This window comes from Mauremys mutica, chromosome 12, assembly GCF_020497125.1.
Source record: "Mauremys mutica isolate MM-2020 ecotype Southern chromosome 12, ASM2049712v1, whole genome shotgun sequence".
NCBI lineage: Eukaryota > Metazoa > Chordata > Testudines > Geoemydidae > Mauremys > Mauremys mutica.
The window spans coordinates 30,864,799-30,926,262 of NC_059083.1; the positions used below are offsets into that span (position 1 = coordinate 30,864,799).

Sequence of the window (61,464 nt, forward strand, 5' to 3'; positions counted from 1 at the left end):
TCCCAGACACATTCAAAAATACATTAACCCAACCACAAACAGCAGCAACCAGCATTCATAAGGTGTGAAGGTTTGCACCAAATCATCACATCTCCCTGCTACCTTAATGGTAAAGCACAGAGAGCACCTGTCTCATGCTGAACTGCTTTTGAAGGCTGGAGATGTGGGGTTTTATCACTAACAAGGATTAGGATGTTCAGAGCAAGACAAGCAGGAGCCTGTAGAAATGAGACTCCAGCCCTCACACTCGTGGCTTTTAGTGCATTGGGCTGCAGGGCACTTGATAGGGGGAAAGGGTTTTTCCTTTCTGTGTCTGTGGAACGGCACCTGCCTTTGACATGCAACAGAAGGCGCCTGAATGAGGAACATTCCATGAACCCCAGGACCGTGGCAGCTCTGCAGGTCACACGGCGCTGGACGGCCATCTTCTTTCAGGCTGATACATCACGTTCAAGGGCAGCTGGAATGGTATGAACAGGGCCAGCTCCAGGCACCAGCATTCCAAGCAGGTGCTTGGGGCGGCAGTCTGCAAGGGGTGGCAGTCCCTGTGGTTTTGCCACCCCAAGCAGCGTACCGAATTGCCCCTGCGGAGGGCGGGGGCAGTCCGTGTGCCGTTAGAGCGGCACGTGCATTTCCACGGCGACAGCTTCTATGTTTAGCTGTCCACGGTGGCGCAACTTCCAGCTGAAGACAGCATCTCTGTGTCCGGCTCCTGTTCCACTCACAGGGTCTAAGGTCAGAAGGGCCCATCATGAGCATCTAGCCCAGGGGTTCTCACGAATGAATTTTTGGTGGCCTCAGAGTGCGGCCAGCAACTCTCGCTGGTGGCTGCTCTGACACGTTTTCCTAAAATACTTAATGAACTTTAGGAGAAATCAGTAAACATGCACAGAGGTAAGCGGAAAAATGGTCCCACTATCGGAGGGAACTTTCCTGACTTAAACACCCCCCCGGGTGGAATCAAAAAGCTGAAGGATCTGAGTCCTTGCTCCCTCTTCCTTCACCCAGAGCCTGCCTCACCTTGAGGGCTCCCCTTCCACTCTGCTGTGTGGCAAAGTCCTTATAACCCTGACAAGGCTGGGCCCAGGCTTCCTGAGGGGCTCGTCCCCCAACCTCGTTGTGACCACTCAGGACACGGGCTAGAGCGTCCCCACTCTGGGGCACTTCCTCCGCTCTGGACGCTTCCCTGACCTCTTCCCCGACCATTGTCTATAGTTCAGGAGAAATGCAATTTATAAAACAGCAACTAATAAAAGAAATCAGGACACAATGGGAAAGGCGAAAGGAAAACTCTTGGGGCAGCCGGTGTAGGAAGCAATCACTTGAGGCCAGAGAGCAGGCAGCTAACCAAAACCTCCATTTTATTTACATATATACAGAGAGCTCCTCAACCGGTTGAAACCGGTTGAGCTAACCCATAATAATCTAACTCAGTTGCCATAGCAACAAAACCATGACAACCAAATACACAACATATTCCTCCCCCCCAATAAGAACATCCCCTAAATAAAACACACACTAGACTAGAGAAGGAGGGTAGACTGCCTCCATTCCCGGCTAAACCCTGGGGATTATTTTGCCCCATAACCGTGGGTTCGCCCTAACTAAAGATCCAGCCGATGAGGAGGTCTTCTGTCTCTAGGTGGATTACGGCGAACTACTGGTGTTGTTGCACCCGAAAGCACTAGGGGCTCAGGGTCCGCAGCACGAACAGGTGAGGAATGGGTATCAGCTCGTGCTGGGCAAAGGGGTATCTCAGCCGCCGGCAGTAATGGAGGAGAACAGTCAGAAACAGGTGACTCGTGATTCGATCCCTCACCAGAAGAGGTGAAGTCAGACCCCTCAACTGCAGATGGGTCCTGAGGACTGGCATGACCTGGCAACAGCTGATCTACATGTCGCCACCAGGTAAGATTCTCTGCAGTCCGGACTGTGTAGGAAACAGGTCCTGTTTGAGTGATGACTGTGGCCAGAACCCATTTAGCTCTGGAAGTATAATTCCGAGCCAAAACTGGCTGTCCCGGGCTAAAGGTTCGGTCTTTTGCTCTGGGTGCCCGTCTGATGACTTGATATTGCTGCTGATGTTGCACAATTTGTCGGGGTTCAGAAGGTTTCAGCAGATCAAAGCAAGTGCGCAGCTGTCGTCCCATCATTAGAAAGGCCGGAGATGCGTGGGTCGTAGCATGAGGTGTGTTTCTGTAGGAAAGTAAAAAGGTATCCAGACGCTTTTGAATGGAGTGATGTCCCCTTGCTGATTTCAAGGCGTTTTTCATTGTCTGCACAAATCTTTCAGCTAATCCGTTGGTGGACGGATGATATGGTGCTGACGTGATGTGGTGTATCCCATTTGCTTTCATAAAATTTTGAAACTCCTGAGAAACGAACTGCGGTCCGTTGTCGCTCACAAGTTGTTCTGGCAGACCAAAACGACTAAAGAGTCCTCGTAGTTTTTGGATAGTACTCTCTGCAGAAGTGGACTGCATTATAGAGACTTCTGGCCATTTAGAATGGGCATCTATTGCCACCAAGAACATGCTTCCTTCAAGGGGGCCAGCAAAGTCAACGGGAATACGTTGCCACGGGTTTTCAGGCCAGTCCCATGGGTGTAGGGGTGCCCACTGGGGTGCATTCCTCACACCCTGACATGACATACAAGCTTTTGCCTTCTCTTCAATAGCACTGTCCAATCCAGGCCACCAAAAATAGCTTCGTGCAATTTCCTTCATGCGCACTATTCCACAGTGACCGGAATGTAGCTGTTCTAACATCTGTGATCTCAGTGGTGGTGGAATAATGACACGTCTCCCCCACAACAAACAACCAGATTGGACCGATAACTCCGTCTGCTTGGACATGTAGGGAACAAGGTCGGATGAGACCGGAGAGGTTTGTCGAGATGTTCCATGCATCACCAGGTCCATAACGTGGGACAATACTGGGTCAACGTGAGTTGCCTTCTTTATCTGAGTAGCAGTGATGGGTGTATTCTCTACCTGTTCAAAGTAGAAGATTTCCTTGTGGGCACTATCGTGGTGTTTGACCGGTAAAGGCAACCTTGAGAGGCCATCTGCATTGCCGTGTAGAGTGGATTTCCGATATTTGATTTCATATGTGTGTGCTGAAAGTAACAATGCCCAACGTTGCATACGACTAGCAGCTAATGGGGGAATGCCTGTGTAAGGTCCAAAAATTGATGTCAGAGGTCGATGGTCTGTGAGAAGAGTAAATTTTCGCCCAAACAGGTACTGATGAAACTTCCGAATTCCAAAAACAATTCCTAATGCCTCACGTTCGATTTGGGCGTAGTTAGTTTCTGCTTTGCTTAGAGTGCGTGAAGCAAAAGCAATAGGTCTCTCTTCTCCTGAAGGCATAATATGTGACACGACTGCTCCCACTCCATAAGGGGAGGCATCGCAGGCCAATTGCAGTGGTAAGGATGGATCAAAGTGCGTTAGAACTTCAGAATTTAGCAATGCATCCTTAGCTTTGTTAAACGCAACATCACAGGCTTCAGTCCACTTCCAGGCCTTGTTCTGCCCAAGGAGCTCATGAAGTGGTTTTAGCAGTGTGGCTAACTGTGAGATGAACTTTCCATAATAGTTCAGGAGTCCTAGAAACGAGCGCAGCTGGCTTACATTTCGAGGTGGAGGAGCCTCCACAATAGCTTTAACTTTTGCAGGGGCCTTATGAAGACCTGCAGAATCAATGATGTGTCCCAAATATTCAACAGAGGGCTTGAAGAATTCACACTTGTCTTTGCGAACTCGTAGGCCATACTCTTCCAGTCTTTGTAGGGTAGCCTCTAAATTCTTTAAGTGATCCTCTTCATTTCTTCCAGTGACCAGGATATCATCCAGATAGCACTGAACTCCTGACAAGCCACACAAGATCTGGTCCATAGCCCTCTGGAACAGGGCGGGAGCAGATGTTATTCCGAAGGGTAGACGACAGTATCGATAAAGCCCCTTATGAGTCACAATAGTCAACAGCTCTTGGGACTTTTCATCGACGTGCATCTGTAAATATGCTTGACTCAGATCAATCTTACTGAACTTTTGTCCCCCAGCCAGGCCTGCGAAGAGGTCATCGATGCGGGGAAGTGGGTATTGCTCTGCACACAACACTGGGTTGACAGTGACTTTAAAATCACCGCAAATCCGGAGAGAGCCATCTTTCTTCACGATTGGAACGATAGGAGTGGCCCATGAGCTATGGGTAACTGGTATTAGGACTCCATTGGTGACCAGGCGCTCCAGGTCTGCTTCAACTTTTGGCCTGATGGCATATGGCACAGTTCGGGCTTTCAGATATTTTGGTGGACTGCCAGGTTTAATGTTCAATGTCACAGTGATTCCCTTCATACTTCCCAAATCATCTCCAAAAACAGCAGCATGTTTCCTTAGTATAGGGGTTAGACTGGTTTCTTCTTTAGTCATCCGGTGCACTTCTGCCCAGTTCAGCTGAATCTTCCCAAGCCAAGACCTACCCATTAAGGCTGGGTAGTTACCTCTCACCACAAACAGTGGCAATTTAGCCACCTGTCCATTGAGCTCCACCTTAACATCAATAGTGCCCAGCATAGGCACAGCTTCTCCCGTATACGTCTTCAGAACAGTTTTTGTTGCCTTAAGCGGAAGATGCTGTAGCTTTTCTTTATACACAGTCTCGGAGATCAGTGAGACGGCTGCACCGGTGTCCAGTTCCATGCGTATACGTTTGCCATCCAATAACGGGGTTACCCAGTATTCATGTGAGCCCATTGCCAAAGACAAAACATGCAGTGGCACTTCCTCTTGCGATGAGGTGTTACCTTGATCATCCTGGGTCTGCTCTAGGGTATGCAGGGTTCCTCTTTTTGTCGGCCAGACCACAGGCCTCTTTTTCTTTTGTTTACAGGCACACTCAATGTGTCCCTTTTTGCCACAGTGTCGACACACCAGGTCCTTACACCAGCATTCTGATGCCTGGTGACCCGGCTTACCACAGCGGTAACATTCTTGACTCTGCACAGTTTTGTGGGTCGGTTCTTGTGACACTTTTTGCACCCTAGGGGGTGCACCGATGTATTGTGCCTCCCTTGTAGCCAGTTCCATGGAGACAGCAATATCAACAGCCTTCTGTAAGGTAAGCTGAGCCTCTGTCAGTAGGCGCTTCCGTATAGCTTCACTGTACAGGCCACACACTAACCTGTCACGCAGGGCATCATGTAACATTTCTTTAAATTCACAGTGTTCTGCTAGCTTTTTTAAAATGGCTACAAATTGTACAACTGTTTCATCTTCCTTTTGGTCTCTTTTGTGGAACCTATATCTTTCAGCAATTACCAGTGGTTTTGGGGAGAAATGAGACCCCAGGATTTCCACAATGTCACTGTAAGATTTAGTCTCAGGCTTAACAGGGTGTAGTAAGCTGCGTAGCAGAGAGTAGGTTTTAGCCCCTACAACAGTTAAGAATATTGGCACCTTCTTCGCTTCTGTAATGTCATTTGCAATACCAAAAAGCTCAAAACGCTCAGTATACACATGCCACTGCTCTGTATTCTCATCAAAAGGCTCCAGGGGCCTGGTCAGAGTAGCCATGATTTTTAGTTTCACTTTCACAGTCAGTGCAAAGAAGCAGCTTTTTTCCTTTGTTTGGTCTTTACCTTGACTTCTACTTCCTTCTGTTACTGGAGCAGCACCGGAGTCTCACCCTCAGCACCGGAGTCTCACCCTCGTCGCCAGTGTTATATCCTTGGGGCAGCCGGTGTAGGAAGCAATCACTTGAGGCCAGAGAGCAGGCAGCTAACCAAAACCTCCATTTTATTTACATATATACAGAGAGCTCCTCAACCGGTTGAAACCGGTTGAGCTAACCCATAATAATCTAACTCAGTTGCCATAGCAACAAAACCATGACAACCAAATACACAACAGCGAAAGGAAAACTCTTAGCCCCACTCAGCAGGGCCGGATTAACTTTTTGTGGGCCTGGTGTCAAACATACTTGTGGGCTCCCATGGGGCAAGGTGCAGGGGGCGGGATGGTCCGTCTCCAGAGGGAAGGGCAGGTTGGGTGCAATGAGGCACAGCACGGCGGGAGCAGCCCCGCTCTGCACAGCCCAGCAGAGGGCGCTGTTTACAAACCAGCCAAGTGTTGTGCTGCCAGCGTTCCCCTTCCCCTTGCGGGTGGGCCCCCACCACTCTGCCCCCTGCCCAGAGCCCCACCCTTATGCCCAGCGCCCCCTCGCCCAGAGACCTCCCCCGCTGGCCTCCCACCACAACTGCACAGCACCCTGCACACCACACCGCTCGCCCAGCACCCCCCGCCCATGGACCTCCCCACTGCCACCTCCTTCCTCACAGTCCCACCATCACAGCTGCTCTGCACCCATAGTCCTGAGGGGATTCTGCACCAAACATTTAAAAATTCTGCACATTTTATTTGTCAATAAATCAATGTGGAGGCTCCATCATGGCAGTGGGGAGCACAGGCCACGGGTTGCATGGAGGTGGGAGATCACCCTGCAGTCTCCTCCCACCCCACCCTGGGACAGGGACTCAGCAGTGATGCTGCACCCGACCCTGACACAGTGCAAGGGCCAAGCTTTCCCCAGAAACACCTTGGGGCCCTGCCCCCTGTGCCATGTGCACCAGGTGTGGGTGAGCAGGTTCAGCCCGGCAGCAGGATCCAAGTACAGAGGGACTTAGTATGGGGGGATCCAGGTGGGGGTAAGAGAGTTCTCTGTGGGGCAATCTGGGTGTGGGTGGCTCAGTGGGGTCTGGATGCACAGAAGCTCATTGGGCAGTTCCAGGTGCAGGGGCAACGGGACTCTTCAGGGGATCCAGGTGAAGGTGTTTGGGGATCAGCGGTGGGGGGGTGGTCTATATGCGGGGGAGGTGGGGTTCATTTGGATGGGAGTCCAGGTGCAGGTGGTTGGAGCTCAGTGGGGTGTCTGGGGGGCTCATTGGGGTGGTACAGATGCAGGGGAGGTGGGGCTTGTCAGGGTGAGGGTTTGATGGGCCTGCTTAACAGGGGAGCCCCAGCTTCTGCCAAGGGGATGCCCCATGCTGGGCTCCAGCTTCCCTCCCTGCTCCCACTTCCGCTATCCTTCTCTTCCCCATCCCATCCCATCTCCCTTGCCCACTGCTCCATTTCCTCCCTATCTCACTCCCATCCTTTCCCCTGCCCCTGCTTCCCCTTTTGGTGAGAAGAGCTGTTCTCCTCCCCAGCTGCTCCTCACATGTCTCCACTGCTCTCCCCAGGTGTGTCTGTCTCTCGCTGCATGGCTGAGAGCCCCGCTGCTGGAGCAGGCTGACAGCTGGGAGGGATGCTACAGACACAGTGGCTCGAACTCTGCTCTGAATATCAGCAATTCCTGTGTCCAACTCTGCAATCGGCTCTGCAGGTGGAAGGGAGTCGGCTGAGAGCCTGTGTACAGATCTTCGCGTGGGGCGAGCAGATGCGTCCTGTCCTAAACTGAGAACATGGACAGGATGCCTCCCAGGGCACCCCTAAGTCGCAGCACCCACTTCTGTCCCTCCCACTGGTTCACAGGAGGACTGGGGTCCTGGCACCGAACACATTCCTGTCTCCAAGCAAAATTGTGTGTCTGGCATTTCAGGCAGTCCCAGTCCCCTGGCCTCCGGGGCCACGTTCCCCCAGATCTGGTAAGATCCTAAGTAGTCAGTTTAGCCTGCAGTCTCTGGATCTGTTGCTCTATAGCTGCCCACTCATCCCTGACTAGTCTACTCGCCCCCCCCAAAAGCCACAACCTCGTCTTCTACCTCCTCCCCTCCGGGCTGACCCACCGCTTCCACCTTGTACTGATCCCCTTCAGTAATAAAATGGACTGGCTCTCCCCCCCGATGCATCTGCCTCCACACATCTGCCTGTTCCAGAAACTGGGGGAGCTGATTGGGAGCAAGTTCAGGATGCTGCAACCTTAAATGCCCCAAACTGCGCATCATTCAGTTCCAACCATTTCTCAAGCAATTCCACACCGCTACCATGCTCCACACCCCCACCAGATCCTGGTGCCCCTGTCTGGGGTATCACCCATGGACCATCCACGGGATGCACCCAGCACCGTGCCCATGCCTGTATGAGATTAAGTGCATCTCGCCCTGTTTCCCCAGGGAGTCACTTCATTTTATTCATCCCCGCAGTATGAGAGTACATCCCAAACAACTGTTTTGCCACCTGTCCAGGGATTGGAAATGGGTGTGCCACTCCTGGCACATCAATTCCTAAGGTGCCCCGTCACAAAAGACTGCGCCATATGATCACCTGGTCCTCACGAGTTAGACCCTCCATCTCCCTGCCTATCTCCACTAGCCACAGAATAAACTGATCCCAATCCTCCCGGGGTACCTTTCCCAAACGGCCCAGTACTGCCTCCCAGTCCTTCAGGGACAAGGGGCAGATTTCTGCCTGTTCTACTACTTGTGGGGCATGATCCTCCCCCTACAACTGAGGCCACTATTCCTGCCTCCAGTAGTTCCTCCCGGGTAGAATCTCTTGCAGGGGCTGTTAACTGTGGATCGCCGGCTTACAACGTCCACTGGCAGTGGTGGGTACAGTGTTTCTTCAGGGTAGGGTGGTGGAGGTGTCTCCTTCAGCTCCATTAGTGGGGCGGATAGTTTGGGGTCCCCAAGTCCATTGCCCCTCTGTTTACATTGATACAATTCCTCCTCTAAGTCTCCTACTCTCCCCAGCAGTTCATTCCTCTCTCGCCGGATTCCCACACAAGACTCCACTGTCCATGCAGCATCCTGTACCTTCAAATCCGCTACCTCTACCACTAACACGGATTTTTCTGTTAAAATCCGTTGCTGTTCCACAATCCCCTCCAAATCCTTAATGTGCTGGAGGAGATCGGCTTCCCTTTTTACCCAGTATGCCATCCCAGCACACAAACCTTGGAATACCATTCCCTTTTCCCTACACTCCTTTCCGTTGGGGTCTCCCAAAACCTCCCCCATCTCCTTCTCAAACTCATCCCAGGTAGACCCCTGCACCTGCTATGGGCCCTGATTCTTCCTTATCCATTGGTTCAAACAATCCGTTATCCCAGCTTGCCAGAACCCACAACTACCATCACGACAGTTCACTATACCCCCTCCAAGCAGCTGCGCGGACTGTTGGGGAGGGGGACTTACAGGCTGCCACTCACCTATCCAATGCGATGCATCCGAGTCATGACACCAAGATTTTAGGGGGCTTATTCCTTCACCCTCTCGCTTCCCTGGTCCTTCTCGCATGAACAGAGAAGAGCAAAACCCTAGTCCGAAGGTGCAAACAATTCAATGTTTATTGGGGTGAGCCTTCCAGCAAGCTTAAATCCAAGTTCCTTTTCCTTATTTTCGAATCCCAAATTACTTCCTGTTTGCCCCTAATTTATATATAATATTCTTACCTATACCTTAACCAATCATTCTACTGAAATTTACTTAACCAATCCTGATTGTAACATGATTAGCTAGCCAATTATATCCCACCACCTTACTTAGTTTACACCCAGCCAAATTAATTATTCAGCAGACAGAAACAATCACAGAACCAGCCACAGACCATGCAAATAACCATAGCAAAGTGGGAACTAGAATGACAAAACAGAAGTGAGGATTTCACAGCTACATCTATAAAGACATAAGGGTTTCCCAGCTGTGTCTACTGAGTTCTTACCAGACAGAAAACTATCAAACTTTATTTCCTTTTACATCTTCTAGGCTCTTCCCTTTCTCTGGAGGGGATAGATCGGATCACCTTCCTAACAGCCCCAGATCACCTTATTTCAACTCGTTCGGAACGGGAGGATGTGACCGTTCGCTTCCCAGCTTATGGCTGCCTCTGCTGCTTGGCCAGAGGCATTGGCCTGAGAACAGGGTCTCAGACTGTCACAGTGAGAGAAGGCCCTTACACAGATTCTTTCTTTTATACCTCTATAACTGGCTAAATAATAAACATAGACCTAAATTCTTAAAGTATCGGCCTTTGCAGGCAGGCTTGAATATCTACATCCTAACAATTTTATCACACTCTACCCCAATGTCCAAATGTGCAATATCAGCACGGCCCAGAGCAGACTGGAGATCTCAGTCTTACGACTCAAACTCCCCGCGAATAAAGCTTAAGACACTCGGAGATGAAAGGATCAGGTCCCAAGAGTTTATATAGACATTTCTGCAGCCTCTCGACAGCAGGCAGCCCTTGGGTGAACAACAGGTTTTGGAAATAAACGCCTATTTCCCAAGCATCACAGGTAGTAAAACTACATGGATTAACATAAGGTAATTATCCATAAAGCCGTTCATAGACAGTTTACCACAAACTTTAAAAAGAGAGATATACACAAGGACATTATTACATCCAAGTTTCATTTAAATGTCAATATTTCCTTTTGACTTCTGAATTAACAAAATATAGTCCTAGACAGGAACCCTTTGGTTACACTGTTAATCTGTAACAAGATATAGGTCAACAGAGACTCCTACAATTAGAGCTATCTTCTAGACCTGTCAAGCGATTAAAAAAATTAACCGTGATTAGTTGCGCTGTTAAACAATAATAGAATACCATTTATTTAAATATTTTGGATGTTTTATACATTTTCAAATATACTGATTTCAATTGCAACACAGAATACACTCCATGCATCTGATGAAGTGGGTTCTAGCCCACGAAAGCTTATGCCCAAATAAATTTGTTAGTCTCTAAGCTGCCACAAGGACTCCTTGTTGTTTTTACAGAATACAACGTGTACAGAGAGCACTTTATATTTTTTATTACAAATACTTGCACTGTAAAAAACAAAAGAAACAGTATTTTTCAATTCACCAACTGCAATTACTTTACTGCAATCTCTTTATCATGAAAGTTGAACTTACAAATGTAGAATTATGTACAAAAAAAACCTGCATTCAAAAATAAAACAATGTAAAACTTTAGAGCCTACAACTTCACTCAGTCCTACTTCTTGTTCAGCCAATCACTCAGAAAAACAAGTTTGGTTACAATTTGCAGGAGATAATGCTGCCCGCTTCTTGTTCACAATGTCACCTGAAAGTGAGAACAGGCGTTCTCGTCGCACTGTTGCAGCCGGCGTCACAAGATATTTATGTGCCAGATACTCTAAAGAGTCATAGGTCCCTTCCTGCTTCAACCACCATTCCAGAGGACATGCATCCATGCTAATGACGGGTTCTCATCGATAACAATCCAAAGCAGACCAGACCGACACATGCTCATTTTCATCAACTGAGTCAGATGCCACCAGCAGAAGGTTTGTAAAACAGAACAGGGGACATACAATTCTCCTTCAAGGAGTTCAGTCACAAATTTAATTAATGCATTTTTTTTAAATTAGCATTGTCAGTGTCAAAGTTAGACTCAGGACTCACAGTTTGTCAGACCACTCTGTTTTATTAGCACAGCGCTCTGCTAATGACACCCAGATAATGTGAGCACCATGCAAGAGACAAACTATCTTATTTATACAGATAAAAGGGTGAGAACTTAACAAGATAACAATGGAAGCAGAATCAGATAAGTTTACCTGGGCTAGGCATGCATATCTTATTTCCTTACTATTACCCATCTTCTGTTAATGTTTCGCCATTAGCACCATTGTTTATGCCTAATGTTTCTTTTCCTGGCACCTGTATTTCAACATTTCTTATTTCTGCTTAAAGGTACATACAACATTTCTTTAATCCATTCTTATTTTTACAATATAATTCATTCTACTTTCACATCAGCATGGAAGCATGTCCACTGGAATGATGGCCGAAGCATGAAGGGACATAGGCATGTTTTGCATATCTTGCACATAAATACCTTGCATTGCCAGCTACAAACGTGAGACGTGAACACCTTCTCACACTTTCAGGTGACATCATAAATTAGAAGCAAAGCAGCATTATCTCTCATAAACATAAACAAACTTGCTTGTCATAAGCAACAGAGAGTCCTGTGGCACCTTTAAGACTAACAGACGTATTGGAGCATAAGCTTTCGTGGGTGAATACCCACTTCGTCAGACGCATGTTTGTCATAGCGAGTGTCAGAAAAAGAAGTAGCACTGAGTTGACTTCTAGGCTATACAGTTTTTAATTGCTTGATTTTTGAGTGCACTTATATAATTAAAGTAATCGATGTTTCTAAGGTACACTTTCCTAGTAAAGAGATTGCACTACAGTACCTGTATGAGGTGAACTGAAAAATACCACTTCTGTTTTGCATGTTTACAATACAAATATTTGTAATAAAAAATAATATAAAGCGAGCCCTGCACGCTTTCTCTCCTTTGTTGTGAGGGAAATCAATAGATATGAAAACGTAGAAAAACATCCAAAAACATTTAACAAATTTCAACTAGTATTCTATTGTTTAACAATGTGATTCCTCAAGATAAATTTTTCTAACCACAATGAATTTTTTTGAGCTAATCACACGACTCAACTGCAATTAGTCAACAGCACTACTATCTTCTTTCAATTTTTTAACAACTGCAGGTTACATTTCAAAGTTCTAGTCTATATTTCTTGGAATGGCCCTAAATACCATTTAAACACTTTTCTAACATGTCTCTAAAGGTTGAAGCTTGGTGAATTAGCCTGCAAGGTTCTTAACTCTTTCAGGCCATGCGTCTCAGAAGTTTAGATCGTGTGTGAATTCTCAATGTTTAATGAGGTGTGATCTCTGTGTACAACTTTTGTCACAGTCCAAGCACCTATGGAGTCTTGTGGATTCTCTGATGTAAAACAAGGACTGATCAGTTTCTGCAATGTTTCCCACAGTCTAAGCACTTAAGGGGTCAATATTCGGTGGGGATTGCCTGATGTTTAACAAGGTCTGACCTCTGTATGAAACTTTTCTCACAGTCCAAGCACTTATGGGGTCTCTCTCCTGTGTGGACTGCCTGATTTTAGCAAGGTCTGATCTCCATATGAAACTTTTTCCACAGTCTAAGCAGTTATGGGATCTCTCTCCTGTGTGGATTGGCTGATATTCTGTAGGGCTGAGGTGTTTCTGAAACTTTTCCCATGGTCCAAGCACTTGACCACGGTAGGAAACATTCTCCATAGTCTATGCACTTATGGGGTCTCCTACGTGGATTCTCTGATGTAAAACATGGCCCGAGCTCCATATAAAACCTTCCCCACAGCCTAAGCACTTATGGGATCTCTCCTGTGTGGATTAGCTGACTTTTAACAAGGTCTGACCTATGTAGGAAACTTTTTCCAGTCTGAGCTCTGATGGGGTCTCTCTCCTGTGTGGATCCTCTGAGTGTTATAAGATTTGATCTTTCCATGGAACTTTTCACATGGTCCAAAGACTTATGGGGTCTCTCTCCTGTGTAGATTGCCCAATTTGGAATAAGATTTGACCTCCGTTTAAAACATCTTTCACAGGCTAAAAAGTTATGAGGTCACTCCTCTGTGTGCATTCTCTGATGTAAAACAAGGGATGACATCAATTTGAAACATTTTTCCATAGTCTGTGCACTTACGGGGGTCTCTCTCATGTGTGTATTTCCTGATGTTTAGAAAGGCTGATCTGTTTCTGAAACCTTTCCCAGAGTCTTATGGTCTCTCTCTTGTATGGACTACTTGATGTTTAACAAGGGCTGACTTCCATGTGAAACTTTTCCCACAGTCCAAGCACTTGTGGGGTCTCTCTCCTGTGTGGATTCTCTGATGATTAACAAAGGCTGACCTCCATCTGAAACTTTTCCCACAATCTAAGCACTTATGTCCCTCTCCAGTGTGGACTGCCTGATGCATAAGAAGGTGTGATCTCTGTAGGAAGCTTTTTCCACAGTCTAAGCACTTATGGGGTCTCTCTCCAGTGTGTATTCTCTGATGTTTAACAAGGTTTGACTTCTGTATGAAACTTTTTCCACAGTCTAAGCACTTATGGGGTCTCTCCCCCGTGTGTAATCTCTTATGTGTAACCAGGACTGATCTATATGCGAAACTTTTCCCACAGTCTAAGCACTTATGGCCCCCTCCGGTGTGGACTGCCTGATGCATAAGAAGGTGTGATCTCCGTAGGAAACTTTTCCCACAGTCTAAGCATTTATGGGGTCTCTCTCCGGTGTGGATTGCCTGATGCACAAGAAGGTCCGACCTCTGTATGAAACTTTTCCCACAGTCCAAGCACTTATGCGGTATCTCTCCGGTGTGGATTGCCTGATGCACAAGAAGGTCTGACCTCCGTATGAAACTTTTCCCACAGTCTAAGCACTTGTGGGGTCTCTCTCCGGTGTGGATTGCCTGATGTATTAGAAGGCTTGACCTCCGTATGAAACTTTTCCCACAGTCTAAGCACTTGTGGGGTCTCTCTCCGGTGTGGACTGCCTGGTGTGTTAGAAGACTTGGCCTCTGTATGAAACTTTTCCCACAGTCTAAGCACTTGTGGGGTCTCTCTCCTGTATGGATTGCCTGATGATTAACAAGGTTTGACCTATACAGGAAATTTTTCCCACAGTCTAAGCACTTGTGGGGGCTCTCCCCTGTGTGGATTCTCTGATGTGAAACAAGGACTGACCTCTGTATGAAACTTTTCTCACAGTCTAAGCACTTGTGGGGTCTCTCTCCTGTATGGATTGCCTGATGATTAACAAGGTTTGACCTATATAGGAAACTTTTCCCACAGTCTAAGCACTTGTGGGGTCTCTCCCCTGTGTGGATTCTCTGATGTGAAACAAGGCCTGACCTCTGTATGAAACTTTTCCCACAGTCTAAGCACTTGTGGGGTGTCTCTCCTGTGTGGCTTGCCTGATGATTAACAAGGTTTGACCTCCGTATGAAACTTTTTCCACAGTCTAAGCACTTGTGGCATCTCTCTCCAGTGTGGACTGCCTGATGCATAAGAAGGTGTGATCTCCGCAGGAAACTTTTTCCACAGTCTAAGCATTTATGGCGTCTCTCTCCGGTGTGGATTGCCAGATGTCTTACAAGGGCTGATCTGCATGTGAAACTTTTCCCACAGTCTAAGCACTTGTGGGGTCTCTCTCCGGTGTGGACTGCCTGATGAGTAACAAGGGCTGACCTCCATGTGAAACTTTTCCCACAGTCTAAGCACTTATGGGGTCTCTCCCTGGTGTGGACTGCCTGATGTGTAACAAGGGCTGACCTCTCTATGAAACTTTTCCCACAGTCCAAGCACTTATGGGGTCTCTCGCTGGTGTGGATTGCCAGATGTTTAACAAGGGCTGACCTCTGTACGAAACTTTTCCCACAATCCAAGCACCTATGGGGTCTCTCTCCCGTGTGGATTGCCAGATGTCTTACAAGGGCTGATCTGCATGTGAAACTTTTCCCACAGTCTAAGCACTTATAGGGTCTCTCTCCGGTGTGGACTGCCATATGTTTAACAAGGGCTGACCTCCATGTGAAACTTTTCCCACAGTCTAAGCACTTATGGGGTCTCTCCCTGGTGTGGATTGCCTGATGTGTAACAAGGTTTGACCTCTGTATGAAACTTTTCCCACAATCCAAGCACTTATGGGGTCTCTCTCCGGTGTGGATTGCCTGATGTCTAACAAGGGCTGATCTGCAGGTGAAACTTTTTACACAGTCTAAGCACTTATGTGGTCTGTCTCCAGTGTGGGTTTTCTGATGTGTAATCGGTGCTGACTTCCAATTCAAACAATTCCTGCCCTCAAGGCACTGAGAGGGTCTCTCTCCCGGGTGGCTTCTCCCATGGTTAGCAAGATCTGAACACTTACTGATGTTTTCCCCAGAGTCCAACCATTGAAGTGTTTTCTCTCCAGTATTTATTGCCTGAAGCGTAACAGAACCGAGGTAGTCATAGTGTTTGTCTTCCTTGGGGGTTGTCTGCCGGGCTGTGGGATTCCTGTGTGCTTCCCCATATATAACAGATTCATCCATTTGCTCCCTTGAGTGGTTTCCCAGCAGACTCTCTGACCTCTGCCAATTCCTCCAGGCTTCTCCATGTTCCAAGCACTGGGAGAAATTTCCTTCAGCTCTTCCCACAAAGGTCCCCTGTGGGTCTCTGTGCCCATGAACTTCCTGCTGTTGATTCCCATCCTTATTCTCATTCACTGTCTCGTTACCTGCTGGGAGAGAGACAATCCAGACAGGAGTCATTGTGCTGGGGAGAAATTAAGAGGAATAGCACCGAGGGAAAACCCAACATACTAAAGCTGCACAGACGGCGCAATTGGATTCTGCCTCCACATCCCACCCAAACTTTCACAGAGAAGGAAAGTAGGAAAGGAAACTCCTGCAGTTCACAGGACACATGTGAAGTGGTATCTGCTGCCTGCAGCCCTGGCCTGGGTGAAATGAGGAAGGAACTGAGGGCATTTACTGACACCTCATTTTTGGGATTTTCAACTTTTTCCTTCATTCACCAGATGGTTTGTGTGTCAGTTCTCACCTGTGTGGGGGCTTCTCGGGAGTTCGCTTTTCTCATAGACCTGGAGATCGGGCACCCACGGCTCTTTCCCTTGTTCCAGCCGGGTGATCAGGTCAGGTTTGGGAAGGGGGAATCCTGTGCAGGGAGTGAAATCAGACAAGATCAGGGTGTGCGGAGGACTGAGAGCGTCTCTCAGAAAGAGAGAGCGTCTGTCACAAAGGACATTCTGTGAGCGGCACCTGTCCCTGTGCTCTGCCGGGGAATGTGGAATCTAAGAGGACGGTAACATGGTCACTGAGCCCCCTCGGGGGAGGCAGGCATCTGTGGAGGTGAGGGGAATTGTGTCACACACCCAGCTCCAGTGTTAAACCCCTGCCTATTTCTAACCTTGTGGAGCCCAGAGCCCTCCGCATGGCTGGAGCTGTTCCCAAAGGGGAGGGAGAAGAGGGATTCTGTGTGCGACCGAGAAACAACACAGACAGGACAATGCACGGCTTCTCCACCTTGAAAGTTAGCGGGGTTGAGTGGGGATGATTTAATATGTGTCTTAGGTTTTGACACCCTGGTCTCATTGGAGAGCGATGAGAGAAGAACCTGACCAGCATCAGACATGCAGACCCTCCTCCCACCCCCCCAGCTTCCAATAACCAAGGGACCAGGAACCCCTTACCCAGTGACGTCACTGTCTTGTAGTTCTCCTGCATGACGTCCCTGTACAGGGCTTTCTGAGCGGGGTCCAGCAGAGCCCCCTGCCCCTGGGTGAAATACACAGCCACGTCCTCGAAGGTCACTGGCATCTGAAACAACAAGAGTCCCCCACTCAGCACCTGCTGCCCCAGCCACAATCCCACTAGTCATGGGGGAGAAGGGCCAGAGAAGCAGAATTGTCCCCGCACCCTGCTCAGAGCAGCCAAGAGGCTTCAGGTGGTGGGAGAAGGTGAGAGCTCCTTGTCCCCCAGCACATGGAGCAGGGCAGGGTCTCCTCATTTCCCACACGCCTGCCAGCCACAGGCTGATCCGGGAAGCAGAGCTCTGAGCCGGGGACAAGGACAGGAATCCCAACAGCTTCCCTGCGTATTTCACAGCAGCCTCTGGCCAGTGGGGTCGGGCTCCAGCCCTGGGAGTCTGGTCAGTTTTCCCAGCCCTTCCCAGCGGGCTGTTTCCTGGTTCAGAAATGGGGGAATGTTTCCCCTCCCCCACACCCGCCAATGGGCCTCTTCAGAAAATCAGACCCAGGTTGATCATGTTTCAGCAGGTTTATTACACCCCGTTCCACCCCAGGTGATTAACCCCTCTGCAATACCCCTCCCCCACCACCAAAAGCTCCCTGAAAATCCCCTACCTGAGCTGGCTCCATCACGGCCATTTCCCTGCCCTGTCTCCTGGAAGATGGGACGATCTGGAGCAAAACGTGGACGCGATTCCTCAGCCTGGCAGAGGAGCAGGGAGATTGGGCAGGTTTCATAAGGGGCTGGAGACCATGTCATGCCCTGGTTCCCCCGAGGCTCTTTCCCTGCAGACAGATGCTCTGGACTCTGCCATGCTGGGAAAAACCCCAGTTAGTTCATTCCCCCCCAGCCTGGCCCCCTCCCCCATTAGAACTAAACCCACCAAGTCCCTTCTACACCTCCCCAGAACAGCATCTCTGAGCCAAACGCCGGAAAAAGAGCAGAATCAAAGGAGTCACTTTAGGGCACTGCCCCACGGTGCATTGTAACCCCTCTAGCTCCCCCCGTCTCCCTCAGTCGTGAGGTGCTCAGCAGAGTCGGTAACTGGCTTTTCCTCCCTCAGCTCCTCCCCTTGTTCCCAGGAGAGCTGACTGCCCCGGGTGTGCAGGGAATGGAGCCGGGCAGGGCTGGGAGCTGGGAACCTCCCTCCCCACTCCCTGCAGTCAAAAAAGCAAACAGGATGTTAGGAATCATTAAAAAGGGGATAGAGAATAAGAAGGAGAATATATTATTGCCCTTATATAAATCCATGGTACGCCCACATCTCGAATACCGTGTACAGATGTGGTCTCCTCACCTCAAAAAAGATATTCTAGCGCTAGAAAAGGTTCAGAAAAGGGCAACTAAAATGATTAGGGGTTTGGAGAGGGTCCCATACGAGGAAAGATTAAAGAGGCTAGGACTCTTCAGCTTGGAAAAGAGAAGACTAAGGGGGGACATGATAGAGGTATATAAAATCATGAGTGATGTTGAGAAAGTGGATAAGGAAAAGTTATTTACTTATTCCCATAATACAAGAACTAGGGGTCACCAAATGAAATTAATAGGCAGCAGGTTTAAAACAAATAAAAGGAAGCTCTTCTTCACGCAGCGCACAGTCAACTTGTGGAACTCCTTACCTGAGGAGGTTGTGAAGGCTAGGACTATAACAATGTTTAAAAGGGAACTGGATAAATTCATGGTGGCTAAGTCCATAAATGGCTATTAGCCAGGATGGGTAAGAATGGTGTCCCTAGCCTCTGTTCGTCAGAGGATGGAGATGGATGGCAGGAGAAAGATCACTTGATCATTACCTGTTAGGTTCACTCCCTCTGGGGCACCTGGCATTGGCCACTGTCGGTAGACAGATACTGGGCTAGATGGACCTTTGGTCTGACCCGGTACGGCCGTTCTTATGCTCCTGCTGCCCTTCCAGTCTTTCTACTCTCCCTTTTATCTTCTTCCCTCACCCTGGGAGAATGGGCGACTGCCCCATTGCCGTGGGCCTTTGCTCTCATCAGGCAGCTCAGCCACTGACACTGGTAACGGGGGTTGAACCCGGCTGTGCCACTGAGGGCAGCAGCTCTGGGGCTCACCGACGCAGGGAGCCCCTCCCCTTGTAGGCCAAACTCCCCAGCTGGTCCCGCAAAAGGGGCCCTTTGTGCAGAGTCATTTCCCTGCCCGGCTCCAGCCCTTTCCCCAGGTCTCTCCATCACCTGCAGGCTCAGGGGCTGGTGTGGTTAGAGGGGTTCCAGCCACTGGAGAAAGTGCCCCTGGGCTGGTCTCAGAAGAGTGGGATGAAGCGAGAATGTTCTGAATTTTTTCTCTGAATACCATGTGTGTGCCTCAGTTTCCCCATGTGTTACTCAAGTATTGAACTGGTGGGATACAGCTGTGTGATCACTGCAGAGCCCTCTAGAGGGCAGGTGTGACTGCAGAGTGGCTCCCTGGGCATAGAGAATGGCCAGAATTCTGTATCCTGGCAAGCAGTGGCCGAAAACAGCCCTCTGCAAGGAGCCAGCCCAAGCTCTTGGAGAACAAAGAGTGGGGGAGGCCAGGTGACCTGTTTTCCAGGGAAAGAGAGAAAGCATGGGGGAGGGGCAGCTGGACATCACTGAGGATGAGGGGCTGGAAGCAGGTCAGTCTCCTGGTTTGGGACTCAGCAGGGAGAGTCCAGGGCTCGGGACTCTGGATTCCCCCCCAGACGGACTTTGCTGAGAGCTCCTGATTTCTGTGCTAACAAGCTCTGCTCTACGCTGTATTCCCAGCGACCAATAAACCTTCTGTTTTCCAGGCCGGCTGAGAGTCACAGCTGAGTGCGGAGGTGGGTGCAGGGCCCCTGTGGGGAGCGGGTCAGGCTTCTCCTTAGGCTGCCCCCGGGGCTCAGGCTGGGCCCACGCGCTCAGCAGGTGGGGTAATATCCCCCCATCTCCCTGAGCTGCGGCCAGGGGCAGGGAAACAAAGCAGCGGATGGGGGGGCGGGGAGGTAACGTGATCCCGGCGGCAGCTTTCCCGGGCCCCGGGCGGGAATCGCAGCCAGCTCCGCTGGGAGCAGCCTGGGGCCAAACCTCCCCCTGCAGCCCGGGGGTGCCGGGGGGGGGGCGGGTCTCTCTCACCTTCCCTCCGAGCGGGGCCCCCCGGGGCAGGGGCCGGGCCGGGCTGGGGGCTCTGCCCTGGGAGAGGCTCCTGGGGGGGAGCAGCGGGAAGGGCCCTGCTGGAGATTCCCCTCTCCCGGCTGCAGCCAGGGCTCCGGGCTCCCAGCACCAGCCGCCCCCGGGGCTCGGGGATCTCGCCAGGAGCCTGGGAGCCAGAGTCACCGCAGCGGCTGCGAGTCACTTCCTGCGGCCGGGCCTGGCCCAGCGCTCGCTGCCCGGAGCCGCCTCCCGGCTGCTCCTGGGTCCTAGTGCTCAATGGATACCTCTGCAGCATCTCTGGGTCCGGCTCCTGTTCCACTCCCAGGCGCTCAGGACAGAAGGGAGGGACCCTCTTCCATCTAGCGGGGGGAATGGGAGACACATTTTTCTAAAATACATAATGAACTTTAGGGGAAACCAGTAAAGATGCGCAGGGGTAAGCGGGGAAATGGCCCCGCTATTGGGGGGAACTTTCCTGATTTAAACACCCCCTGGGAGGAATCAAATAGTAGAAGGATCTGAGTCCTCGCTCCCTTCACCCAGAGCCTGCCTGGCCCCGCGGGCTCCCCTTCCCCTCTGCTGTGTGGCAAAGTCTTTATAACCCCGACAAGGCTGGGCCCAGGCTTCCTGTGGGGCTCGTCCCCCACCCTGGTTGTGACCGCTCAGGACACGGACACAGTGATGGAATTTCTCCGCTCTGGATGCCTCCCTGATCTCTTCCCTAGCCAGTGTCTATAGTTTAGAACAAATACAATTTACAAAACAGCAATTAATTAAAAAAATCAGAACACATTCGGAAAGGAAAAAGGAAAACTCTTAGCCCCACTCTGCAGGGCTGGATTAACTTTTCATGGGCCTGGTGCCAAACGTATTTATGGGCCCCCGTGGGGCAAGGTGCAGGGGGCGGGATGGTCCGTCTCCAGAGGGAAGGGTGGGCTGGGGGCAATGAGGCACAGCGTGGCGGGAGCAGCCCCCCTCTGCGCAGCCCAGCAGAGGGCGCTGTTTCAACCCAGCCCAGCCCTGTGCTGCCAGCGTTCCCCTTCCCCTTGCGGGTGGGCCCATACCACACTGCTCCCTACCCAGAACCCCACCCTTATGCCCAGCGCCCCCTCGCCCAGAGACCTCCCCTGCTGGCCTCTCACCACAACTGCACAGCACTCTGCACACCACACCGCTCGCCCAGCACCCCCCGCCCATGGACCTCCCCACTGCCCACCTCCTTCCTCACAGTCCCACCATCACAGCTGCTCTGCACCCATAATCCTGAGGGGTTTCTGCACCAAGCAATTAAAAATTCTGCACACAATTTTTTAAAATTCTGCACATTTTATTTGTCAATAAATAAATGTGGAGGCTCCATCATGGCAGTGGGGAGCACAGGCCACGGGTTGCATGGAGGTGAGAGATCACCCTGCAGCCTCCCCCCACCCCACTGCACCCGGGGACAGGGACTCAGCAGTGACGCTGCACCCGACCCTGACACAGTGCAAGGGCCAGGCCTGCCCCAGAAACACCCTGGGGCCCTGCCCCCTGTGCCATGTGCACCCGGTGTGGGTGAGCAGGCTCAGCCTGGCAGCAGGATTCAAGTGCAGAGGGACTTAGTGTGGGGGGATCCAGGTGGGGGTAAGAGAGTTCTCTGTGGGGCAATCTGGGTGCAAGTGGCTCAGTGGAGATCTGGATACACAGAAGCTCATTGGGGGGTTCCAAGTGCAGAGGCAATGGGACTCTTCAGGGGATCCAGGTGAAGGTTTGGGGATCAGCGGGGGGAGGTGGGGTTCATTTGGATGGGGGTGTAGGTGGTTGGGGCTTAGTGGGGAGGGTGTCTGGGGGGCTCATTGGGGTGATACAGATGCAGGGGAGGTGGGGCTTGTCAGGGTGAGGGTTCGCTGGGCCTGCTTAACAGGGGAGCCCCAGTTTCTGCCAAGCGGATGCCACATGCTGGGCTCCAGCTTCCCCCTGCCCCACTTCTCCTATCACCATCTCTTCCCTACCCCATACCCCTTCCCCACCGCTCCATTTCCTCCCTATCCCACCCCCTTCCTTCCCCCTTCCTCTTTCCTCCCACCCCCATTTTCCCCATCCCTTTCTCTTCCCATCCCATGTCCCTTCCCCACCTCTCCATCTCCTCCCCGTCCCACCCTCTTCTTTCCCTCCTGCCCCCACTTCCCCTTTTGGCGAGAAGAGCCGTTCTCCTCCCCATCTGCTCCTCGCTCTTCCTCTGCCCCTTGCACGTTTCCCCTGCTCTCCCCAGGTGTGTCCATCTCTCGCTGCATGGCTGAGATCCCCACTGCTGGAGCAGGCTGACAGCTGGGAGGGATGCTACGGAAACAGTGGCTCAAACTCTGCTCTGAATATCAGCAACTCCTCCGGGCTTGGCTACACTTGCAGATGTGCAGCGCTGGAAGTTACAGCTGTGTTCGTACAGCCGTGTAGGGAAAGCGCTGGTGTGTGGCCACACTGACAGCTACCAGCGCTGCAGTGTGGCCACATTTGCAGCATTTGCTGCGCTGTTGGGAGTGATGCATTATGGGCAGCTATCCCAGCATTCAAGTGGCTGCAACGTGCTTTTCAAAAGAGGGGTGGGGTGGAGTGTGACAGGGAGCGGGGGAGAGAGAGAGGGAGGGTTTTTGGAGCCGACACTGTGTGTCAGCTCCCTGCCTTGCAAAGCCTGCCTTGCAAAATCTGACCATTTCCTTGACCCCTCATTCACTCTTAAATGCAAATAGCCTGCAGACCAGATAAGCAGCTGCTCCGACGGACTCCCTTTCTCCCCCACCCCCCCGCCCCGGTGCTGTTTCTCTCCTCAAGCAAACACTCGCTGTAGACATTCATCCCCCTGCCTGCCTCATTCACAGCAAACAGGAGCTGTGTTTGTTTTTCAGATAAGCAGCTCCCGAGTTCACAACAAAACAAAGAGAGGCATCATAACAAAACAAAGAGAGCAATTTAGTTGAAAGCATTATGGGAAAATTCCGGAGGTCAATTACAGCGTAGTAAGATTAATCACTGTTTAGACTTGCATTCCAGCACTGCATCACCAGCGCTGCAATAGTTATACCGAGGCACAGCAGGAGTACAGCCAGCGCTGCAGCCAGGGAGATGCAGCGCTGGATGTGCCTTGCAAGTCTGGACGGTGACTAAGTTGCAGCGCTGTAAAGCCTCCACCAGCGCTGCAACTCTCCAGTGTAGCCAAGCCCTCAGTGTCCAACTCTGCAATCGGCTCTGCGGGTAGAGGGGAGATGGCTGAGCGCTGTGTACAGATCTCTCGCCAGAGCCACTCCAGCCCCAGCCTGCCAGGTCCCAAAACTCCAGTTTTATCAAAATCAAAACGTTTTGCAGCAGCATGTAGATTTTGCTGACATTTTTAATCATTTCAGTTCCTGTTGCCAACACGGTACCGTGTCATATTTTATAAAAGGTGACCAGCAAACCAAAATAAACCTTTGGGAGGGATCAAAATGAAACAATAGGAGGGGTCTGAACTGCAGCTTTTTCAGCATTCTTGTTCCAAAGGAGACTTTGAAATTTCTGCTTTTTTGTTCCCTTTTGAAATGTTTTTTTTTTAATTTCAAAATTGCCAATATTCAACCAGCTCTAGTTCGGAAGTCTTCTTCTTCTGAAGGCATGGGGAGCCAGAGACACACCGGTAGGAAACTGAGGCACTGACTGAGGAGCAGGGAATTCACAGCGGAGGCAGGAACTGATGGCCCCTCACCAGAGCCCCAATCAAGTGCTTTACCCAAAAGCCCACCCTTTCTCTCCAGTCCTGCACCTGAAATCTCCATGTGACACAGAGCCACTTTCAGAAGCACCGGCGCGACCCCTCTGGACCTTGCCGGGGGGTGGTTTCTGTGTCCGAGCTGGGGGAGCCTGTCAACATAATTCCAAACACAGGAGAGAAATCCTCAGCCCATGTCTGGCTGATTTGCAGGCACTAGTTTCACTTCCCAATATGAAATCATTTGCAGCTACACTTTTCAAAGTCCAGGCCCAGCCAGTCTCGGGCTGGTTCTGGCTCCTTTAATAGGTTGATTAGTTTGTGCTGTCACTGATTATTGCTACGCCCTTTCAGCCTAAAATAGCAGCGGAGTCTCCTTGAAAGACTGAAAACTCCTTTTGGGTCTCCCCTCTGAATCCCAAAGCTGTGTTCAAAATAATGCCCGGAGACTGATCACTGGCTGGATTTTCTTAGGGTTTCTTCTGGAGCAAAGGCAGACTTTGAAATGCACAAACTAGAAATGCTCCCGGCTGAAATGCTGGTTAAACAGCTGCTGTCCAGCAACTAGTGCAACCCAAATGTTGATATTAATGTTCGGATAAGCCATTGGCTTCGTTGGCTCATACGCTTCTTCCCCTGGATTCCAGTCTCACCCCACCAGTGGCCTGCCTGGATACGGTGCTAGAAACATTATTACACAGAAAACAAACTCAAGTGCCTTTATATTTGAATGTAATTAGCCACTGAACCAATGTACCCAGGATTCTGGTGGGTTCTCCCTTGCTGCCCATTGTTAAATCAAGACGGGATGTTTTTCTAAAAGCTCTGCAGTAGGAATTATTTGGGGGCAGGTCTCTGGACTGGTCTAGAGGAGGGCAGATGAGATTATATCTCTATGATCCCTTCTGGCCTTGGACTCTAGACATTAGTCTGATGTCTCCGCTTGCTGGGGGATTGGACACATGGAGTGGGTCTGATCTGCTTGGGGGAAGCAGGAATTACACTGATGCCCAGCGTGGAGGCAGAGCTGGGGCTGTGGGTTAAAAGCCATCACGTGGATTCACATCGCAGCTCGCTCTGCCTTCCCCGGCACCTGTGCAATGCAAGAGGCACCGAACTCCAGGTCCCCTTTCAACACTAAGGGGAGAGGGGTGGGGGGACCGTCGGGGGACCCCAGCCGCTCCACATACAGCTGCTGATCAGAGCGATCACATAGGTCTATCAAGTTTCACATCCATAGTGAAGGGGTGATCGCAGTGCTGCGGGGGGACACTGGAAAGGGATTTCGCTGAGTCCAATGGATGAGAACTCAGCTGTGCATGAACACTGATGGCTCCCGCCCCCGAAGGGCCCCCGCCAGTCCGTGCTGGTATCCGTGGGGGGGCGGAAAGAAGAGCAGGCCGGTACTGCCACTCTGAGGGCACGGGGGCAGCACGGTGTCTTTGGGATGCCCGGGCAGTTCACAATCTGTCCCTCCCCCATCCCAGGCCTCCTGCCCAGGCCCTGGCTGTGCTGCAGGGATTGTGGGGGTCAGACACATGCTCTGGCGGTGGCCACACGCCCTCAGGCTCTAGGTGACAGTGTCCCTGGGAAGGTGCAAATCCAGAGGGCAAATAAAAAGCCCCCCTCCCCCTTGTCACCTCTGTAAGATGATTGGGGGGGGGCAGGGAGTGGCAGATTCATGATCTTTGAACACTTCTGGCTGCTGACCTAGTTCTGTCCCTGCCCCCCCCCACGGTTCCACAGGGTGCAGGCCATGGACTGGGGCACCCCCAGGCGGGGGAAATGCCAGTACGACAGGAATGACTTCATCAGCTTCCACGTCCAGCCTCAGGCCCCTTATCCCTGTCTGCATCCTGACTTCCCCCCTCCCAGAGCCACAGCCCTGCCCCCAGCCCCCTCAAGGCGGTACAGGGGGCACAGAGAGGGATAAGGGGGGGCACTGCACCCCCACTCTAAAAAGCGTTGCACTGGGCCCAGAGCAATTCCAGCCTCTCCCCCTCTGCTTTGCCGGGCTCAGCCAGTCATGGCGGCAGCTGGGATGCTGGGCAAGGGTGAGAGCCGGGATCCTGTGTTGCGAATTCCTTTAACGTTTCACCAGGACAATGTTAATAGCTGAAACGGTTACTGCTTTAAAATGCTGTTTGCATCCCTAGGCTGGACACCTGCCTTGTAGCCTCTGAGCCCTTAGGCAGAAACCTCCACCTACCCCCAAAGCTTCAGTGATATTTGTGGTCAAAGAATTCCCCTCTGGCTGCTGGGTGGGGCAGCCCCGCCCCCCTCTTACCACATGGGTTGGGGGAACTGCCATTGTATCTCTCCCTCTCCCCGACCCCCACCCTCTTTCCGTCCCTCCCCCAGCCAGTCTGCTCTTGCTCTCACAGCCTCCCCCCAGGCTCCCCTCCCCACATCCCCTCTTTCCTTCACAGTGACCCTCCCACTCACAGTTTCCCTCTATTGCAGCCCTGTTCCCATCTGGCCCCTAAGTCTTCCCTGATTCCCCCGCATCGCCCCATCCCCCCTTCGGCACCCTGCCCTGCCCACTGCATCCTCCTCCTGCATCTGACCCATCCCTCATCCCCCCTTAGCTACACCCCCCTTCCCCACTTCAGCCCCCTTTCAGCTCCCCCAGGTATGGCTGTCCCAGCACCCAGCGCAGCGTGGGTTGGCTTCCCTCTGCTAGGCACCCAGTGGGAACTGGCAGGTGTCGTATAGGAAACTGTTCCCTGTACGAATGTGCTACCTGTACCCGTTGCTGATCTGTAACTGGTTTGTAAGAAACTGCTATTGGGAAAAAAAACCCTGCTCTCTGATGTAGCAAATGACTACAGAGAGCAGTTTGTCCCCGGCACTCTTTTCTGGTCCCCTGCACTCATGGCAGGACTAAGTATTATCTAGACCAGTGCTACTCAAAGTGGTGGTCTATGAACCGGTGCCGGTCTGCGAGCCATTTGCTGTTGGTCTGTGGCAAGTTTCCAGGAAAGAAAGTGAGAAATAATAGTATAATTTAAAAATCACACCGGAATTCCACCAAGAATAAGTATCAGTCGATAAAAGTTAACAATATGCATCCGACGAAGTGGGTATTCACCCATGAAAGCTCCTGCTCCAATACGTCTGTTAGTCTATAAGGTGCCACAGGGCTCTTTGCTGCTTTAACAATATTAAATAATAATATGTTTTCAGAAGCACACATTATAAAATTGATAAATAAAATAAAAACTGTCTGACAATTTTTATTTTATTCATTATATTGTTTCTGATATAAATTAATATTACTACAAATGTTCAAATAATATTTTCTTGGATCTAGTCATTTTATACTATCCACCCAGATGCCCAGCCTTTCAGCCAGTTTTCAATGTATTTAAATGGGAACATCGCCGCATGTACGCCACACTCCCGTTCCAATTCATACAGTGAAGAATGTTAGTTTTTCTGATCTGATGTGCTATGTGCCTACGCAAAAATGATAATAATATGGCACAAATATGATACCGGTCCCTGGGAAATATGGTACCGGTCCCTGGCACATTGGGGGGAAAAACTGCCTGTCCGCCACATCAGATAGTTTGAGAAGCACTGATCTAGACCATTCCTGGCAGGTGTTTTTCAGGTGCATAACCCCCTGACCAGTCAGATTTCCTCCCCTGCCTAGACCCTGGCCGTCCCCCTCCTCCAATTTGCCCCCTGTGCCTCTTTTTAACCCCTGTAAAAAGCACTCAGCACAATCATATACTTAGGGCAGGGTGAAGGGCAGTAGCTTCAGCAGATGTTACTGAGCACGGTCAGTTCACCATAAGTCGCACATTCCTACAGGGAGCAGTTTTCTGTACTGCGCCTGCGGGAGAGTTAATTAATCCACCCCAACGGGTGATAGCAGCTATGTCTGTGGGAGAAGGTAAAAAAAAATGCCAATTGACTCTCCTTCGGCAGGACGCAGGGGTGACAGGTTGGATCACAGAAACTGATGTGCCAAGACCACTTCTGCCCCTGCTTTCCCTACCAGCCTGGAACTCCAGCACCGCCAGACACACCAGTCTGCTCCAACACAGACCCAGGGTCTTAACCACGTGCCCCAAAGCTGCAGACTTAACTGAAAGCAACTTAAGAAGTGTTCCTGTCTTCAACACTCAGATGCCCAATTCCCAGTGGGGTCCAAACCCCAAATAAATCCATTTTAACCTATATAAAGCTTACGAAGGGTAAACTCATAAATTGTTCACCCTCTATAACACTGACAGAGAGATATGCCCAGCTGTTCTCCCCCACCCCCCACCCCCCCCAGGTATCAATACATACTCTGGGTTAATTAATAAGTAAAAAGTGATTTTATTCAATATAGAAAGTAGGATTTAAGTGGTTCCAAGTAGTAACAGACAGAACAAAGTGACTTACCAAGCAAAACAAAACAAAACACACATGTCTAACCTAATACAGTAAGAAAGTGATTACAGATAAAATCTCACCTTCAGATGTTTCAATAAGCTTCAGTCACATACTGGATGACTTCCTAGTCTGGGCACAATCCTTTCCCCTGTATAGCCCTTGTTCCAGATCAGGTGGTAACTAGGGATTTCTTACGACTGCAGCCCCCTTTGTTCTGTTCCACCCACTCACCAGTATATATCTTTTGCATAAGGTGGGAATCCTTTGTCCCTCTGGGTTCCCACCCCTCCTTCCCAATGGAAAAACACCAGGTTAAAGATGGAGTCCAGCTCAGGTGACATGATCACATGTCACTGTAAGACCCCAAGCCTTCATTCCTCCCAGCCTGACCCACAGGAAGGCCTGCCTGCAAACAGAGCCATTCACAGTCAATTGTCCTGGTTGATGGGAGCAGGGGCAGTTCTAGACATTTCGCCGCCCCAAGCACGGCGGCATGCCGCGGGGGGGGGCTCTGCCGGTCGCCGGTCCTGCAGCTCCAGTGGACGTCCCAAAGGCGTGCCTGTGGAGGGTCCACTGGTCCCGCGGCTCCACCGAAGTCGGGGGACCAGCGGACCCTCCGCAGACATGCCGCCGAAGGCAGCCTGCCTGCCGCCCTCCCGGCGACTGGCAGAGCACCCCCCGCAGCATGCCGCCCCAAGCACACGCTCGGCGTGCTGGGGCCTGGAGCCGCCCCTGGATGGAAGCCATCAAGATTCCAAAGCACCGTTAATGGCCCACACTTTGCATGATTACAATAGGCCCTCAGAGTTATATTTCGTATTTCTCATTTCAGATACAAGAGTGATACATTTATACAAATAGGACGACCACACTCAGTAGATTATAAGTTTTGTAATGATACTAGAGACCTTTTGCATGAAGCATATTTTAGTTACATCATATTCGCACTCATCACCATCCTTTCATAAAATCATATAGAGTGCAACGTCACAGCAGGCAAATGGAAAATGCCAGCCATAGGGGATTTCCCCGGCAGATAAGATTTCCAACTCTCCCAGACCAAGACATCATTGCTGCAAATGACGTCCAGTCCAGGATGGTTGGCAACCCTTCGAGCAGATGAAAAAATCCCCCCCCACCACCCCCCAGACCCTAGAAGTGGCTGAAAAGCTGAAGAATGATCATCTCTGGTCTGAGCATGGGCAGCAGGTATAGCAGGCCAGAGGTGGTGGTTGAATCATGAAGGGACATAGGAATCTTTAGCACATCTGGCATGTACATATCTTGCAACTTGGGCTAGAACAGTGCTGTGAGAATGCCCTTTCTCATTTTCAGCATTATCTCACACAAATGTAAACACATTCGTTTGTCTAAGCGATTGTTTCCCTTCCTGCTGGAACCACCATTCCAGAGGACATGCCTCCATGCTAATGACGGGTTCTAATAGATAACGATCCAAAGCAGAGTGGACCGATGCGTGTTCATTTCCATCAACTGAGTCAGATGCCACCAGCAGAAGGTTGATTTTCTTTTTTTGTGGTTCAAGTTCTGTAGCTTTCACATCGCAGTGTTGCTCTTTTAAGACTTCTGAAAGCATGCTCCACACCTCGTCCCTCTCAGATTTCGGAAGGTACTTCAGATTCTTAAACCTTTGGCCGAAAGCTGTAACTATCTTTAGATATCTCAGATTATTACTTTCTTTGCGTTTTCTCAAATCAGCAGTGAAAGTGTCCTTAAAATTAACAGGTGCTAGGTCATTATCCGTGACTTTTATAATAGGAAATATTTGGCAGAATGTGTGTAAAACAGAACAGGGGACATACAATTGTCCTCCAAGAAGTTCAATCACAAATTTATCTAATTAATTATTTTTTTTAAAAGAGCATTGTCAGCATGGAAGCATGTCCACTGGAATGCCGAAGCATGAAGGTACATAGGCATGTTTAGTATATCTTCCACATAAATATCTGCACTGCCAGCTAAACGTGCCAGACTTTCAGGTGACATCATAAATTAGAAACAGGCAGCATTATCTCCCGTAAACGTAAACAAACTTACTTGTCTTAGTGATTAGCAGAAAAAGAAGTAGCACTGAGTGGACTTCTAGGCGCTAAAGTTTTTAATTGCTTTATTTCTGAGTTTTAATACACACCATTATTTTTTTGAGTTAATTGCAATTAATCAACCACACTACTATCTTCTTCCAAGTTTTTAACAATACACGTTCACATTCAAAGTTCTAGTCTATATAACTTTCAATGGCCCCAAACATCATTTACAAACTTTTCTAACACGTCTTTAAATGTTGAATCTAGGCCAAATAGCCTGCAAGGTTCTTAACTCTTTCTGGCCAGGTGTCACAGAAGTTTAGATTGTGTGTGAATTCTCCAACGTTTAATGACATCCGATCACTGTCTGAAACTTTTGTCACAGTCCAGTACTTATGGAGTCTTGCTCTTGTGTGGATTCTTTGATGTAAAACAATGACTGATCAGTTTCTGAAATGTTTCCCACAGTCTAAGCACTTATGGGGTCTCTCTCCAATGTGGATTGCTGGATGTTTAACAATGTTTGATTGTGTATAAAACTCTTTCCAAAGGCTAAGCAGTTACAGGGTGTCTCCCTGGGTGGATTCTCTGATGTAAAACAATGGCTGACATCTATTTGAAATGTTTTTCCATAGTCTAAACACTACGTGTGTTTTGCCTGATGTTTAGAACGGCCGATCTGATTCTGAAACTTTCCCAGAGTCCAAGCACTTATGGTCTTCCCCTTGTATGGATTGCCTGATGTTTAACAAGGGTTGAACTCTGCATGAATCTTTTCCCACAGTCTGAGCACTGATGGGGTCTCTCTCCTGTGTGGACTATTTTATGTCTAACAAGAGCTGACTGCCGTATGAAACTTTTCCCACTGTCTAAGCACTTATGGGGTCTCTCTCCTGTGTGGATTGCCTGATGATTAAGAAGGGTTGATCTCCTTATGAAACTCTTCCCACAGTCTAAACACTTGTGGGGTCTCTCTCCTGTGTGGATTACCTGATGTTTAGCAAGGTCTGACCTCTGTATGAAACTTGTCCCACAGTCCAAACACTTGTGGGGTCTCTCACCTGTGTGGATCTTCTGATGTCTTATAAGATTTGACCTGTGTATGAAACTTTTCCCACAGTCTAAGCACTTGTGGGGTCTCTTACCTGTGTGGCTCTTCTGATGTCTTATAAGATTTGACCTGTGTATGAAACTTTTCCCACAGTCTAAACACTTATGGGATCTCTCTCCTGTGTGGACTGCTTGATGTTTAACAAGGGCTGACTTCCATACAAATTTTTTTCCACAGTCTAAGCACTGATGGGGTCTCTCTCCTGTGTGGTTTGCCTGATGTTTTAAAAGGTATGACCTTTGTATGAAACTTTTTCCGCAGTCTAAACACACATGGGGTCTCTCTCCTGTGTGGATTGCCTGATGTTTTAAAAGGTCTGACCTCTGTATGAAACTTTTTCCGCAGTCTAAGCACTTATGGGATCTCTCTCCTGTGTGGATTGCCTGATGTCTTACAAGGTCTGACCTCTGTATGAAACTTTTCCCACACTCTAAGCACTTATGGGATCTCTCTCCTGTGTGGACTTCTTGATGTTTAACAAGGGCTGACTTCCATATAAAATTTTTTCCACAGTCTAAGCACTTATGGGGTCTCTCTCCTGTGTGGATTGCCTGATGTTTCACAAGGTTTGACCTTTGTATGAAATTTTTTCCGCAGTCTAAGCACTTATGGGATCTCTCTCCTGTGTGGATTGCCTGATGTCTTACAAGGTCTGACCTCTGTATGAAATTTTTTCCACAGTGTAAGCACTTATGGGGTCTCTCTCCTGTGTGGATCCACTGATGATGTTTAAGTTTTGATTTTTGTGTGAAACTTTTCCCACAGTCCAAGCACTTATGGGGTTTCTCTCCCGTGTGGTGTATGTGATGTGCAGTCAGTGCTGACTTCCAATTCAAAGAGTTCTTGCCCTTAAGGCATTGATAGGGTTTCTGTCCCGTGTGGCTTCTCCCATGGTCCAAGCACTGAAGTGATTTCTCTCCAGTATGAATTGCCTGAGGGGAAACACACTGTGGTCTCAGAATGAATTTCTTTCCATAACCAAAGCATTCATGGTGTTTGTCTTCCCTAGGGGTTGTCTGCCGGGCTGTGGGATCCCTGTATCCTTCCCCACAGATAATAAATTCATCCATTTGCTCCCTTGAGTAGTTTCTCAGCAGCCTCTCTGACCTCTGCCAATTTCCCCAGGCTTCTCCCTGTTCCAACCACTGGGAAAAATTCCCTGCAGCTCTTCCCACAAAGGTCTCCTGTGGTTCTCCGTGCCCAGGAACTTCCTGTTGTTGATTCCTCTCCTTTTTCTCACTCACTGGCTCGTTACCTGCTGGGAGAGAGACAATCCCGACAGGAGTCGTGCCCAGGAGAAAGGAAGAGGAAGAGCACCGAGGGAAAACCCAACCTTCTAAAGCTGCACAGATGGAGCAACTGGATTCTACCTCCACATCCCACCCAAAAATTCACAGAGAAGGAACGTTGGGAAGGAAACACCAGTAGGTAACAGGACACATGGAAAGCAACATCAGTGATATCTGCTGACTGCAGCCCTGCCCTGGGTGAGATGAGGAAGAACGGAGGGCACTTACTGATACCATATTTTTGGGATTCTCAACTTTTTCCTTCATTCCCCAGATGGTTTCTGTGTCAGTCCTCACCTGTGTGGGCACCTCTTGAGATCTCTCTTTCCTCGCAGGCCTGTAGATCGGGCACCCACAGCTCTTCCCCTCGTTCCAGACGGCTGATTAGGTCAGGTTTGGGAAAGGGGAATCCTGTGCAGGTGGTGAAATCAGAGCAGATCAGGGTGTGTGGAGGATTGAGAGAGCGTCTGTCAGAAAAGACATTCCGTGGGCGGAACCTGTCCCTGTGCTGTGCTGGGGGAACATGGAATCCAAGAGGACGGGAATATGGTCACTGAGCCCCTTTGGGGGAGGCAGATGTCTGGGGGAGGTGCGGGGAATTGTGACGCCCTAACTAGGAGTTCCTGGCATCTATGCTCTCTGGGGGCCCTGCTGACGCACCCCGGCTCTGGAGTTAAACCCCTGCCTATTTCTAAACCAGCGGAGCCCAGAGCCCGCCGCATAGCTGGAGCTGTTCCCAAGGAGGGAGGTGAACAGGGATTCTGTGTGTGAATGAGAAACAACACAGACAGAACAATACACGGCTTCCCCGATTGGAAAGCTAGGGCGTCGGGTGGGGATGGTTTTGTATAACCCTTAGGTTTTGACACCCTGGTCTCATTTCGAGAGTATACGGAGTTGCAAGTCTCTCTCACACGGCAGCTGTGCATTACAGAGCCCAGTCCCCTCCAATCTAACTGAGCAGGGAAGAACCTGACCAGTGTCAGACATGCAGACCCCACAGTTTCTAATAACTAAGGGGCCGGGAATCCTTTACCCAGCGAGGTGACCGTCTCGTAGTTCTCCTGCATGACGTCCCTGTAGAGGGCTCTCTGAGCGGGGTCCAGCAGAGCCCCCTGCCCCTGGGTGAAATACACAGCCACCTCCTCGAAGGTCACCGGCATCTGAAACAACAAGAGTCCTGCACTGACTACCTGCTGCCCCAGCCGCAAACCCACCAGTCACAGGGAAAAATAAACAAAACATTGAAGCTCTGGGAGGACCGGAGAAGCAAAATTCCCCCCGCACCCTGCTCAGAGCAGCCAGGAGGCTTCAGGGGGTGGGGAGAAGGTGAGAGCTCTTGTCCCCCAGCACACGGAGCAGGGCAGGGTCTTCTCATTTCCCACATGCCTGCCAGCCACAGGCTGATACGGGAAGCAGAGCTCTGAGACAGGGACAGGGACAGGGACAGGAATCCCAACAGCTTCCCTGCGTATTTCACAGCAGCCGCTGGCCAGTGGGGTGTTTCCTGGGTCAGAAAGTCCCACCCCCCTCCAATGAGCCTGTTCATAAAACCAGGCCCAGGTTGATCATGTTCCAGCAGGTTTATCACACCCTGTCCCCTCCCTGCCTCACACTGTGTGTTTCCCGCCCCTCGCCCTGTACAACAAATCCTCCCCATCACCCTACAGCTCCCCACAAATCCCCTACCTGAGCTGTCTCCATCGCAGCCATTTCCCTTCTCTGTCCTCTGGAAGACGGGACAATCTGGAGCGAAACGTGGATGCGATTCCTCAGCCTATTGGGTTGAGAGAGGTGATGGGGGAGGTTACAGAAGGGGCTTCAGTCCATGTCACACCCCCTCTCCCTGCAGACAGATGCTCTGGGCTCTGCCGCGCTGGGAAAACCCTCAGTCAGTTTATCACAACACAGACCCGGCCCCTCCCCCCAGCACTGAACCCCCTGTGACACCAGTAGGTCCCTCCAAGGGGCCCTTTGTGCAGAGTCATTTCCCTGCCCGGCTCCAGCCCTTTCCCCAGGTCTCTCCATCACCTGCAGACTCAGGGGCAGGTGTGGTTAGAGGGGATTTTCCCCAGACGGACTTTGCTGAGAGCTCCTGATTTCTGTGCTAACAAGCTCTGTTCTACGCTGTGTTCCCAGCGACCAATAAACCTTCTGTTTTCCAGGCCGGCTGAGAGTCACAGCTGAGTGCGGAGGTGGGTGCAGGGCCCCTGTGGGGAGCGGGTCAGGCTTCTCCTTAGGCTGCCCCCAAGGTTCTGCCTGGGGCCGTGTGCCCCTCCTGGGCTCCGGAGCCGGGGAGGCTGGGGCTACATGCTGAGCAGGTGGGGGAGGGGATATTGGGGGTACTCAGGGGCTGGGGTCCTGCCCCTACACTGGGGGGGAGGGGCTTGCCTCCCCCAGCCCTAGGTTCCCCCCCCCCCAGCTATTCCCCCTTCTTATCCCCGGCTCCTAGTCCCAGGCAGGGGGGTGAAACAATCTGTACAGTGGGGGGCTCTGAGAGCCACTGAACCAGACTGTAAACCTGGATAGGCTGGAAACCCCTTCAAACCGGCGGGGGAGGGGGGGGCAGGGCCCCACCAGCCTAGAGCCAGCGCCTGTGCTGCCCCCCCCGCCCTGATTGTGCCCCTGGGCCCCGCTCCTTCCCCGGCCCCCAGCTGGGCCCCCTCCCACCCTGCATTCAGTTTGGCCCCTGCCCACCTTCTGCCCCCCGCCCCAGATCTCCCTGAGCTGCAGCCTCCGTCCGCACCAGCGCGGCCAGGGGCAGGGAAACAAAGCAGCGGATGGGGGAGGGGGATTGGGCGGGGAGGGATGGAGGGTAACGTGATCCCGCCCCCGCCCCGCACCCACCGGGGCTGCCGGCAGCTTTCCCGGGCCCAGGGCAGCGAATGGCGGGGGGGGAGGGGTCTCTCCTACCTTCCTCTAAGCGGCTGCGAGTCACTTCCTGCTGCCGGGACGGACCCCAGCGATCGCTCCCCCCAGAGCCGCCTCCCGGCCGCTCCTGGGTCCTAGCGGGAAACTCACCGAACTGCGCTTCTCCCTCTGCGTCCGGCTCCTGTTCCACTCCCAGGCTCTCAGGACAGAAGGGAGGGACCCTCTTCCATCTAGCGGGGGGAATGGGTGACACATTTTTCTAAAATACTTAATGAACTTTAAGGGAATCCAGTAAAGATGCGCAGAGGTAAGCGGGGAAATGGTCTGGCTATTGGGGAGAACTTTCCTAAACACCCCCGGGGTGGAATAAAAGAGCAGAAGGATCTGAGTCCTCGCTCCCTCTCCCTTCACCCAGAGCCTGCCTCACAGCGAGGGCTCCCCTTCCACTCTGCTGTGTGATAAAGTCCTTATAACCCCGACACGGCTGGGCCCAGGCTTCCTGAGGGGCTCGTCCCCCACCCTGGTTGTGACCACTCAGGAAATGGGCTAGAGCGTCCCCACTCCAGGCACTTCCTCCGCTCTGGACACTTCCCTGACCATTGTCTATACCCCAGAACAAATGCAGTGTGTTGCTCTTTTAAGATTTCTGAAAGCATGCTTCACACCTCGTCCCTCTCCGATTTTAGAAGGTATTTCAGATTCTTAACCCGTGGGCCGAATGCTGTAGCTACCTTTAGAAATCTCAGATGGTTACTTCCTTTGTGTTTTGTCAAATCTGCAGTGAAAGTGTCCTTAAAATGAACATGTGCTAGGTCATTATCCATGACTGCCATATTATGAAATATTTGCCAGAATGTGTGTAAAACAGAACAGGGGACATACAATTCTCTTCCAAGGAGTTCAGTCACAAACTTAATTAATACATTCTTTTTTTAAGTGAGCATCATCAGCATGGAAGCATGTCCAGTGGAATGGTGGCTGAAGCATGAAGGGACATAGGCAGGTTTAGCATATCTTGCACATAAATACCTGCACGGCCAGCTACAAACATGCCATCTGAACACCTTCTCACACTTTCTGGTGACATCATAAATTAAAAGCAGGCAGCATTCTCCCCCATAAATGTAAACAAACTTGTTTGCTTTAGTGATCGGCAGAAAATGAACAGTAGACATCTAGTTCTAAATTTTTAACTGCTTTATTTTTGAGTGCACTTATGTAAGTAAAATAATCTGTTTTTAAGCTACACTTTCCTGATAAAGCGATTGCACTACAGTACTTGTATGAGGTGAATTGGAAAAAAGACTATTTTTATTTTGCATGTTTACAGTACAAATATTTGTAATAAAAATAATGTAAAGTGAGCACTGTACACTTTCTATTCTTTGTTGTGATAGAAATCAATATATAAGAAAATGTAGAAAAACATCCAAAAAAATTCCAATTGCTCTTCTATTATTTAACAATGTGACTCATCAAGATTAATATTTCTAACCACAATGAATTTTTTTTGAGTTAATTACTTGAGTTAATTGCAATTAATCAACAGCACTACTATCTTCTTTCAATTTCTTAACAACACCAGGTTACATTTCAAAGCTCTAGTCTCTATTTCTTGGAATGGTCCCAATACCATTTACACACTTTCTGAACTCTTATGGTCTCCCTCTTGTATGGACTGCTTGATGTTTAACAAGGTCAGGCCTCCGTATGAAACCTTTCCCACAGTCTAAGCACTTATGGGGTCTTTCTCCGGTATGGATTTTTTGATGTGCAAGTAGGGTTGACCTCCGTACGAAATTTTTTCACAGTCTAAACACTTATGGGGTCTCTCTCCAGTGTGGATTTCCTGATGTTTAACAAGGTCTGACCTCCGTATGAAACTTGTCAAACAGATTAAGCATTTATGGGGTCTCTCTCCAGTGTGGACTGCCTGATGATGAAGAAGGGCTGATCTCTGTATAAAACTTTTCCCACAGTCTAAGCATTTGTGGGGTCTCTCTCCTGTGTGGATTTTCTGATGAATAAGAAGGGTTGATTTCTGTATGAAACTTTTCCCACAGTCTAAGCACTTGTGGGGTCTCTCTCCAGTATGGATTCTCCCATGTTTAACGAGCGCAGATCTCCATGTGAAACTTTTCCCACAGTCTAAGCACTTGTAGGGTCTCTCTCCAGTGTGGATTCTCCCATGTTTAATGAGGGCAGATCTCCGTGTGAAACTTTTCCCACAGTCTACGCACTTATGGGATCTCTCTCCTGTGTGGATTATCTTATGTTCCATAAGATTTGATCTTTGTGGGAAACTTTTCCCACAGTCCAAACACTTATGGGATCTCTCTCCTGTGTGGATGATCTGATGTTTAGCAAGGCCTGACCTCTCTATGAAACTTTTTCCGCAGTCTAAGCACTTATGGGATCTCTCTCCTGTGTGGATGATCTGATGTTTAGCAAGGCCTGACCTCTCTATGAAACTTTTCCCACAGTCTAAACACTTATGGGGTCTCTCTCCAGTGTGGACTGCTTGATGTATAAGAAGGGTTGACCTCCGTATGAAATTTTTCCCACAGATTAAGCATTGATGGGGTCTCTCTCCAGTGTGGATTACCTGATGTGCAACAAGGTGTGACTTCTGTATGAAACTTTTTCCACACTCTAAGCACTTATGGGGTCTCTCTCCAGTGTGTATTGCCAGGTGACTAAGTAGGGCTGACCTCCATATGAAACTTTTCCCACACTCTAAGCACTTATGGGGTCTCTCTCCAGTGTGGACTGTCTCCTGTGTAATCAGTGTTGACTTCAAATTTAAATAATTCCTGCCCTCAAGGCACTGAGAGGGTCTCTCTCCTGTGTGGCTTCTCCCATGGTTATTAAGATCTGAGCGGTTATTGAAGCTTTCTCCACGGTCCAAGCACTGAAGTGATTTCTTTCCAGTTTGGATTTCCTGAGGTGTAACAAGCTGTGGTCTCAGAACGATTCCTTTCCCAAAACCAGGACATTCATAGCTTTTGTCTTTCTTGGAGGTTGTCTGTCGGGCTGTGGGATCGCTGTGTCCTTCCCCACATATAATAGATTTATCCATTTGCTTCCTTGAGTGGTTTCCCGGAAGCCTATCTGACCTCCGCCAATTTTCCCCATCATCTCCCTGTTCCCAGCACTGGGAAAAATTCCCTGCAGCTCTTCCCAAAAAGGTCCCCTGTGATTCTCCGTGCCCAGGAACTTCCTTCTCTTGATTCCCCTCCTCGGTCTCACTCACTGTCTCATCACCTGCTGGGAGACACAATCCAAAGAGGAGTCATTGTGCTGGGGAGAAATTCAGAGGAATAGCACCGAGGGAAAACCCAACATACTAAAGCTGCACAGACGGAGCAACTGGATTCTGCCTCCACTTCCCACCCAAACTTTTAAAAAGAAGGAAAGTAGGGAAGGAAACTCCTGCAGTGAACAGGACATGTGGGAAGCGATGTCAGTGACATCTGCTGCCTGCTGCCCTGCCCTGGGTGAGAAGAGGAAGGAACTAAGGGCATTTACTGATACCTCATTTTGGGGATTCTCAACTTTTTCCTTCATTCACCAGATGGTTTCTGTGTCAGTCCTCACCTGTGTGGGCACCTCTTGGAATCTCTCTTCTCTCACAGGACTGGAGATCGGGCACCCACGGCTCTTCCCCTCATTCCAGCTGGCTGATCAGGTCAGGTTTGGGAAGGTGGAATCCTGTGCAGGGAGTGAAATCAGATTAGATCAGGGTGTGTGGAGGACTGAGAGCATCTCCCTGAAAGTGGGAGTATTTGTCAGAAAGGACATTCTGTGAGCGGCACCTGTCCCTGTGCTCTGCTGGGGAATGTGGAATCTAAGAGGACGGGAATGTGGTCACTGAGCCACCTTGGGGAAGGCAGACATCTGGGGAGGTGAGGGGAATTGTGGCGCACACCCAGCTTCAGTGTTAAACCCCTGTGCCTTAGGTTTTGACACCCTGGTCTCATTGCGATGTCAGACACACAGACCCTCTGCAGCTTCCAATATGCAAGGGGCCAGGAATCCCTTACCCAGCGAGGTCACTGTCTCGTAGTTCTCCTGCATGACATCCCTGTAGAGGGCTCTCTGGGCGGGGTCCAGCAGAGCCCCCTGCCCCTGGGTGAAATACACAGCCACCTCCTCGAAGGTCACCGGCATCTGAAACAAGAAGAGTCCCCCGCTCAGCACCTGCTGCTCCAGCCACAATCCTTCTAGTCATGGGGGGGGGGGGGGGAGAGGGGAGGCCTGGAGAAACAGAATCCCACTTCCACCCTGCTGAGAGCAGCCAGGAGGCTTCAGGAGGTGGGAGAAGATGAGAGGTCCTTGTCCCCCCAGCACATGTGGCAGGGCAGAGTCCTGGTTCAGAAATGGGGGAATGTTTCCTCTTCCCCCCACTTGCCACTGACCTGTTCCAGCAGCCCCTTCCAGTCTCTCCGCTCTCCCTTTTATCTTCTTCCCTCGCCCTGGGGGAACGGGCGACTGCCCCATTGCCCTGGGCCTTTGCTCTCATCAGGCAGCTCAGCCACTGACACTGCTAACAGGGGTTGAACCCGGCTGTGCCACTGAGGGAAGCAGCTCTGGGACTCACCGACACAGGGAGCCCCTCCCCTTGTAGGCCAATCTCCCCAACTGGTCCCACAAAAGGGACCTTCTGTGCAGAGTCATTTCCCTGCCCGGCTCCAGCCCTTTTCCCAGGTCTCTCCATCACCTGCAGGCTCAAGGGCTGGTGTGGTTAGAGGGGTTCCAGCCACTGGAGAAAGTGCCCCTGGGCTGCTCTCAGAGGGGTGGGATGAAGCAGGAATGTTCTTAATATTTTCTCTGAATACCATGTGTGTGCCTCAGTTTCCTCCTGGTTTGGGACTCACAGGAGAAGAGTCCAGGGCTCAGGACTCTGGATTCCCCCCCAGACGGACTTTGCTGAGAGCTCCTGATTTCTGTGCTAACAAGCTCTGTTCTACGCTGTGTTCCCAGCGACCAATAAACCTTCTGTTTTCCAGGCCGGCTGAGAGTCACAGCTGAGTGCGGAGGTGGGTGCAGGGCCCCTGTGGGGAGCGGGTCAGGCTTCTCCTTAGGCTGCCCCGGGGCTCAGGCTGGGTTCCCCGCCCCCATCTCCTTGAGCTGCAGCCTCCGTCCGCACCAGCGCGGCCAGGGGCAGGGAAACAAAGCAGCGGATGGGGGGGGCGGGGAGGTAACGTGATCCCGGCGGCAGCTTTCCCGGGCCCCGGGCGGGAATCGCAGCCAGCTCCGCTGGGAGCAGCCTGGGGCCAAACCTCCCCCTGCAGCCCGGGGGTGCGGGCGGGTCTCTCTCACCTTCCCTCCGAGCGGGGCCCCCCGGGGCAGGGGCCGGGCCGGGCTGGGGGCTCTGCCCTGGGAGAGGCTCCTGGGGGGGGAGCAGCGGGAAGGGCCCTGCTGGAGATTCCCCTCTCCCGGCTGCAGCCAGGGCTCCGGGCTCCCAGCACCAGCCGCCCCCGGGGCTCGGGGATCTCGCCAGGAGCCTGGGAGCCAGAGTCACCGCAGCGGCTGCGAGTCACTTCCTGCGGCCGGGCCCGAGCCCAGCGCTCGCTGCCCGGAGCCGCCTCCCGGCCGCTCCTGGGTCCTAGCGCTGAAGGGATCGCGCTGCAGCATCTCTGGGTCCGGCTCCCGTTCCGCTCCCAGGCTCTCAGGACAGAAGGGAGGGACCCTCTTCCATCTAGCGCGGGGAATGGGTGACACGTTTTTCTAAAATACTTACTGAACTTTAGGGGAAACCAGTAAAGATGCGCAGAGGTAAGCGGGGAAATGGCCCCGCTATTGGGGGGAACTTTCCTGACTTAAACACCCCCCGGGTGGAATCGAATAGTAGAAGGATCTGAGTCCTCGCTCCTTCTCCCTTCACCCAGAGCCTGCCTGACCCCGAGGGCTCCCCCTCCACTCTGCTGTGTGACAAAGTCCTTATAACCCCGACAAGCTGGGCCCAGGCTTCCTGAGGGGCTCGTCCCCCACCCTGGTTGTGACCACTCAGGAAATGGGCTAGAGCGTCCCCACTCCAGGCACTTCCTCCGCTCTGGGCACTTCCCTGACCATTGTCTCTACCCCAGAACAAATGCAATTTACTAAACAGCAGCTAATAAAAGAAATCAGGAAACAATGGGGAAGGCGAAAGGAAAACACTTCACCCCACTCTGCAGGCCTGGGGGAAGCACAAACAGCGTCTGTGGGATGCCCGGGCAGTTCACAGCCTGTCCCTCCCCCATCCCAGGCCTCCTTCCCAGGCCCTGGCTGTGCTGCAGGGATGCTGCGGGTCAGACACATGCTCTGGCGGTGGCCACACGCCCTCAGGCTCTAGGGGACAGGACCCTTCTTCCCAGTGTCCCTGGAAAGGTGCAAATTCAGAGGGCAGATAAGAAACTTCAATTCTTACTCAAATACAGTAACTCCTCACTTAACGTCCTCTCGATTAATGTTGTTTCAATCTTATGTCCCTACTCAATTACAGAACATGCTCCATTTTAAGTTGTGCAATGCTTCACTATAATATCATTTGGCTGCCTGCTTTGTCCACAGCTGGCAGCCCCCTATCCTCTTCCCTATGCCCTCCCCCACAGCACCTCCCGCCTGCCGGCAGACCCCATGGATCAGTGCATTCCTCCTTCTCCTCCCGCCTCCTGCCCGCGGCAATCAGCTGGCTTGCAGCATTCAGGAGGCAGGGGAGAGAGGGGAGCCTGCGTGCTGCGTCCTTGCTCCTCCGTTGAACGCCACAAGCCAGCTGATTGCCGCGGACAGGGGAGGGAACGGGGAGGAGCGAGGATGCGGCATGTGGAGTAAAGTGGGGGGGGGAGAGGCAGGTTAAGGATGGGGGTTTGGGGGGAAGGGGTGGAGTGAGCAGGCTGAGGGTTGAGCTCCCCACCCCTGGTGCTTGCAGAGTAGGAGAAGCTGCTATTGCTGCTGTGCAACGTGCTTCTCCAAGCCTACAGCACCTTCAGCCTCCTTGCCTGACTCATCTCCAGTGCCAGTTGGCTGTGCCTGAGTGGGGTAAGGCGGGGGCACCTCCCAACTACAGTACTGTACTGTATGGCAAAAAAAAAAAATCCCTGGAACCTACACCTCACCCCCCCATTTACATTCATTCTTATTGGGGAACTTGGATTCGCTTAACATCGTTTCACTTAAAGTCGCATTTTTCAGGAACAGAACTACAACGTTAAGTGAGGAGTTACTGTACACGCTTACAGCCAATTTTTGTGAACTAAACTACGATTTATTAAAAGAAGAAAAGACAGTATTGGCAAAAAGACCATTAGACATACAAATGCAAATAGAGTCCTTAGGTCAGTTTCACCAGAGATGGCGGGTTACAATTGAAAAGAGTCCTTTTCAGAATCATTTCATCACGTTCTAGTCCAATGTACAAATGTTCAACATCAGGGCAGTCCAGAGGGGACTGGAGATCTCAGTCTTAAGATTCAAACGCCCCCTGAATAAAGTTAAAGAAGATCTGAGATAAAAGGATCAGGTCTCAAGAATTTATATAGACATTTTTGCAGCCTCTTCACAGCAGGCAGTCCTTGGATGATCAACAGGTTGTAGAAGTAACCTCCTATTTCCCAAACATCACAGGTAATTAAACTACATGGATTAACAAAGTAATTATCCCTATAGAATCACAGAATATCAGGGTTAAAAGGGACCTCAGGAGGTCATCTAGTCCAACCCCCTGCTCAAAGCAGGAGCTAATCCCCAACTAAATCAACCCAGAAAGGGCTTTGTCAAGCCTGACCTTAAAAACCTCTAAGGAAGGAGATTCTACCACCTCCCTACGTATCCCATTCCAGTGCTTCCCCACTCTCCTAGTGAAAAACTTTTTCCTAATATCAACCTAAACCTCCCCCACTGTAACCTGAGACCATTACTCCTTGTTCTGTCCTACGCTACCACTGAGAACAGTCTAGATCCATCCTCTTTGGAACCTCCTTTCAGGTAGTTGAAAGCAGCTATCAAATCCCCCCTTATTCTTCTCTTCTGCAGACTAAATAATCCCAGTTCCTTCAGTCTCTCCTCATAAATCATGTGCTCCATCATTTTTGTTGCCCTCCGCTGGACTCTTTCCAATTTTTCCACATCCTTCTTGTAGTGTGGGGCCACAAACTGGACACAGTACTCCAGGTGAGGCCTCACCAATGCCAAATAGAGGGGAATGATCACGTCCCTCGATCTGCTGGCAATGCTCCTACTTATACAGCCCAAAATGCTGTTAGTTTTCTTAGCAGCAAGGGCACACTGTTGACTCATATCCAGCTTCTCATACACTGTAACCCCTAAGTCCTTTTCTGCAGAACTGTTGCCTAGCCACTGAGTCCCTAGTCTGTAGCAGTGTCCGGGATTCTTCACTTGTCCTTGTTGAACCTCATCAGGTCCCTCTGTATCCTATCCCTACCCTCCAGCATATCTACCATTCCTCCCAGTTTAGTGTCATCTGCAAACTTGCTGAGGGTGCAATCCACGCCATTCTCCATGCCTTTTTTTGCACTGTAAAAAAACAAAATAGTATTTTTCAATTCACCAAGTGCCAGTACTGTAGTGCAATCTCTTTATCATGAAAGTTGAACTTACAAATGTAGTATTACGCACAAAAAATACCTGCGTTGAAAAATAAAACAATATAAAACTAGAGCCTACAACTCCACTCAGTCCTCCTTCTTATACAGCCAATCACTCAGAAAAACAAGTGTGGTTACAATTTGTAGTAGATAATGCTGCCCGCTTCTTGTTTACAATGTCACCTGAAAGTGAGAACAGGCGTTCTCGTGGCACTATTGCAGCTGGCGTCGCTAGATATTTATGTGCCAGATGCGCTAAAGAGTCATGTGTCCCTTCCTGCTGGAACCACCATTCCAGGGGACCTGCCTCCATGCTAATGACGGGTTCTAATAGATAACGATCCAAAGCAGACCAGACCAACATGTGTTCATTTCCATCAACTGAGTCAGATGCCACCAGCAGAGGAATGATTTTCTATTTTGGTGGTTCGGGTTCTGTAGTTTCCCCAATCAGTGTGTTGCTCTTTTAAGATTTCTGAAAGCATGCTTCACACCTCATCCCTCTCAGATTTTGGAAGGTACTTCAGATTCTTAAACAGTGAGCCGAATGCTGTAGCTACCTTTAGAAATCTCAGATGGTTACTTCCTTTGCGTTTTGTCAAATCTGCAGTGAAAGTGTCCTTAAAACGAACATGTGATAGGTCATTATCCGTGACTGCCATATTATGAAATATTTGGCAGAATGTGTGTAAAACAGAACAGGGGACATACAATTCTCCTCCAAGGAGTTCAGCCACAAATTAAATTAATTAATTATTTATTTAAATGAGCATCATCAGCATGGAAGCATGTCCACTGGAATGGTGGCTGAAGCATTAAGGGACATAGGCAGGTTTAGCATATCTTGCACATAAATACCTGCACGGCCAGCTACAGACATGCCATGTGAACACCTTCTCACACTTTCCGGTAACATCATAAATTAAAAGCAGGCAGCATTCTCCCCCATAAATGTAAACAAACTTGTTTGCCTTAGTGATCGGCAGAAAATGAACAGTAGACATCTAGGTTCTAAAGTTTTTAACTGCTTTATTTTTGAGTGCACTTATGTAAGTAAAATAATCTGTGTTTTTAAGCTACACTTTCCTGATAAAGCGATTGCACTACAGTACTTGTATGAGGTGAATTGGAAAAAAGACTATTTTTATTTTGCATGTTTACAGTACAAATATTTGTAATAAAAATAATGTAAAGTGAGCACTGTACACTTTCTATTTTGTTGTGATAGAAATCAATATATAAGAAAACGTAGAAAAACATCCAAAAAAATTCCAATTGCTCTTCTATTATTTAACATCAAGATTAACATTTCTAACCACGATGAATTTTTTTTGAAGTTAATTACTTGAGTTAATTGCAATTAATCAACAGCACTACTATCTTCTTTCAATTTCTTAACAACACCAGGTTACATTTCAAAGCTCTAGTCTCTATTTCTTGAAATGGTCCCAATACCATTTACACACTTTCTTAACTCTTATGGTCTCCCTCTTGTATGGATTGCTTGATGTTTAACAAGGTCAGGCCTCCGTATGAAACCTTTCCCACAGTCTAAGCACTTATGGGGTCTTTCTCCGGTATGGATTTTTTGATGTGCAAGTAGGGTTGACCTCCGTACGAAACTTTTTTCACAGTCTAAACACTTATGGGGTCTCTCTCCAGTGTGGATTTCCTGATGTTTAACAAGGTCTGACCTCCGTATGAAACTTGTCCCACAAATTAAGCATTTATGGGGTCTCTCTCCAGTGTGGATTGCCTGATGATGAAGAAGGGCTGATCTCTGTATAAAACCTTTCCCACAGTCTAAGCATTTGTGGGGTCTCTCTCCTGTGTGGATTTTTTGATGAATAAGAAGGGTTGATTTCTGTATGAAACTTTTCCCACAGTCTAAGCACTTGTGGGGTCTCTCTCCAGTGTGGATTCTCCCATGTTTAACGAGGGCAGATCTCTATGTGAAACTTTTCCCACAGTCTAAGCACTTGTAGGGTCTCTCTCCAGTGTGGATTCTCCCATGTTTAATGAGGGCAGATCTCCGTGTGAAACTTTTCCCACAGTCTAAGCACTTATGGGATCTCTCTCCTGTGTGGATTATCTTATGTTCCATAAGATTTGATCTTTGTGGGAAACTTTTCCCACAGTCTAAACACTTATGGGATCTCTCTCCTGTGTGGATGATCTGATGTTTAGCAAGGCCTGACCTCTCTATGAAACTTTTTCCGCAGTCTAAGCACTTATGGGATCTCTCTCCTGTGTGGATGATCTGATGTTTAGCAAGGTCTGACCTCTCTATGAAACTTTTTCCGCAGTCTAAGCACTTATGAGGTCTCTCTCCCGTGTGTTTTCTCTGATGAAAAACAAGGCCTGACCTCCATATGAAACTTTTCCCACAGTCTAAACACTTATGGGGTCTCTCTCCAGTGTGGACTGCTTGATGTATAAGAAGGGTTGACCTCCGTATGAAATTTTTCCCACAGATTAAGCATTGATGGGGTCTCTCTCCAGTGTGGATTACCTGATGTGCAACAAGGTGTGACTTCTGTATGAAACTTTTTCCACACTCTAAGCACTTATGGGGTCTCTCTCCAGTGTGTATTGCCAGGTGACTAAGTAGGGCTGACCTCCATACGAAACTTTTCCCACACTCTAAGCACTTATGTGGTCTCTCTCCAGTGTGCACTGTCTCCTGTGTAATCAGTGTTGACTTCAAATTTAAATAATTCCTGCCCTCAAGGCACTGAGAGGGTCTCTCTCCTGTGTGGCTTCTCCCATGGTTATTAAGATCTGAGCGGTTATTGAAGCTTTCTCCACGGTCCAAGCACTGAAGTGATTTCTTTCCAGTTTGGATTTCCTGAGGTGTAACAAGCTGTGGTCTCAGAACGATTCCTTTCCCAAAACCAGGACATTCATAGCTTTTGTCTTTCTTGGAGGTTGTCTGTCGGGCTGTGGGATCGCTGTGTCCTTCCCCACATATAATAGATTTATCCATTTGCTTCCTTGAGTGGTTTCCCGGAAGCCTATCTGACCTCCGCCAATTTTCCCCATCATCTCCCTGTTCCCAGCACTGGGAAAAATTCCCTGCAGCTCTTCCCAAAAAGGTCCCCTGTGATTCTCCGTGCCCAGGAACTTCCTTCTCTTGATTCCCCTCCTCGGTCTCACTCACTGTCTCATCACCTGCTGGGAGACACAATCCAAAGAGGAGTCATTGTGCTGAGGAGAAATTCAGAGGAATAGCACCGAGGGAAAACCCAACATACTAAAGCTGCACAGACGGAGCAACTGGATTCTGCCTCCACTTCCCACCCAAACTTTTAAAAAGAAGGAAAGTAGGAAAGGAAACTCCGGCAGTGAACAGGACATGTGGGAAGCGATGTCAGTGACATCTGCTGCCTGCTGCCCTGCCCTGGGTGAGAAGAGGAAGGAACTAAGGGCATTTACTGATACCTCATTTTGGGGATTCTCAACTTTTTCCTTCATTCACCAGATGGTTTCTGTGTCAGTCCTCACCTGTGTGGGCACCTCTCAGAATCTCTCTTCTCTCACAGGACTGGAGATCGGGAACCCACGGCTCTTCCCCTCGTTCCAGCTGGCTGATCAGGTCAGGTTTGGGAATGGGGAATCCTGTGCAGGGAGTGAAATCAGATTAGATCAGGGTGTGTGGAGGACTGAGAGCGTCTCTCCGAAAGTGGGAGTATTTGTCAGAAAGGACATTCCGTGAGCAGCACCTGTCCCTGTGCTCTGCTGGGGAATATGGTCACTGAGCCCCCTTGGGGAAGGCAGACGTCTGGGGAGGTGAGGGGAATTGTGGCGCACACCCAGCTTCAGTGTTAAACCCCTGTGCCTTAGGTTTTGACACCCTGGTCTCATTGCGGTGTCAGACACACAGACCCTCTGCAGCTTCCAATATGCAAGGGGCCGGGAATCCCTTACCCAGCGAGGTCACTGTCTCATAGTTCTCCTGCATGACGTCCCTGTAGTGGGCTCTCTGGGCGGGGTCCAGCAGAACCCCCTGCCCCTGGGTGAAATACACAGCCACATCCTCGAAGGTCACCAGCATCTGAAACAAGAAGAGTCCCCCGCTCAGCACCTGCTGCTCCAGCCACAATCCTGCTAGTCATGGGGAGGAGGGGGAGAGGCCTGGAGAAACAGAATCCCACCCCCACCCTGCTGAGAGCAGCCAGGAGGCTTCAGGAGGTGGGAGAAGGTGAGAGCTCCTTGTCCCCCCAGCACACGGAGCAGGGCAGAGTCCTGGTTCAGAAATGGGGGAATGTTTCCTCTTCCCCCCACTTGCCACTGACCTGTTCCAGCAGCCCCTTCCAGTCTCTCCGCTCTCCCTTTTATCTTCTTCCCTCGCCCTGGGGGAACGGGCGACTGCCCCATTGCCCTGGGCCTTTGCTCTCATCAGGCAGCTCAGCCACTGACACTGCTAACAGGGGTTGAACCCAGCTGTGCCACTGTGGGCAGCAGCTCTGGGACTCACCAACGCAGGGAGCCCCTCCCCTTGTAGGCCAAACTCCCCAGCTGGTCCCGCAAAAGGGGCCCTTTGTGCAGAGTCATTTCCCTGCCCGGCTCCAGCCCTTTCCCCAGGTCTCTCCATCACCTGCAGGCTCAGGGGCTGGTGTGGTTAGAGGGGTTCCAGCCACTGGAGAAAGTGCCCCTGGGCTGCTCTCAGAGGGGTGGGATGAAGCAGGAATGTTCTTAATATTTTCTCTGAATACCATGTGTGTGCCTCAGTTTCCTCCTGGTTTGGGACTCACAGGAGAAGAGTCCAGGGCTCAGGACTCTGGATTCCCCCCCAGACGGACTTTGCTGAGAGCTCCTGATTTCTGTGCTAACAAGCTCTGTTCTACGCTGTGTTCCCAGCGACCAACAAACCTTCTGTTTTCCAGGCCGGCTGAGAGTCACAGCTGAGTGCGGAGGTGGGTGCAGGGCCCCTGTGGGGAGCGGGTCAGGCATCTCCTTAGGCTGCCCCCGGGGCTCAGGCTGGGTTCCCCGCCCCCATCTCCTTGAGCTGCAGCCTCCGTCCGCACCAGCGCGGCCAGGGGCAGGGAAACAAAGCAGCGGATGGGGGAGGGGTGGGAGGTAACGTGATCCCGGCGGCAGCTTTCCCGGGCCCCGGGCGGGAATCGCAGCCAGCTCCGCTGGGAGCAGCCTGGGGCCAAACCTCCCCCTGCAGCCCGGGGGTGCCGGGGGGGGGCGGGTCTCTCTCACCTTCCCTCCGAGCGGGGCCCCCGGGGCAGGGGCCGGGCCGGGCTGGGGGCTCTGCCCTGGGAGAGGCTCCTGGGGGGGGAGCAGCGGGAAGGGCCCTGCTGGAGATTCCCCTCTCCCGGCTGCAGCCAGGGCTCCGGGCTCCCAGCACCAGCCGCCCCCCGGGGCTCGGGGATCTCGCCAGGAGCCTGGGAGCCAGAGTCACCGCAGCGGCTGCGAGTCACTTCCTGCGGCCGGGCCGGAGCCCAGCGCTCGCTGCCCGGAGCCGCCTCCCGGCTGCTCCTGGGTCCTAGCGCTGAAGGGATCGCGCTGCAGCATCTCTGGGTCCGGCTCCTGTTCCACTCCCAGGCTCTCAGGACAGAAGGGAGGGACCCTCTTCCATCTAGCGGGGGGAATGGGTGACACATTTTCCTAAAATACTTACTGAACTTTAGGGGAATCCAGTAAAGATGCGCAGAGGTAAGCGGGGAAATGGCCCCGCTACTGGGGGGAACTTTCCTGACTTAAACACCCCCTGGGTGGAATCGAATAGCAGAAAAATCTGAGTCCTCGCGCCCTTCACCCAGAGCCTGCCTGACCCCGAGGGCTCCACTTCCACTCTGCTGTGTGGCACAGTCCTTGTATCCCCGACACGGCTGGGCCCAGGCTTCCTGTGGGGCTCGTCCCCCACCCTGGTTGTGACCACTCAGGACAGGGGCTAGAGCGTCCCCACTCTGGGGCACTTCCTCCGCTCTGGACGCTTCCCTGACCATTGTCTCTACCCCAGAACAAATGCAATTTACTAAACAGCAGCTAATAAAAGAAATCAGGAAACAATGGGGAAGGCGAAAGGAAAACACTTCACCCCACTCTGCGGGCCTGGGGGAAGCACAAACAGCGTCTGTGGGATGCCCGGGCAGTTCACAGTCTGTCCCTCCCCCGTCACAGGCCTCCTGCCCAGGCCCTGGCTGTGCTGCAGGGATGCTGTGGGTCAGACACCTGCTCTGGCGGTGGCCACACGCCCTCAGGCTCTAGGTGACAGGACCCTTCTTCCCGGTGTCCCTGGGAAGGTGCAAATCCAGAGGGCAGATAAAAAGCCCTCGAACTTGGTAAACTCTGTAAATTTATTGGAGGGGTGGGGGGCAGACTTGTGATCTTTGAGCACTACTTGTTGCTGACCTAGTTCTGTCCCTGCCCCCGCCCCCAGGGTTCCACGGGCTGCAGGCCATGGCAGGGGGCAAATGCCAGTAGGATGTGGATGACTTCATCAGCTTCCACGTCCAGCCTCATGCCCCTTACCCCTGTGTCCTGACTCCCCCCCTCCCAGAGCCATGGCCCTGCTCCCGGCCCCACTCAAGGGGGTATAGGGGGCACGGAGAGGGATAAGGGGGCACCGCCCCCCTACTCTAAAAATCATTCCAATGGGCCCAGAGCAATTCCAGCCTCTCAACATCCCGGTTAGTGTCAAAGGGACCAAAGTGGGTAACGTTGCTCTTATGACGATGTCTTTGCATGATCTGTATCTAGGTTGCGCTAAAACGCAGTAAGTGAAGTTTGAAGGGAGGGAAGGGATGATGAGGTGAAAAGCAAATCGCACTTGCAGATTGTGGGTCCTGGGATGGTTGTGAGACTGCAGGGATGTTGGTTCCATTGCTGAGAGGTGCTTGAATGACAGAGGAAAGAGACATTTTCAGACCTTTTTATATTAAATATCTGAGTGTGTCTTTGGGTCTCTCTGTCTGTCTCTGTCATGATGAAAACACAGCTCTTTGAGTTCAGAGTGGGGATGCTGGTATAAATACGAAAGCCTGAAATCTCCCCTCTCTTATCCTTTCCCCCTCCGGACACTCTGCCGTCTGCACGGGAGACAAAAAGAGGGGAACCACTCGGGGCACCCAGACAGGGTGAGGTCGCAGCCTCTTTCCAGCGCTGGCCCCTCTCAGACCCCACCCCTGCTCCTCTTCCCCCAAGGCCCTGGCCAGGCCAGAAGCCAGAGCTCAGCTGTCACTCAGGGAGCTCTGACAGTACTGGGGAACCCTGCACCTTCCACCTGCCCTGGGGTGATGCACTCTGGGGAGTGTAAACATGGCCTGGGGGCTGCTCCCAGGCCCCCCAGACACCAGCCCAGGTCAGTGTGGATTGCCATGTACACGCAGGGGCAAAAGAAAATGCAGGCCTGTTATTTACCAGGCTGCACGTGGCAATAGACTATATTGGTAAGGGATGCAAGGAGAGTATGGGCCACGATGCAAACTGCAGACACACACACAACTAAAATTAATCAATTTAAAGTTTTATTGGGGATAATTACAAGGGGTAAGGGAGCAGCGTATGATTAGCTAATAGAGTTAATGAAACTTAAAACACACAATGACTAAATATCTACTAACAATATTTATAAACAAAGATGCAGCATTTAGTAATAACTGATACTTACAAACACAAACCAACACATAATGACCGGTAAACGTAGAAGCTCTGTTTGATACACGTGAGCTGAGAGAGAGGCTTCAAGGTGATCAGGCTCGGTTACGGGTGTACGCAGGATACACAGGATTCGTTTTTCTTTCTCCTCTCCCTGCCTGCACATGGCAGGCAGGCCTAAAGTAACAACTATGACATCATAGAAGCGTCATAGGGGACGGGGCCCAAAACCTGTTTGTGTTCGTTTCTGATTGGCACAAGCAAAGTTTACACCAAGTAGGGGAGCAGGTGCCTTAAAGTCTGGCTTCGCCCCCAAAAGGTGAGGAAATGCATATTGTTTTAGAATGCGTTCAACACTGAATGACAAAAGAAGAGGCCAGGGCAATACCGGTATGGGCAAGTTTTACAGGATGCAGACAGGAACTCATCTCAACATGCCCCCGTGCCCTGGCCGAAATAGTTAGGCCGAAAACCTAAACTTCCGAGTCCGACTCCTCATCCCCACCTACGAGGGGATGCGCTTCGGGGGTGGAAGCGATGTAGGCCGAGGCAACAAACTTGTGAATGCAGGCTTTAATGAAGGCACATCCGAGACAGAGAAGAGCGAGCCCAACCAGAAGGGACACAAACAGGGATTGGAAATAGGATTTGTAGGGCGTAAGGCCAAGCCAATCGAGCCATGACCAAAACTGGAAGGACTCTTGTGACTCTCTGACAGTAGAGCTCAACGTTTGCAGGTCTTTAACAATTGAGGACAAATTAGGAGAAATAGAAGGCAAAGAAACGCAGCATTTATCAGCAAAGTTGGGATATACTTCAGCAAATTTAGTACAAAATGAGGAAGATTGTAACAAATATTGAATCATGAATCTATTTTGAATACTACACTGAACAAGGGAATTTAACTGCTGATTAATGAAGAAGAGGCCCTTGCCCGTGTTGAGTCTGAACTCTTTATGCACTGAAACTTAACTCAGACTACATGTCTCTGTCTGAAACTTTTAATCAAAAGTTTTGACCTGCGAACTACTCATGACACCTCCCCCCTCCCAATAAGTAGCCATCTCTTCTTTTGTCTTTTCTAATTTGCATTTTAACCTGTTTTATCCTGTAGAATCTTGATTAATTATGCATGACCATTATGATCTGTTAATCACTTTGTTTACTTCTGTGTATAAACATTGATGCTCACCCCTAATAAACTTGCCACACTCCTCCAAAGCTTGGCTCTTAAGCTAAGGATAGTGTGAGCCCGTTGATCAACGAATTGGTGTCTGGTCTCTGACAGATTTCTGAGCCCTATACCAACTCCGCACAAACTCGGGTGCTGGAGAGGTGAGTAGGACTTGCTTTTTACCTAACACCCGTAGTATTAGCAAGCATTTCAATAGCAAGGGATTGAAACAGCACTTGATCACGTAACATCATATAACCAACAGGGTTAAAACTAACAATAGAGGAGGCGAGGGAGGAAGCTGCTGTTTGCAAACAGGTCCAAAAGAGTGGGTACTACGATGGTTTCGGTGGCTAGATGGCAAGGTATAAATACCTCCGCCCTGTAGATACAGGGCGCCAATGGTGCATATACCCCGGGGATTGGGAGGAAGCACAGCAAATGCAACATTACCACAAATCCAAAAATGACCGGGTCTTAAGGAAGAAACTGTGGTATGGCTCCACCCATTATTGGTTACAGAATAAAAGCTGGATGCACGATTGATACATGCAGCCTCAGCATGATGCATATGCTGGGCATGAAACAGATACGTATGTGTTATGGAGGTATAGGAGTTCCAAAAAAAATATTATAATTAAGACGATAAGAACAATTAATGGGAGGGGGGTAGGTAAAATTAAGAGTGGGTTTAGTTAGGGAGGTATTAGCATAAGTGAAACTCCACATAGAACAATTAGAATAAGTACCAACCCAAGAAGGGCTGGGGTTAAACTATTACCAATAAAAACCCAACAATGAGATGCTGAAACTTTAATACTCTCAATTAAAGGAAAGCTATGATCACTTCGACCTGAAGCATTAAAAACCGGAAACACATAAGAATTAAATTGTGAAGAACAATTATTCCAAACACTAGAAGCAGCCCACCGCACATGGGGGGGGGGGGGAACAATTTACACTAGATATATTAAATGAAGAAAAATTATAAACTATTGGTACAAATTGAAAGGGTAATGGATATTTAGGTGAGAAATGAGTGGAGCAAACAAGACAATCTTCTGGACTCAGCGCTGACAGGGACTGGTTTCCGCTGACCTCCTGCACCCAATAGGCGGCGAACCAAGTTTGTAGTCCACCCTCTCCTAAGGGCTCCGTGGGCAAAGATGTTGTGAGGGAGAGCAGTATAACAAATACAAACCAACTATAAAATTAAACCAAAATAAATTTTAAATACAGATACATGCAAATACTTTGAGGGTATTTGAGGGTATACTTTTATGATGCTTTGTTATGTTTGGGAGCCAAAGGTGGAAACCTGTTGAAAATGTGGAAACCTGTTGAAATTGTTTGGTTAGCTTTATGCATAAATTGTTATTTTAAAACATTTTGGTTATGACATTCTTATAACTATAATTAAAAGTGCAAACAAGTATATAAAAAGCCCAAACAAGAAATTTACATTTGTTAATATTATCTTTACCTTAATGTTGAGGTTTCCCCTTACTTTTTTTTTTGAATAACAAATTTAAAAAAAACTTAAAAAACAAAACTGTGATTGATAAAAGAGAATTCCTTTGTTTGCAATTGCATTGTTGAGGCAGAAATATATGTACATATATTTGTAACTGAAACCTTTTTGAACTTTGCACAAAAAATTGGTTTTAATATACTATGATTACACCCCAACCATAATTTTAAAATAGTGTGGTACCACATCTTATATATATATATTTAAAAGGGTATAAAATTGACTTTTGTTGCAACAAAATAAAAATAATTTTTTGAAAAGAAAAAAAAATAGTCACGTGACACACACAACATAGACACAACACACACACACATGACATACAGGACAAACTTACAATTAAAAACAAATGGCTCCAAAATTCTATTCATATTTATACAAAATAACACAACCAAAAATAAAAAGTAAAAGGGTTAAACATTTGAATAAACAAATTATTACCTTATTTAAAACTTGTAGCATAAATTTGATAAAAATATATTAGTATTTGCCAAATGTATTGTATTAATTCGGTAACAAGGAATTTTGCATTACTTTATATTTAACATTATTTTAAAACTCTGCTATATGGAAATAAGAAAAGCCCATGTTTCAAATATTAGTTAGTGGTTAGAATAAGAAGCAGAGAGTGCACTTCTGTTGCTTGGCAACCATATCTTCAAGAAAGTTAGGAATAATTCCAGCTGTTGCATTCCTGAAGGGTTAAAATAATTAATTTACTGTATTTAAAGTTTTTACCTTGTTTTCTTTTTGTTTCTTGTTTTGTTCTGTTTTCAATTGCTTTATTTTTTGGAGGTTTCTGTAAAAACTATAGCTTTTAATTTTTAAAACAAAGAGAGAGAGCCGAAGTGAGGAGAGGGGGAAGGGGGGGGTGAAGAGCAACCTAGGAAGGTAGCGAGACCTGAGCCAAGAAAGATTAACTCCATCAAGGTTAGTTATCGCAATAGGCAAAGCTTCTGCTACAGTTTTAGATTCAGTAAATTCTGGGGCTGTTGGCAGAGCTGGATACAGAGGAGTTTTAGGAGCTTCATATGGGGGTGGCAAAATTTTCTGAGAGGGACTGGGGGGGGGAGTGATGGGCTCTACCTTTTCTGTCTTCTCCTCATTATCATCTTTAGGAGAGCCTGGGGCTGCCTGTTTAGCTGCAAACATTGTGCCCCTGTGGAGGACAGAACACAGATCAAGGGCCTTGCATATCATGCTAAACAGGACTGTGGAAACATCCTCAGAGTATCTGCCAGGGTTAATGGCACAGTATAGCCTTTTAGAGTTTTCCCCGAGCCAAGGGAACAGATCCATTCTATTTTTGGATTAGTCGAATTTTGGCTAGTAAAAAGGTGAAACTGCAAATGTTGGAACTATTCAGTTTCATTATCTGCGCGGTCTGCAGCATGCCACGGGCATGGCCCAACTCCCCTGCATCCTGTTCGTGACGCCATGTGGATTGCCATGTACACGCAGGGGCGAAAGAAAATGCAGGCCTGTTATTTACCAGGCTGCACATGGCAATAGACTATATTGGTAAGGGATGCAAGGAGAGTATGGGCCACGATGCAAACTGCAGACACACACACACAACTAAAATTAATCAATTTAAAGTTTTATTGGGGATAATTACAAGGGGTAAGGGAGCAGCGTATGATTAGCTAATAGAGTTAATGAAACTTAAAACACACAATGACTAAATATCTACTAACAATATTTATAAACAAAGATGCAGCATTTAGTAATAACTGATACTTACAAACACAAACCAAAGCATAACGACCGGTAAACGTAGAAGCTCTATTTGATACACGTGAGCTGAGAGCATAGGCGGCAGGTTAGTATAATTTTTGGTGGGGCCCAAAATGGTGCCCCCCCCACTCCCACCCTGTAAGCCGATATAAAATGAAGCTACAACGCGTCAGTGCCACAAGATTACAAGGGTCAATTAAAAGTGGAAAGTCAGAAGCAGCACTTGCCTACTTCAATATACAGTATTATATTTTGTTGCACCTGTTGTGATGAAGTGGGAATGTTCTTAATATTTTCTCTGAATACTGTGTGGGTACCTCAGTTTCCCCTGCAAGATGCCAACTGAAGGTGTTGGGGACAAAGAGATCAGGTGGCCTCCCTGTCCGGAAGAGACACAGAGGCCAGAGGAGGGAGTGTCAGTTTGGAGCTGGCTGGGGAAATGGGGAGAGACCCAGAACTTGGTTCTGGGCTCCCCACCCCCCAAGATGGACCTGACAGAGGGGTTCTGTTTTCTGTACCAACAAGCTCTGTTTAAACTGTGTTCCCATCATCTAATAAACCTTCTGTTTTACTGTCTGGCTGAGAGTCACATCTGACTGCGGAGTTGGGGTGCAGGGACCTCTGGCTGCCCCAGGACCCGCCTGGGCAGACTCGCTGTGGAAAGTGCATGACGTGGAAGGGCATGCTGAATGCTCTGAGGTCAGACCCAGGAAGGTGTAAGCTTCTTGCCCTGGAGACAGTATGCTCAGAGAGAGGAGGCTCCCCCAGAGTCCTGACTGGCTTTGTATGGAGGTGTTCCAAAGCATCACAGCATCCCCTTCCACACCGTGCACTTCCCAGAAGTCCGCACAGGCACTGACACTCCCTCCTCCGGCCTTTGTCTCTTTTCCAGGCATTAGGAGGCCACCTGATCTCTCTGTTCTCCAACACCTTCAGTTGGTACCTTGCAGGGGAAACTGATTTGGGAGAAATGAAGTAAAAGCTGCCCAAACCGAGCTTGAGCACTCCTGAATTTTGAGGTGTTCAAATCTGGAAGGCAGGTGCTGGAGGTGGGAGAGGGCTGTGGGCTCCGCGGGGGAGCATGGCAGCAACTGTCTGGAGCTGCACGGAGCCAGACACGCTGGTCTGAGTGGCACAGTAAGCGGTTTGGGGGTTGGAGAAGAGGTAGGTAGTTCCAGGGGGCAGTCAAGGGACAAGGAGCAGGGGGGGTTGGATGGGGAAGAGGTTCGGAGGGGCAGTCAGGGGACAGGCAGCAATTGGATAGGCATGGGAGTCCAGGGGGTTTATCAGGGGACAGGTAGGGGGTGCGGTCTGGGGAGGATAGTTGGGTGGGGTCTCAGGAGGGGGCAGTTGGGGACAAGGAGAAGGGAGGCTTAGATAGGGGCTGGGGTCCCAAGGGGCAGTTAGGGGCAGGGGTCTCGGGAGGGGGTAATCCAGGGACAAGGACCAGTGGTGCTTAGATAGGGGGTGGGGGTCCTGAGAGGCAGTTGGGGCAGGGGTCTGGGGAGGGGGCAATCAGCGGCCACGGCCGGGAATCGGAGGGCTCTGGGCTGCCAGCAGCCGCGGGCAGCCCAGAGCCCTCTGACTCCCGGCCGTGGCTGGGATTTAAAGGGCTCTGGGCTCCCCATTGGAGCTGGTCACTGCTTCCTGGATTGGAGAGATGCTCTCCCTGTGAGGCTGGCAGCTCCTCCCTCTTCTCTGGGCTGGGGATGGGGCTCCCCCACCCAATGCCACCTCCTACTCTCTGATGTTAAACGGCTCTTCCCCAGTGCTGCATCTTCCTCTCTGTTCCCTCGTCTGGGAGTGGAGGCTGCATTAGGGGAGGGAGTTTCTCACTGGGTTTTTAAGCTGGTACCTGTCCCCTCCTCAATAAAAGCTTCTGATCTCTTCCTGGCTGTTTCTCTGCTGCTGGGAATGGAGCAGCCCCAGCAGGGGGAGCTGGGAGCTGAAGCTTTTGCAAAAAAAAATGAGAAACTGGCTGAGGAACTGCAGACATATCTCTGCTCAGCCTCATGTGGCCAGGACAGAGGCAGCCCCCTGGGATGGAGGCCTGTCCCAGCAACAGTGAGAAGAGGGCTGCTGGGGAGAATGAAAAATTGTCTCAGCCTCCCCCAGGGCTGAGCTCTGCCCCTAACGCTCTGATTCTATTATACCCTCACCCCAGCAAATATGACTCTGGATCCAGACACGGCTCATCCTGACCTCATCCTGTCTGAGGATTGGAAAAGCGTGAGACAGGGAGACAGATGGCAGCGACTGCCCATCACCCCTGAGAGATTTGACACTGATCTCTGTGTGCTGGGCTGTAAGGGATTCGCATTGGGGAGATATTGCTGGAAGGTGGAGGTGGGGGGTAGACATGGGGGGTGAGGGGAGGGGGAATATCCCACTAGGGACCCTGTGATCAGCCTCTCTAGCCTCACACACCCTAGTCTGTATGACCTCTGCCTGTGGACTTTCTACCATGCTGTCTCTATAAGCCTAAATGTTGCTTCCAGACTCAGCTCTGTGCAGCCTCTGAACTGTCAAACCATTCAGTGACTGAGGTAGAGAAGACAACCTCATCATTGCCCCAGGGATTGTTCAGCCTGTTTGCCACTGTCTTCTATGATCCAGGAGGACTCTGGGGATCCTGGGTCAGACAGTGTCACTGAGACATGTTGGGGATGGAAAAATGGGCTTCTCTTCCCACGTTAACCTAGCCCCTACAGCCTGGAGGACTCCTGTCTACCCAAACCTCTGGCCTCTTAATTCTATGACCCCTGGAAGCTTCTCCCCGATTACTTCCTGCAGCCCTAGAGATGAGAGGGGGAAGGGGAAGAACCCCTGGAGCTGCAAGAAGCAGAGGGGTCCTGAGGGGCAGATGTGGGGGCTGAAGAATTGGAACATAGGGAGGGGCTGGCAGCAGAGGTGATGCCGGATTGGGGGCAAAATTAACAGCTGGTCTGGGGACAGGCGGGTGTGGTGATGGCCAGTGGTTTCCCCAGGAATTGAAATTAGGGGGGGTGTTCGAATTTACAGGGGGGGTGTCAGGACCAATGAGATATATAAAAGAGATATGATAAGATAAATACTGGTATCCCTGAGGGGTCGGTACTGGGACCAGTGCTTTTCTACATATTCATAAATGATCTGGAAAAATGGGTAAACAGTGAGGTGGCAAAATTTGCAGATGATACAAAACTATTCAAGATAGGTAAGTCCCAGGCAGACTGCGAAGAATTACAAAGGGATCTCATAAAACTGGGTGACTGGGCAAGAAAAATGGCAGATGAAATTTAATGTTGATAAATGCAAAGTAATGTACATTGGAAAACAATCCCAACTATACATACAAAATGAAGGAGTCTGAATTAGCGTTAACAATCAAGAAATAGTCATTGTGGATAGTTCTCTGAAAACATTCACTCAGTGTGCAGCGGCAGTCAGTGATTCCCAACATTCTGTTTGCTTTTTTAAAAAGAACAGGAGCACTTGTGGCACCTTAGAGACTAACAAATGTATTTGAGCATAAGCTTTCGTGGGCTACAGCCCACTTCATCGGATGTAGCCCACGAAAGCTTATGTTCTTTTTGCAATACAGACTAACACGGCTGCTACTCTGAAACCTTTGCTTTTTTAAGAAAGGGCTAGATAAGACAGAAAATATCATATTGCCTCTATATAAATCCATGGCATATGTACACCTTGAATACTGTGTGCAGATCTGGTTACCCCATCCCAAAAAAGACATACTGGAAATGCAAAAAAGTCAGAGATGGGCAACTAAAATGATTAGAGGTATGAAACAGGAGAAGAAATTAAAATGACTGGGAATTTTCAGCTTAGAAAAGAGACGACTACGGGGGGATATTCTAAAGGTCTATAAAATCTTGACTGATGTGAAGAAAGTGAATAAAGTAAATGTTTTGTTAGGATAATGCAAATTTAACATAAGAATAATGCAAGTTACACCAAAACACATAACAGATCTAGATTTTAAAAAATATATAATTTAAAAAAAATGTATTTAATTTAAATTGACTTTTGAAAAGTAAGCCATCATGGGGTAAGAGGGAAGATCCTTTCATGGATCAGTAACTGGTTAAAAGATGGGAAACAAAGGGTAGGAATAAATTATCAGTTTTCAGAAAGGAGAGAGATAAATAGTGGTATCCTTGAGGGGTCAGTACTGGGACCAGTCCTATTCAACATATTTCATCTGGAAAAATGGGTAAACAGTGAGGTGGCAAAATTTGCAGATGATACAAAACTATTCAAGATAGTTAAGTCCCAGGCAGACTGCGAAGAGCTACAAAAGGATCTCACAAAACTGGGTGACTGGGCAACAAAATGGCAAATTAAATTCAATGTTGATAAATGCTTTCCAACGTGCATTACTTTGCAATCTCAACTATACATACAAAATGATGGCATCCGAATTAGCTGTTAACACTCAAGGAAAAGATCTTGGAGTCATTGTGGATAGTTCTCTGAAAACATCCACTCCATGTGCAGCAACAGTCACAAAAGCAAACAATGTTGGGAATCATTAAGAAAGGGATAGATAATAAGACAGAAAATATCATATTGCCTCTATATAAATACATGGTACGTGCACACCTTTAATAGTGTGTGTAGATCTGGTCACCCATCCTAAAAATATATATATTGGAATTGGAAAAGGTACAGAGATGGGCAACTAAAATGATGAGGGGTATGAAACAGGAGGAGAGATTAAAGTAACTGGGAATTTTCAGCTTAGAAAAGAGATGACTAATGGGGATATGATAGAGGTCTACAAAATCTTGACTGGTGCGAAGAAAGTGAATAAGGAAATTTTATTTAATCCTTCACATAACACAAGAACTAGCAGTCACCCAATGAAATTAATAGGCTGCAGGTTTTAAAAAAACAAAAGGAAGTATTTCTTCACACAATATAAAGTCAGCCCAGGGAACTCTTTGCCAGGGGATGCTGTGAAGACCAAAACTATAACAGGATTTTAAAAAGAACTAGATAAATTCCTGGAGAACAGGTCCATCTGTGGCTATTAGCCAGGATGAGAGGGATGCAACGCCATGCTCTGAGTGTCCCTAGCCTATTTGCCAGAAGCTGGGAATGGGCAACAGGGGATGGATCACTTGATGATTCCCTGTTCTATTCATTCCCTCTGAAGCACCTGGCCTTGACCACTGTTGTAAGACAGGGTACGG

At 49.6% G+C, this 61,464-nt stretch overlaps 3 protein-coding genes and 1 long non-coding RNA gene across 9 annotated transcripts; all 4 read right to left on the minus strand.

Annotated features, from left to right (window-relative positions):
* Nucleotides 1–11,716: 11,716 nt before the first annotated feature.
* On the minus strand, nucleotides 11,717–20,226 carry LOC123344823 (zinc finger protein 850-like). Of its 3 annotated transcripts, XM_044981297.1 has the most exons (5): nucleotides 20,191–20,226; nucleotides 17,710–17,880; nucleotides 17,038–17,164; nucleotides 16,389–16,502; nucleotides 11,717–16,065 (listed from the first exon to the last, which is right to left on the minus strand). In XM_044981297.1, the coding sequence occupies exons 2-5, from the start codon at nucleotides 17,830–17,832 to the stop codon at nucleotides 13,565–13,567; spliced, it is 2,865 nt and encodes a 954-aa protein (XP_044837232.1). In that variant the 5' UTR covers nucleotides 17,833–17,880; nucleotides 20,191–20,226; the 3' UTR covers nucleotides 11,717–13,564. The 3 variants fall into 3 exon arrangements, with proteins under 3 accessions (XP_044837232.1, XP_044837234.1, XP_044837231.1); XM_044981299.1 differs by lacking the exon at nucleotides 20,191–20,226 and having other exon boundaries at nucleotides 11,717–16,062; nucleotides 17,710–17,926; XM_044981296.1 differs by lacking the exon at nucleotides 20,191–20,226 and having other exon boundaries at nucleotides 17,710–17,926.
* Nucleotides 20,227–31,915: 11,689 nt separating this feature from the next.
* LOC123347041 (zinc finger protein OZF-like) lies at nucleotides 31,916–39,735 on the minus strand. Of its 4 annotated transcripts, none has more exons than XM_044984467.1 (3): nucleotides 33,800–33,853; nucleotides 33,061–33,174; nucleotides 31,916–32,406 (listed from the first exon to the last, which is right to left on the minus strand). In XM_044984467.1, the coding sequence occupies exons 1-3, from the start codon at nucleotides 33,831–33,833 to the stop codon at nucleotides 32,324–32,326; spliced, it is 231 nt and encodes a 76-aa protein (XP_044840402.1). In that variant the 5' UTR covers nucleotides 33,834–33,853; the 3' UTR covers nucleotides 31,916–32,323. The 4 variants fall into 4 exon arrangements, 3 of the variants coding, with proteins under 3 accessions (XP_044840402.1, XP_044840401.1, XP_044840400.1); XM_044984466.1 differs by lacking the exons at nucleotides 31,916–32,406; nucleotides 33,061–33,174; nucleotides 33,800–33,853 and adding exons at nucleotides 36,707–38,898; nucleotides 39,232–39,345; nucleotides 39,678–39,729; XM_044984465.1 differs by lacking the exons at nucleotides 31,916–32,406; nucleotides 33,061–33,174; nucleotides 33,800–33,853 and adding exons at nucleotides 36,707–38,901; nucleotides 39,232–39,345; nucleotides 39,678–39,729.
* Nucleotides 33,870–35,673, minus strand: LOC123347043. Its single transcript, XR_006573028.1, has 3 exons — nucleotides 35,611–35,673; nucleotides 34,453–34,540; nucleotides 33,870–33,926 (listed from the first exon to the last, which is right to left on the minus strand). It is a non-coding gene; the product is annotated as an uncharacterized LOC123347043 (long non-coding RNA).
* A 4,402-nt stretch (nucleotides 39,736–44,137) lies between the features above and the next one.
* LOC123346009 (zinc finger protein 501-like) lies at nucleotides 44,138–49,476 on the minus strand. Its single transcript, XM_044983191.1, has 4 exons — nucleotides 49,431–49,476; nucleotides 48,150–48,276; nucleotides 47,727–47,840; nucleotides 44,138–47,396 (listed from the first exon to the last, which is right to left on the minus strand). The coding sequence occupies exons 2-4, from the start codon at nucleotides 48,274–48,276 to the stop codon at nucleotides 46,171–46,173; spliced, it is 1,467 nt and encodes a 488-aa protein (XP_044839126.1). The 5' UTR covers nucleotides 49,431–49,476; the 3' UTR covers nucleotides 44,138–46,170.
* Nucleotides 49,477–61,464: the final 11,988 nt, after the last annotated feature.

What these genes read in the sequence shown, in the direction of transcription:
- LOC123344823 (XM_044981297.1), bottom strand. Translation starts at nt 17,832, where the DNA reads ATGAAACCTGCCCAATCTCCCTGCTCCTCTGCCAGGCTGAGGAATCGC. An exon ending in CCGTGATGGAGCCAGCTCAG is followed by an intron (nt 17,165 to 17,709) that starts GTAGGGGATTTT and finishes TTGTTGTTTCAG; the next exon opens with ATGCCAGTGACCTTCGAGGA. An exon ending in CCCGAGAAGCCCCCACACAG is followed by an intron (nt 16,066 to 16,388) that starts GTGAGAACTGAC and finishes TCTCTCTCCCAG; the next exon opens with CAGGTAACGAGACAGTGAAT.
- LOC123346009 (XM_044983191.1), bottom strand. Translation starts at nt 48,276, where the DNA reads ATGCTGGTGACCTTCGAGGATGTGGCTGTGTATTTCACCCAGGGGCAG. An exon ending in TGAGACAGTGACCTCGCTGG is followed by an intron (nt 47,841 to 48,149) that starts GTAAGGGATTCC and finishes CTCCCTGCACAG; the next exon opens with GATTCCCCATTCCCAAACCT. An exon ending in TCTGAGAGGTGCCCACACAG is followed by an intron (nt 47,397 to 47,726) that starts GTGAGGACTGAC and finishes TGTGTCTCCCAG; the next exon opens with CAGGTGATGAGACAGTGAGT.
- LOC123347041 (XM_044984466.1), bottom strand. Translation starts at nt 38,713, where the DNA reads ATGGATAAATCTATTATATGTGGGGAAGGACACAGCGATCCCACAGCC.